The sequence below is a fragment of the Acomys minous genome (assembly GCF_964271855.1).
Source record: "Acomys minous genome assembly, chromosome: 6".
NCBI lineage: Eukaryota > Metazoa > Chordata > Mammalia > Rodentia > Muridae > Acomys > Acomys minous.
In genome coordinates, this window is record NC_140487.1 from 59,863,913 (window position 1) to 59,934,958 (window position 71,046).

At 46.1% G+C, this 71,046-nt stretch overlaps 3 protein-coding genes across 3 annotated transcripts; 2 read left to right on the forward strand and 1 right to left on the reverse strand.

The window, feature by feature from the left end:
* Nucleotides 1–4,437: 4,437 nt before the first annotated feature.
* GIMAP6 (GTPase, IMAP family member 6) lies at nucleotides 4,438–10,825 on the reverse strand. The gene is made up of 3 exons (XM_084784841.1): nucleotides 10,586–10,825; nucleotides 7,688–7,769; nucleotides 4,438–6,271 (listed from the first exon to the last, which is right to left on the reverse strand). Exons 1-3 carry the CDS (start codon nucleotides 10,775–10,777, stop codon nucleotides 5,637–5,639), a joined length of 909 nt encoding a protein of 302 aa, XP_084640967.1. The 5' UTR covers nucleotides 10,778–10,825; the 3' UTR covers nucleotides 4,438–5,636.
* Nucleotides 10,826–25,619: 14,794 nt separating this feature from the next.
* On the forward strand, nucleotides 25,620–30,842 carry LOC311599169 (GTPase IMAP family member 7-like). The gene is made up of 2 exons (XM_084784845.1): nucleotides 25,620–25,786; nucleotides 29,658–30,842. The coding sequence occupies exon 2, from the start codon at nucleotides 29,695–29,697 to the stop codon at nucleotides 30,577–30,579; it is 885 nt and encodes a 294-aa protein (XP_084640971.1). The 5' UTR covers nucleotides 25,620–25,786; nucleotides 29,658–29,694; the 3' UTR covers nucleotides 30,580–30,842.
* A 13,021-nt stretch (nucleotides 30,843–43,863) lies between these two features.
* On the forward strand, nucleotides 43,864–57,308 carry LOC311599647 (GTPase IMAP family member 8-like). Its single transcript, XM_084785670.1, has 7 exons — nucleotides 43,864–43,981; nucleotides 45,094–45,191; nucleotides 46,115–46,968; nucleotides 49,913–50,064; nucleotides 53,735–53,783; nucleotides 55,337–55,398; nucleotides 55,640–57,308. Exons 1-7 carry the CDS (start codon nucleotides 43,881–43,883, stop codon nucleotides 56,616–56,618), a joined length of 2,295 nt encoding a protein of 764 aa, XP_084641796.1. The 5' UTR covers nucleotides 43,864–43,880; the 3' UTR covers nucleotides 56,619–57,308.
* The last annotated feature ends 13,738 nt before the right edge of the window (nucleotides 57,309–71,046 follow it).

Sequence of the window (71,046 nt, forward strand, 5' to 3'; positions counted from 1 at the left end):
TCCTGTTCAGGAAGAGCAGTGCCTGGCTCTGCTCTCTTCCTGGGTGGGCCCTGGGAACCACTGAGACACATTTCCTGTTTGTATTTGGACTTTACAAAAAGTGAGACAAGATTGCTCTCCCTTTGGGCCCCCGGTGAGCAGAAGTACCCTGAAAGAAAAAAGAAAGAGAGCTAGAAGGACAGAGAGAGAGAGAGAGAGAGAGAGAGAGAGAGAGAGAGAGAGAGAGAGAGAGAGAGAGAAGAAATTTAAAAAGTAGAGGAGATGCCTGATATAGACATGTGCGAGAGTGTGGCCAGAGTCAAGGACATCTGGGAGAGTCCAGAGTGGACCTAACCAGAGTGAGCTGGGTCGTGTGAGGAGAGGGGGAAGAAAAAAGAGAAGGGAGAAGAAAATGAGCTGCTGCAGCCATGATGGCCATGTGACAGGTAGGGACTGATTCATTCTGGGAGAACCTGGTGGCCAGCATTAAACAGGCATCTCACCCATCTGTCCTAGGCTTGAAACCTAACATCCACTAGCACAAATTCCCTCACTCAGTAACATAGAGTGGACCTGTAGGTGGTCAGTAGGGGAGCAACGCTTGTTTACCAAGGAAAAGACCCAAAGGCTTAGGAAAAAGGATTGTTAAACAAACGTATGCCCAAATAATCTCTCACAGGCTCATCCCTTGAGCTTTGTTGGTTTGGTTGATTTCTCTCTACCTAGCATCTCTCTGAGGGAGTTTGTCCAGGTACAAGCTTTTGTGTAATTAGAACACAGACTTATTCTCTGAGAGTTTATTTCTTGGCACGTCTCTGGCTCCTATGTAGAACTAACAGGACTTTAGCTTGAACAGTGGGTTGTAGGAAGAAGTCATCCAGGGGAGGGAGACCGAGTGAGTGAGGGGCAGAAAGCTGAGTTACCTGCTAGGCACCAACTGTACTACTGTCCCACCACGAGTTCCATCCTTATGAACAGCATTGCCTAGAAAGCAAAGTGTCCACAAGACTGCTACATCCCACAGAGTTTCCTGTGGCTAGAGGCAGCCCTAGGAGCAAGAAACATAAGCAGAAGTAGTGTGGGTTTCTGCCCTTCCGTTGCCTTGGTAATAAAAGACCATACTCGCTTATATATCAGTGCTACCTTCCTCTTTCTCCTTGGGATCCAGAGGCTAGGAGTTGCTCTCTAAGAATGCTGCACCTCTGATGTCTCTGACAGTGCTTATCTTAGCCCCAAACAGACTCAGGGCCTCCCTTTGTCACATCAAAAGTGGGTCCCTTGCCTGCTAAGCGCTGCAGTGACTTATCTCCAGGTGAAGGCAAAGGATGAGCCTGGGCTCATGGAGAGTAATCCTCATGTCATGGGGCCTAGACCCTGGTAAGAGATATGGAGAAGCAAGCACAGCCTGCAAAGGAAGCTTCCAGAGCTGAGAGCCGATCTGCCTCAGCTGAGGCTTCCATGTTAACTTCTCAGAGTGTGTAGATGGGGAGCATCAAGGGAGAGGAGCAGAAGTGTGCTCTGAAGAGACCATCTGACCAGAGAGCCCACACAGAGAACTGCAGGAGTACTGGCTGGCTATCTGAGCTCTCCTGCAGAGGCGCACATCACCACCACACAGACCTGAACAGAGTGCCCATGACCACCACATAGACCTGCACAGAGTGCCAATCACCACCACATAGACCTGCACAGAGTGCACATCACCACCACATAGACCTGCACAGAGTGCCCATGACCACCACATAGACCTGCACAGAGTGCACATCACCACCACATAGACCTGCACAGAGTGCCCATGACCACCACATAGACCTGCACAGAGTGCCCATGACCACCACATAGACCTGTACAGAGCGCCCATGACCACCACATAGACATGCACAGAGTGCACATCACCACCACATAGACCTGCACAGAGTGCACATCACCACCACATAGACCTGCACAGAGTGCCCATGACCACCACATAGACCTGCACAGAGTGCCCATGACCACCACATAGACCTGCACAGAGTGCCCATGACCACCATAGAGAGCTGCTCAACAGAGCAAACTACACTGATTTTAACACTGTCAAACATTCACTTCACACATGCCCAAATGCAATGGGTGAACAGTATGAAAGAATAAAATATACCTAGAAAGAATAAAATATACCTAGAAAGAACAATGTTCAATTTTCAGTTTGTGGTTAAACATGCCCTTCAGGTTTAAATGAAATCATTTAATGAGAAAATGAATCACATTCTTTCTGGGCACTCACTGCTGACTGAAAGTAGCTTTCTTGAGGCTTCCTCAAAGCCCTATTCCTAGAAAGGCTACTATTGCATTAGGAGGACTTTAAACATTAACAGTGTTTTGACAACTACAGGACACAGTGTCTTCTTCAGTTTTATCAGTGGGTTCTGTAGCAGTCATTACCTGAATGAGCTCTCTCAAGACTTTATTATTTTTATTTCATTTGGTTTTTGGACATGGGGTTTCTCTGTGTAGCCTTGACTGTCCTGGACTCACTTTGTAGACCAGGCTGGCCTCGAACTCATAGAGTTCTGCCTGCCTCTGCCTCTCAAGTGCTGGGATTAAATGAGCCCATTTAAGACTTTAAAGGATAGTCTTTTTGCTCAGGAGTCCTTTCCCTCCCTGCTAAGTAATAGATTATATCCACCCAACCTATAGATCCATTGTATCCTGGGATAGTATTACAAAGTGCAAGGCTCAGCTGTAATAAAGAGCCTTGTTCCAGGTAGACGATCCATGCAGTCTGGGGATATCAAGATGCCTCATTCGTTGTGCCCAACTCTCAGTGCTGGGGCTTCCTTGGGGCAGAAGGAGAGAAGCAAGGAAGTGAAAGTATTGGTCATATCTGGTTGCTAAGACCCCGGGGAGGGGATGCAATCTGTTTCCTGTTGGGGAAAGTCAAAACAACACAAGGAAACCCAGACCCCTTTATCAGGTACTTCCCAGCAACATTCCACACCAGGGCCATTGCTGACCTTTGCTAAAAGAAGTGGTTTGTGATGTTTTCCCTGTGCAAGGGAAGTTAGGAGCTTCTCTTTGCAGTCAGACAGCAGAGATTAGACACAGACCTGCAGATGAGCAGCTAGCAGGAGCTGAGGCCACATCTTCTGAGTCCTGCCAATCCCCATGCAGCCCTCACCATCCCATTTCCAAGCCTTCTGTGGGGAAGGGAACTAGAGCCTCCACTGCACAGCTGAAGGAGGAGAAGAGGGAATGGAGGTCTGCACCCCACCCCCACCCCTGCTGTGAGCTCCTGCCAAGCTGGCCTCACTCCCAGCAGCTTTCCCAAATCTCCCAGATGCTCAGCTATCCCTGACTTGACAGCCTGTATGGTTAGCTACACTGCTTCCTTTGAGAGCTCCCAGCCAATATCCTGTTTCCTTCTTTTGTTGTCTAAGCCCTATCTGTAGGGACATCTCTCCAGGAAGGCATCCTTGTGTCCTTGGCAAACCCAGGCTCCCCATGTGTGATCATGAAGCACACTGCCTTCTTCTGCAGGGTCCCTTCTGTCAAGACCCCCTTCCCTTTGCTCACCCTTCCAACTGATCTTCCTGCACAGCTCATTTACATAAGCAGACCCTCCCCCCCTCCCACCCACCCACACTCCTATCAAGGTAAAAGAGCTTCTTGTTACAGTGAAAATATTTGCTTTCTAATGTTCCCAAAGCTAATTCTAAACCTGGGCGATGGAACCCAAAGAATAAAAGGGCAGATAACAAGATGGCCTGCCCCATCTCAGGATCATGGGCGAAGGGAGCACTGGACTTTAGGGGCCAAGTCCATGCAGATGTAGACCGTCCCACATCCTGCAGCCTGGGGTAAGGTTCTCCTAGGCCAAGGCTGGCTTCTTCAGTTCTTATCCCAACCTCACTCATTCTAACCCATAGGAAGTGCCTGTGGGCCTGTTTGTTATGGTTCAAGAGAGTAAAGTGGCTTTGTTGTGAGGCTTGCATGTGCATGGTGGTCTGCTCCTATACATTTGGGCCAACTGTATAGCTCACAAAGTAGGGGAGGAACTATCCCACACATCCCCCCACCCCCGCCCCTGCGGCCCTGCCCCTGGCAACCCCACAGCAAGAGAGACATACAATGTTCAGAAGTAGTCATTGTGCATATGTGGTCATTGCAGCAGTCTCTCAAAAGCTTAAAAGTCAGTCAGTGGTTAGAACAAAGTTATGGAACACAGCCTATTAAATAACTTTCATTGTCCAAGAACATTTAAACACGGCCTCTCTCTTCTGGGTCATTGTCATTTTCTACCTACTACACAGGACAGACATCTTAATAATCACAGTCCCTGTGCTTCTTTATAGGTAAGAATGAAGTCCAAGACATGCTCAGCTCTCTGGTCCATGGCCAACCCTGGGCTGTACCAACTCTGACTACCTTGGCTAGGCAGCTGTGCAGTTTACACAAAAGAAAGAATCAGTCCTGTTTGCATGTTTTTAATGTATTTTTATTTTGAGTTCCTTAAATCTCTTTTCCTTTTTTCACCTTAACCCTTTCCAACATCCCAGTAACAGCTGGAGAGAAAGTTAGTGGGGAGGGGGGCTTAGTTTTCCTTAGCTACTTCCTGCTGTTTAGGGTCTTTGGGTTGCTCGGGGCAAGTCCAATCCTTATCTCAGGAGATCTCAGGGAGAAGCACCAGCAGCCGCCTTCTTTCTCAGACCCCAGTCTCTCTAGGTCTCTCTTTTATCCCAGCTAAGACCTTGCCCCTGTACCAGGTAGTTCACAGATGACAAACATCACATGCCCTCTCAGGAGACAATTATCAGCTGTGGACAAACTGGAGCACCCCCATGTCCCACACCTGAGATGAAAACAGAAACACGCTTACATAGGAGCCAAAACGTTCACAGCAGAGTCCTGCTGTCCAGCAGCTCTGGTTGCAGCAGAGTATTGACACAGAACATTGAATATGATGCCAGCAGGACAAAAGTCCCACATGAGGGCAGTGTACTGTTGGCCAAGGTTAAGGGGGGTCTGTGTGCTCAGAAAGAAGCTGCCCCACACCTTAACTGAGGCCTCACTCCATTACCACACTTGACACTCTGATCTAGGGACTGGAAAGTTCTCTGGGAAGATAGAGGGATTTGCCAACAAGGACTGATACAGGGTACAGCTGCTGATAGTCTCCTTGTGGTGGTTTGAACAAGAATGACCCACACAGGCTCGTAGATTTGAGTACAGGGTCACCAGGGTGTGGCACTGTTTGAAAAGATTAGGAGGTATGGCCTTGCTGGAGAAAGTATGTCACCTGGAGGTGGGCAGGGGACCAGCGATGAGGTTTCAACAAGCCTATTCCAAGCCCAGAGTCTCTCTCTTCCTGCTGCCTAGGGATCCAGACATAGAGCTCCCAGGTGCTTTTCTAGCACCCTGTGGGCCTGCCTGCTGCCATACTCTAAACCTCTGAAACTGTAAGCGAGCCCCAATTCAATGCTTTCTCTGGTAAGAGTTGCCTTGGTTGTCTTTTCCAGCCAAAGAACACTGACTGAGACGCTTCCTGTGGCCAGCCTGGGCTCCTATGGATGCCTTCTCCCACAGGTACTGCCAGGACTTGTCAGAGGCCACTTGCTCCTGGGACAGCCTTTCCAACCAGAACACTTTAAGAGTTTTCTCCTCAGAACCTTGCTATTTGGTTAAACTGCTTTGCTGGGAACACTTGGAAGTGCCGTGCTGTAACAGTGGCCTTCGTTTTCCCACAAGACCAATTCGATTTTCTTCATAAGGTCCGTCAGCTGGTCCTTCTGATCAGCCTCTTGAGCCTTGTTGTTGAAGCCACAATGGCGCCTCTCACAGGCCACATCCAGCTCAGCCAGGCTCTGACTGCTGTTCTCCTGGACATACTCCTCCAAGGAGCCCCCGACCAGGTCTTCCACCCTGGTAAACACCAGAATGGTGTACGCCAGGATCCCATTTCCGAAGATCTCCTGAAGGCGCCTGGTGGCTTGCTCATCCTCTGGGGTGTACCTGCCCACCTGTATCACCAGGAGCACTGCATGGGGCCCTGGTGAGGCCAAGACTTCGCAGATCTTCTCAGCTGTCACCTGAGGGTGAGGTGACAAAATGTCTGGAGTGTCAATCACCTCAAGCTCCTTCCCTTCCCACTCTCTGCTCCCTTTCTGGAATGTCATGGTCACTGGTCTAGCGCTGAGTTTGGACTCAAATACTTGTCTGCCAAGGATGCTATTTCCTGTTGCACTTTTCCCACTTCCTGTTTTCCCAACCAGAAGGAGCTGCAGTCTCTTTGGGGTGAGCTCTTTCTTCTGCAGACCTGGAAGAATTTTACAAAGGAAAACACCAGATGGAAATACAGTTAGAACCAATCCTCTGTTTACTGGAGCCCGTGAGCCTCAGTATCTGAGAAATAGGGTCTTAGGATGAGCAGGATTGCAGAGACCAGCACCTGTCCCTGAAGTCTGCCCTTGGCTCACATTCTCAGCCTGGGTCCTAAAAGCTGGAAGTGAACATTCAACTAAGAGGGACATCATAGCCACCATCCGAGAAGGAAGACTCAGATGCCAACCAAACACTGCATAACCCACTGCCAAGACTTTTAAGCACACAGGGGCTGGGGGACGGGAAGGGAATGCCCTTCTCCCTGATCTGCAGGTGCTAAGACCCAAACCACATAATGACAGTTGTCCAAGAGTGGGCCCCATGGGAGGCATTCGTGGCTCTCAGATTACAGAGCATGACCCCTCCCAAAGACAGCTAGGCTCTGCTTTCTAGGCCTTCTCAGCACCCATGGGATCAGCTTCTGCAGGCCTGCACCCCAGGCTGACCTGCAGTCATCTTGGTTCTCTTGAGCTTTTCCAACTTATAGAAATGAACTTGAGTGGGTTCATGGGGGTTCAATTCAGTATGGACAGTCGGATGTCGTTTCCTGCTTGCCTAGCCAAAACACAGTGAGGGCCCAAGGGTAGCTCCTGTCTGAGCCACTGGAGCTCACACTTAAAAGCTAAATACATCATGAGATGCAGAGAAGAGATTATTCAAGTAATGACTTTGTTTCCACTAAGAAGTGAAAAAAGCTTAGCCTGTGTTGGTGATAGCCCTGTGTAGTAGAATAACTTGGCCTTTTCTGGTGGCCCAGGCCCTTCAAATACATAGAGAAAATAATCACGTTGGAAAAAAAAACAATGTTAAAATATAATGAATCAGAAAAGATTCTTCTAGAAAGAAAACATGGGTAGGTTTATACCCTTCCTAAGTTTTATTACCCTAGGTTAGGCAGCAATGGTGAATCTGAGAAGGCTGTGCCCAGTCCCTCCCACTGGCCACTGACGACATTCTGCTTGCTTGTATGGTACTGTCAATCAATGTGACACATCAGGTCCAGCTCATCACCCACACAAGGACTACTGACTTCCAGAGCTCCGAGTAAAGGCCACTTTCATCATGTCAGTGACCTGCATGCAATTCTCAGGGGGATCTTAGAGGGGAAAACTCTACCCTGCACCTGACATTTCTCAGTTCCTGTGGCTATCACACCTGTCACAGATTCTCTGCCTTAGCTCTTTGGGTGTAAAGAAGAGGCCTTTGCTTTGTTTTGACTACAGTAGGGAAAGCTCTGTGCTGAGGTCTTCACCTCCTCACCAAGCACTCAGTGTGTGCTCCCATGTTTGTGTGTACACCAGCATTCCCATCTGCGCTTCTCTGATTCACCTCTGCTAGGAAATTAGTGTACCTTTTGTGAGTCCTAGTGCAGAGTCCAGGGGCAACTGCCTTGTGGGGTTCTTCTCGGGACTGTGTTCACATTCTTCTTCCACCTATAGAAAACAGCACATTTTTAAAATGATCGTGTGTGTGTGTGTGTGTGTGTGTGTGTGTGTGTGTGTAGTCTCTAGTCTAGAAAGAACCATCTAGGTGTTAGCACTGAGAGTCAGCTTGGCTGAAAGTGAGTGGCTGTGTTCAGCAGTTGCAGGAAAGGGGGCAGCCATAGGGACCTTCAAAGTGCAAAACAGAATCCTGCTGAGAACTGGGCCCTGGGTGTGCAAGGGAGACATGGTCATTCATTGGCTAGAATGCTTACACTGCCTAGGCCACAGTATCTTTACAGGGCAACATATAGCCTTATTTTAAAGAGATCTGCTCCTCCAATGTCACAATATATCCACTGTTATAGATAGACTTGTAGCTCTCTTTGAAAATTAGAGCCATAGCTTCCCAGCCAGGAACTCCCAACACCACTCTGATGACAGAGTGGTGCTTGATTGCTGAGCTAAAACTGTCCTCTATTTCAAGAGCTTGCAATGATGTTACCAGACTGATGATGCTCCCTGCAGGGTTGGTAAGAGAACTGTGTGGTCTATGATGTTCCCATAATTCCAGGGTTCCTCACAACCATATTAAAGAACCCAGACGAAGGCTCTGGGGTGGGGTGCCCAAGAGGTGTGGACTCATCTTCACAGCACTGTTGGCTTTTCTACTCTACTTAACTAGAAGATTGTTCCATTGGCTCTGAATTCCAGGGGACAGCTAGTGGGAACCCATGAAGAGGCGGCTTTATGATGTGCTTTTACAGTGTTTAGCAGAGGTCTGGCTTGATGGGCTAGCATGTGGGTGCAGGGAGCTGAAGAAAGTCTGCTGGTTTCCATGTAAGAGCACAGAAGCTGGCCAGGCCAGTAGCCTCACTCAGACCTGTTCAGCTGTATCCTGGCATGAGCAGCGTTCCAACTGCGCTGGCTGCCTCTGTGCCTCCTGCATCTATGGCCCAGGAGCCTACAAACTACAGACCCCGAGTCTTTGTCCCTAGCCTCCTTTCATCCTTGGTGGAAACTGAGGCAGTGCTTCTTCACTGACCTCATTCATTCCTTGGAGAATGGGTGCCTTGACAGGAAACAGTTCACAGCAGAGGAAGCCGAAGAGAGTGCAGGAATCACCCCGGGGGCAAGAGTTACAGGCCCATCACTGTGCCCACAGCACTGTCAGAGGAAGGAAGCTCAGCCCTGGAACCTCTCTGTCCCTTCCCTGAACAGTGCCACACACACACAGCTTACACTCTGCCTTTTTATATCCAGCCCAGAGAACAGAGGCTGCATCACTCTGTTATATTTGTCAGAAAGAGAGGGAAATTCACAAAAATGCCCCAGGGAGTATTGGCCACTGGGGGGTGGTGACATGGCTCAGAGAATGCTTGTGAGTGTGCAAGACTCTGGGTCCAGTTCCCACCACTGAGAGGAAGTAATAGGCACTAATCTTAAAGGTCACCATGGAGCACAAAGCTCTCCGGGATTCTGCGTTGCAGTTCTTTCCACAGCCACCCACATACACATGAGTATGTGTGCATGTGTTTATAAACACTCAAGTGAATGTACAAAATATGTAACATACATGGAAATATATGGATAACACAAAAGAACCTCCATGATTTTTGTTGGTTTCCATTCTTATTTTTCATTTATTGAAGATAGATGTTTTTCATAGGATATATTCTGACTATGGTTTCCCCTCCCCAGCTCCCCCAAGATCCTCCCTGCCTCTCCTCCCATCAGAAGCCACACCCTCTCTGTCTCTCTGGAGGGGGGAGGGGAGGGTACATAAAGAAAAATAATAAAATAAGGTAAAGCAAAAACAAACACACCAGAATAGGACAAAAGAAGCAAGCAAGCAAACAAAGGAGTCAAAGCAGAAGCATGAGAAGCACATGTAGATGCAGACACGCGCTCACACAAAGAGGAGGCACACAACAGCTCAGAACGGAAGCCGTGACCCCCCAACAAGCATGATGGGATGAGGACGCCCCAAACAAAGATGCCATTGATCTCATTCTGTGTCACCTGTCTGTGGCTGGGCGTGGGCTCACAACTGAAAATTTTGTTTTCTAGGCCTTTTGATTTTATTTTCTGGTTTTTTCTCATTGGGTTTTTTGTTTGTTTGTTTTGATTTTCAGGTTCTTAACTTTTTATTTTATTTTTTAAGAGAGAGGGAACATGAAGTTTGGACAGTAAGGAGGTGGAAAGAAGGGGGAAAACATTATCAAAATACATTCTATGGAATAAGCTTAAATAAAAAAACATAAGAATGCTATCCAGCATACACTCACTGTGCATACATTTAGACACATGCACACCAACACAAACGTGTACATGCAGCACACATGCCATGTATACAGCTGAAAACACACACACACATACAACACATACATATATACAAACAACACACACATGTAAAGACATGTAAACATCCAAATGTGACACATACATAAACACACAGTGTATCACACCCATAAACACGCATGCAAACATGTGGACAAGTGAACAGATATGTTCAGATGGGGCCACTAGTATATGCCTAGCATTACACAAGCATACATATATCATGTTCATACACATATATAACACAAACACTATACACAACATACACACATCACATGGCATGTAAACACACGTATATACAAATGCAAATGTTTATAAACAGTAATAATCCTCAAACACTCAAAGGCACACACACACACACACACACACACACACATATATATATATCCACAAACAGCATATACACACATGTAAACATACACAGATCCAAACATGACACACAGCACACACACACATACCTATAAACATACACACATACTGGGACCTACCCCTGAGCCGGCTGACAGGCCAGAACAGCTCTGTTTCCTGTCTCCTGAAGCATTGCGTTCTGGTGAATTTTCTGCCTTTTTTGATGGCGCCAAATTGCAGACTTTTCGAGAAACTGAACAGAAGAGCCAGGAACAAGATTTCACAGCATATGAGCCAATGGACCCAAGGGTTTGCCTGGAAGGCCAATCCATCTTTCAATCCAGACCTGTGCTCAAGAGTTGTCCTCAAAGAGCAGCTCACTGCGACATGAAAAACAGGAAATGAGCAGAAACACAAGCCAGTCACTTCCTCTTACAGCCTAAAAGAAGAATTTTAAAGGAATATAGTGCCCTGGCTATTTTGACCGTGATCCAGGGTACCAAGGCTCAGAGGCTGAGGAGGCTGTGGGTCTCTGGTGAGGATGTCTTGGGACACAAACCCCTGGCCCCACCTTTTGCAGCTGAGCCCAATGCTTAAGGTGATGTTCCACCAACCCTTCTTATAACTGTCTTTTCCTGGAACAGGGTTGAAAACTCAGTCTTGTGGAGACTCCATGTGTGGAGAATCTTCTAAAATTATTAGCTATGTCCCAAGTTTTTGATCATTCATAAGGAAATTGAACATAACTAAGTAATAAAACTTTTACTAGGTTATTAAAACAAGGTGTCACTATGTAAAGCATCCCAGCCACAACTCAGAGAGTGGCCTGCCTATCTCCCAGGCGCTGGAATTCACTGACTTTAAAAAAAGGTTTACTTCTAGGACTCTCTGGATCTTTCTACTTTGCTATTCTCCCATGCTTCTCTCATCTAGAGTCCCAATAGGATGTCCTCCCCTCTGTCACAGTTTCTTGGTAAGTGAAGGCTTTCGTGGGACATGCCCCTTGGGCTAGTATGCAGATATAAGTGAGTATATACCATCTGAGTCTTCTGCTTCTGGGTTAACTCACTCATTATGATCATTTCTAGCTCAATCCATTTATCCACAAATTTTGGGAATTCCTTGTTTTTAATAGCTGAGTAGTATTCCATAGTGTATATGTACCACAGTTTCTTTATCCATTCTTCTACTGATGGATACTTAGGCTGTTTCCAGGGTCTGGCTATTATGAATAAGGCTGCTATGAACATGGTTGAGCAAATTTTCTTGTTGTGTGCTGGAGCATCTTCTGGGTATATTCCAAGGAGTGGAATAGCTGGGTCTTGAGGACACCCTATTCCCAGTTTTCTGAGATAGCACCAGATAGATTTCCAAAGTGGCTGTGCTAGTTTGCATTCCACCAGCAATGAAGGAGTGTTCCTCTCTCCCCACATCCTCGCCAGCATGTGGTGTTGCTTGATTTTTTACCTTAGCCATTCTCATATGTGTAAGATGGAATCTCAGAGTTGTTTTGATTTGCATTTCCCTGATGACTAAGTAGAACATTATGATAGCCAGATTTGGGCCCAGGGGTCCCGCTCAAACTAAGGCACCAGCCAAGGACAATACAGGCCGTAAACTTTAAACCCCTACCCAGATCTAGCCAATGGACAGGACATTCTCCACAGTTGAGAGGAGAGTGGAGTATTACTTCCACATGTACTCTGGTGCCTCATATTTAACCATGTCCCCTGGAGCAGGAGACCTGGTGGCACTCAGAGGAAAGATAGCAGGTTAGCAAGAAGAGACTTGATACCCTATGAGCATATACAGGGGGAGGAAATCCCCCTCAGGAACAGTCTAGGGGAGGGGAATAAGGGGAAAATGGGAGGGAGGGAAGAATGGGAGGATACAAGGGATGGGATAACCATTGAGATGTAACAAGAATAAATTAATAAAAAATTTTTAAATAAAGAGGAAGATGAAAAAGTAAAAAAAAAGTTTTACTTATACTTTTAATTATATGTATGCACGTATGTATTTGTGCATGTGTCTGTGGTGTGTGTGTGTGTGTGTGTGTGTGTGTGTGTGTGTGTGTGTGTGTGTATGAATGCAGGTGCTTGTAGAGGCCAGAGGTTTTGGATCTCTTGGAGCTGGAGGTACAAACTGTTGTGGGCAGCACATTTTGGGTGCTGGGAAAAGAACTCCGGTCTTCTGAAGTAGAATACACTCTTTTCTTTTTCTTTTTTCTCTTTAATTTTCTAGACAAGGTTTTTCTATGTAGCCCTGGTTTTCCTGGAACTCACTCTGTAGACTAGGCTAGCCTGGAACTTGCCTCCTGAGTGCTGGGATTAAATGCATGCACCACCACTGCCTGGCATGATATAAACTCGTTGAGGCATCTCTCTGGTCCTTACTTAGTTTTTGGTAATAATTGTTATTATGAAAGTAAAGAACAGAGAGCAATATAAAGCAAGTGGCCGCCTTGATGTTGGGTTGAGAAACTGTGGCACCCACACCTGAGGTGGTGGAAGGAGCTCTGATTATTGTTTTTAAATTTTATCTTTATTATCAGTATTATCTGTAGGCCGGGCTAGCAATCAATTAACACACAGACACTTGTTAAAATTTACAATAGCCTTAGTTAACCTGGGGCAGGGCAGATATCAATCCTCTAAACTACTTTCCACAGTAGGGCCTCAGGCATGGGATCCCTGCCTCAATCCCACGCCATCTGCTTCCAATTACTTCTATTAAGCTACCTCCCATCCATAATCCCATATACTTGCTCATGTTCTTCATCTGGGCCGGATTCTCTGTCTACGCCATGGGCCATGTGCTTCTCCTCCAGCTAACCCATGGCAGCTTCCTCTCCTCTCCCCAGGTCTCCTTCTCCTGGTGGTGACCCTTCTTCCCAGAATTCCTTCCTCTCTAAGCCCCACCTCTCTCCTTTGCCCTGTCCAGGTGGGATGGCTTTTTATTAAGCAAAAGGTAAGTCACAGGACAGTAAACGGTAATTAGCATCAAAATACATCAGACCATCCCCCAACATCTGATCCTCTTGAGCTGCTCATAGGATATTATTAGGGGCCTTTGCTATTATTGCAAGCGATCACAGAATAGAAGGAGAGCCCCTCCATCCAAGCCTTCTCTTACCTCTGCTCCCAGCCTTCTCTCTGTTCTTCCTCTTCCCCTACTCAGTTCCTTTCAGCATTGAAGCCTCAACAGGATGATTCATGCCCCATTTCCATCAGGCTAATGAGCATCTGCTCTACAGGCCTAAACCCACAGCTCCCTCTCCTCCAACTCCCCCAGTTTCGCTTTCTCCCTCTTCAGCAAGAGGTTTCCCAAGTCAACCCTCTCTCACCCCCACCTTTAGCACCAGTAACCCTGGCCTTCCTGTTCCTCTCCCCCACTCCAGCTGCAGAATCCCTACATCACCCTCCCTTGGCTATCCATGCCTGCCCAAGCTGTAGTTCTGGCTTCCTAGCCATGGACTCCCTGTGTAAACTTAGTCAACTTTCTAAACCCTCATGGCAGGAATGTGGCAGGACCCTGCCTGAGGAGCTCCAGCAGCCAGGCCCCTCCCAGACCTCTCTGTTGGAGCAGCATGTCCAGGTTCTGTAACTGTCACAAAGGTCATTTCCAGCCCATCCTAAGGACCCATCCCAGGGTATGCTAATTTTAGGTGAAAAATGGGAACAAAAATCCACCAATCCCTGAGTAGGAAATCCTACCAATCCATGAGCTTCCCAGAAAAATCCACTAATCCCTGAGCAGAAAAGCCCACCAATCCCTGAGCTCCCCAAGCTCAGGACTTGAAATCCCACCAGTCCTCACCCTGGAAATTTGTGCACTAGAAAGCTGCACTCCCTAAGAAGTCCTGTATAAAGGCTGTGTCCGCTCAGTTCCCTGCTGCCTTCGCCCAAGAGCAAAAGCAGCCAACAAGGTAGCAAAAAGACACCTATACCTAGTGATCTGAGAGAAACCCTTGGAATGTATATAAAGGTTAAAAGGGAGAATTAATTCCATAAAACCAGCATCTGACAACCACATCCGCTGTGTTATATGCATGTATAATATGTCCTCTGCCTTGGACAAAATAAGTAAATACATATAAGAGAATTTTTAAATCAAGAATTGAGGCATGCTGAAATGAAAAAATTAACAATGAAGAGACGATGTTCTTTAACTATGAAAATAAAGTCACAGGAAAATACAAAGCAAGATTTGAACTGTTGCGCATCTCAGGTGTGGTTGCAGCATTCAGTGAACAGGCAATTGCAAAGCATTGTGGGCAGTAAAAGAGCCATGCCCAAGGAAGCACCTTAACTATTATATAAGAACATGTACCAGCCTTCTACATAACATAAAACACTATCCTTGGCAGTAGAAGGTGCCGACATTATGGATAACTGCTGTGGTTCATGTGTCAGGTCACCATGAGCACAGGTCTAGTGGTGCCACTTTGACCCTCTCTCTCTGTGTATGCAAACTGTATACAGTTCATATGAAGCCATGCATGCATGCAGACAGCAATGACATATATGCACTTATTTTGTGTGATTCTATGACACAATGTTGTCATCTACATAACTCATGTTTGAGAACCACACAATTGTGTTACCAAAACATCCCCACTCCACACAAATGTCATGCTTTGGGCCTGGAGAGATGGCTCAGCAGTTAAGATCACTGGCTACTCTTCTGGAGAACCTGGGTTAAGTTCTCAGTGCCCACATGGCAGCTCAAAACTGTCTGTAACTTCAGTTCCAGGGAGTCTGTAGCCTCTTCTGATCTCTGCGGGCACCAGGCATACATATGGGGTACATATGCACATGCAGGCCAACACTCATCTACAATAAATAAGTGAAAAAATAAACCTCACACTGTAAGTAAGTTCACAGTTTTGTCTCAGACCACATGCATAGATACAGGGCCATTTGGTGGACACCCTTGTGTCAGTCTCCAGGGCTATAGTTTAATTTATTGAGGAAGTACCTCAACATGGACAGTTCTTAGGACTCACATGATGCTCTTTATTATTCTGTCTGTCACATATATAAAGATAGATGTTTTTCCCATCCGTAATCTGAATGAAGCATCTATTTTCAGTTCTGATAGTTATTATTTCTGCAAAATGCCTTTGAGTTCTCAGCTCAGTGGCAGATCAGGCGGGAGATCAGTCAGGTATTCAGCTACTGAGAATCCCGCACTTGTTTCTGCAGCAAAATTGGACCCAACCTGACAGATGCAGGACAAAAACGTGATTCTGTGATGTTGCGCTCTGCTCCACCTTCCCTTCCCAGACTCTCACTTCTGATGATTTCATTTTTCTGGAGGGAGTTCCCTGGTCTTTGGTTTCGAATGGCGTTTGGAGAGCCCCAAGACTGAAACCAGGTGCTTTTATTTCAGAGTTTGTTTGCATTTTATCAGGAACTGAGGAACCAGTACTACTGAACAAAGAATACTTTCATCTCCTTACTAAATCTCTGAACTCATTTACAACTAAGAGAAAATGTACTCCCTAGGGAGTTCAGCTGCCACTTTCACTCACATCCAGGAAACTAACTTTCCCTTCTCATTTACAGCTCATTCTCTCTCTCTCTCTCTCTCTCTCTCTCTCTCTCTCTCTCTCTCTCTCTCTCTCTCTCTCTCTCTCTCTCTGTCCCTCCCTCCCCTCCCCTTCCCTGACCCAGGGTTTCTTTATGGCCAAGCTTCCTGCCCTAGACTCTTGGGTGATGGGATTGCAGACATACCCCACTACAACCAGGACTTATGTTTATCTTTCTCTGTGTGTTTAACTCATGTGTGTTAACTTCTACTTCTTTCAAACCAAAGAGTTCTGTCAAGAGCCATCCTCTTAAAGGAGCTCACTAGACGTGTGGGCTGTCTAGGAGGTGATCTGGTATTCACAAGGTCTGTACCATGATGTACCCTCAGAATTGCTTCCAGCCTCTGACACACTGTCAGGAGCCATTGATTTGGGGTAGTTCAGTAGACATGAGAGATCTATGGAAGAGATCCAGTATTTTGCAAGGTCTGTACTGTGATTCACCCCCAAATTGCTTCCAACCTCTGACTACCCTGTCAATTGTGCACGGATGCATCTCTCTTAAATCTGGAATTATAGCCAGGCATGGTGGCACATGTCTTTAATCCCAGCACCCAGGAAGGCAGAGGCAGGTGGATCACTGTGAGTCTAAGGCTAGCTTGGTCTACAAAGTGAGTCCAGGACAGCCAAGACTACTTTCAAGGCCAGCCTGGTCTCCTAAGCGAGTCCAGGACAGCCAAGGTTACACAGAGACACCCTGTCTCAAAACCCCAAAAAGGAAAAACATCTGGCATTAGCTTAAACTGTTACTTTCTGGGTATTGACCAACTCTGATTGAGCAAACTTCCAACAGGGTCTTGTTTGAGAATACTGTTTGTCATTTAGATGAATTAATCCCTGATTATGGAATTCCTGGCTTCATTCAAATGATTTTAAAAGTTAAATTGTTTTAGACAGTTTATGGCTGCAATAAAACCTTTGTGGACCTCCAGATACCTCACTAAGGATAGCCTTGTAGAAGATTTGTGGCTTCAAATAAGCCACTACAGATGGCACCAGGAGTCCTGGTATTTCAACATTAATATACACAAGTTGGTTTAAACTTCCATGAACCCAACCTAGAGATGTCTAAATTTACTCTGTTTCTTAGAATTAAAGTCAGATAAAAGTATTGTCCTGAACTCGTTATGAACTAAGAGATTTCTGGATAATGTATAGTTAGATCAGTCCTAATTGAAAATGCATATATAACCTTTGACACTCTGAACTCACTGTGGACCTATGTGATGGATACCTCGATAAGAACTGTTTAGATCTAAAACATGTAACCTGTTGTATTTTAGAATGCATCTGTTTTTGTGATTAATTACCCTTTTTTGGCTATGAGATAATTCCCTTTTCTCAGAAGTATAAGTATGGTGACCAACAATAAATGGCATTGAAATTGGGAAGCTTAACTTCAGTTGAAGTTAAGATGCCTAACTTCATCCACCTTTTTTCTTGAGTGTATGTGTGTGAGAGTGGTTTATTTTCTATCTCTCTCTTATTTGTAATTTCCCTATAGATTCACAAATAAGTTAACAGACAGGCTTTTACCATCAACTTTCTAGGACTAGCAGGTTTAAGTGTACATTAGCTTACTGGAGATCTCTGCAAAGAGGCCTATCTTCAGATCAAAGAGTCTCCTTTTACAACCCCCACCCTGCACCCCAATGTTTCTAGCCAGAAGCTACTTTTATAGACTCAGCCATAGGAAAATTGTGGTCAGCTTAAGTTCTCTTGCTGGGCCACAGTACAGCCAGTCCCTAGAGAAGAAACCTTGGGCTCCCTTTCCTCTTTCTTCTTTCAATCCTGATCAGTTGCCTGAGCCATCAGCTCTGGCCACCCAGGAGACAAAGTGAACTGGAAGGGCATCTGCATCCAGCCACAGAGACCCTAACCCTGGACCTCCCCAGAGCAGCAGCCAGGCATTAAAATAGTTCCTTGTTCAAGTCTCTTAAACAAAGCCTGTCTATGCAGAAGGTGGCTCAGTCTTTCTCACTGTCTTTTCTTATGAACTGCATCTCTTTTCCAGAACGTAGACACCTATTTCCAAACTAACTACTGGAAGACAAGAGAAGCACGCAGTTGTCAGTGAACAGTGGCAACATTGAATATTCCATCTGACTCTGTGGTGTTGGGAGAAAAAGTGAAAGTTATAGAGAAATAGCTTTTACGAAAGCATGTGTTGTTTATTGGGAAAATGGAGAGTGTAACCACAATCCTTAAGATTTAAGTAGCACTTGCTGTATGTCAGGCCATCCTTAAGGACTTTGTGTGAATCACTTCACCCTCACAGACTTTCTGTTGAGGAGGAAACAGTTTGTTCTCGGTTTGACAGTTGGAGAACTAGGCATCGAAGGTTGAGCTTTCTATGAACTAATTTGGGGTTGTGTAACCAAGTACCTGACAGAAATAACTTAACGGAGGAAGTAGTTATTATTGTCAGAATATAATATTAGAATCCAGACCAGACTGTAGGTTAGCCCCAGGTACCCACAGCAGGGTTCCCCACCTCTCAGATGCTGAATGGCACCCCACTGAGGCATTCCAGGGGTCTCCAGTTAGCCAACTTCCAACTGTCCAGATTTCTTACCTGGGAAGTTTTTGGTGTCCATATACTTTCTGCATTGCACCCCCTTCTCTGACTGGGAATCGGAGCCCCACTGGAGGTCCTGCTGCCAAACCACTCCCTATCCTCAGAGAGCTGTAAGAGAGTCTCACTTCTGCCACATGGACTGTGATTCCTCTCTTCCTAGTCTCCTCTGCCACACACTGTCTGTCTGTCTGTCTGTCTGTCTGTCTGTCTGTCTGTGTGTCCATGTGCTAACAACTCTTCTAATAAACTCTTTAGCACCCAACCACCTGTCTTTATCCATATTGGATCTGCAACCAAGACCTCTCAAATTGTTACAGATCTCCACAAGGTTTGGAATACGGTTCTCACACAGAGGCCCAGGACATGGATGCTTTTCTGCTAGGGGGCAGCTTTATTTATGCTGGCACATGCTCAGCAGAGTCAAGGCTGAGAGCTGAGTGCAGGGGAGGGTTTGTCTTGTAAATATTTTTACAAACATCTTCCCCTTCTGTGCTAATATGCATTCTCATTGAGCGTCTTACTGCTAGAAGTTTGACTCCAAAGCTGCATGGATGTGACAGGTTTGCTGTGACACTGGAGCCCTGAAGCTGCAGGGATGAGAAGAGCTTGCTCCCCTGATGCTGATTAAGGTCTATTGCCTTATTACTTTCCTTTTTTTTTTAGAGAGCACTGACTACAGGTCCTATCATCACAACGTGTGTGTGTGTGTGTGTGTGTGTGTGTGTGTGTGTCTGTCTGTCTGTCTGTCTGTCTGTATGTATGTATGTATGTCTGGGCTCCCAAACCATACAGTGATAGATACTCCTCTTATTCAGGCGAGATCATGTATTCTGAAGACATTCCCACAGACTCACCCAGAAGTATCCCTTTCTATTGCTCAGGTGATTCTAAATTTATTCAGGTTGATGACTCATCACAGGCATTTTGATAAGGCAGAGACTGTGGTGCGCTCTCCTGGTATTTGGATGGTCAACCCATCTCCTGAACCCATGCCTTTTTAAAAAATATGTTTTTATTTTTTCTTTTGTTTTTAATTTAATTTTCCAGACAATATGAACATTCCTTCCCTCCATTTCTTCCAATCTCTACCCCCAAACACTTCCTCTCTCACCCATATCTGCTGGGTAATTAATTTTTAAATACTGGATTCAACCAGGGATTGTCGTATACACTGGGTGCTCTATCACTGTCCATAGCTTCTGCACCACTGTTTTGAGACAGGTTCTTCTTAAGCTTCTCAGGCTCGCCCTGACCTACAATCCTCACACGTGCCCTCCCATGTTACTAAGCATCAAGCATAAGTTCATGAGATCACTCTGATCTACATGTGATCCAAGTAGACCAGAAACAACAGACAGATTCTCCCTCCAGCAATTTTATCTCCATTTCCAGAGCACTTGTGCCGCTAACAGAGAGCCTGGTGCCTTCAGATGCTCTCTGTGTACAGCAGGAGTTTTTAAAGAGCACAAGAAAGACACCAGTTTGTATTTAGCTGCTGTAACGATTCTGCCTCTCAAGCCTTGTACATGCCATGGACCAATACTATGATAGAGAGCTGGCCATTTCCTTTTCACAGAATCAAGATTCATGGCATAGAAATGTGTCCTGAGTAGCTTGGAAGTCTCCCAGGGAGTCAGTTGATATGGAGCCCAGCTGTCCCATTGATCCACATGTTATGTGAGGGTCAATGCAACTGTCACGTAGCCTAGGGGGCAGAAGCCATGTGTTCAGCCAAGTAATGGACAAGGTGTTGCTGTGGGTGCACTGTTTTTCTTTTTCAAAATTAAATATAATATTTGCATTAATTCCTTGAGAATTTCATACACAAACATAGTGTTTTAATTGTACTAATCACCCATTCTGACAAGTCTATCCTCTACCTGTCCTCAACTTCATGTCCTCCTTTTTTTTAAAAAAATAAAACTCATTGTGTCCAACTTAAGCTACCCACACACCTTGAACATGAGGCTTTTCTGGAGCGTGGTTGACTTCCCACAAGTCACATCCTTAAAGAACATTGCGTCTCCTTCTCCTAGATGATATCAACTGTGTGACTGACGTTTGAAGTCAATAGATTTTACACAGGTAGATTCCCCGCTATGGTGTGAGTGAGCTTTGCCCAGTAGAGTGGATGAAAACTTCTCCGAAAAGAAGTTGGGCCACAACCTTAGCACCGCAAACCTGCCTGATGTGAGCAATGTACAATGATAGACATGGAAATGTCATAATGAAACCCATTTGTCTGTACACTGACTATAAATATTAAAGAAAAGAGAGAAGGAGGAAATGGAAAACCCCTCTGAGTTCCCAGTCTACCTGGCTTGGTCAGTGGATTTTGCACTGTGCACAGAACTGCCCTCCCCTCTGCCCTGCTGGCCTGACCTCTGCATTTTGGCCTTTTGAGTTGCTACAGTTGTGTGAAATGGATCTTAAAATACCTACCTACCTATCCATCTTTCTATCATCTAATCACTTATCATCTACCTATCTCTCAGCTATCTATCATCTATCTACCTTTCATCTAGCTAGCATCTGTCTCTTTCTCAATACAGATAAAGAGAAATGACAGATTCAGTGGCCCTTTGGTCTCTGTCGGGGATTTCTGGGGATTCTCAAGTCCGTTACACAAACTGGCCCTGTATTTGCATGTAGCCACCAACCAGCCTTCCTGCACTTCAGTCACAGCATTTACATATAGATAGGTAGTTGCCACACAGCCTTATGCAGAGAACAACCATGGAAAACAATGACCATACATGCTCAGTCCAGATCAAGCTTTGTCAGCCTGACAACATTTCCATCTGCAGTTGCCTGAATCCATGGATGTGGGACTCATGGACATTGGACATTCAGTATAGATCAGATATACATCTAGGTCCATAGAAAACATACACTCAAAACGTACAGTTATGCATATATGTATAAATGCTGTTGCTTCTCCTCTTGTTATATGCCACAGATCCACAGAAGCCTAGAGCTGCTGAGCTCTGCCCAACTCACTCGCTAAAACCCCACTGAACCAGACACCAGTGTAATAAACTCCGGATTGAGCACCAGGGTTTGGAAGCAGTTTATGACCTGGCACTGCATGGCAAACTGTAACAAACCATCAATCCATTTTCAGTGGTTTTTCAATGACTGTGTGGATTTGGACAGAAGTACTCAGCATTAGAAGATAATCAAATTTATACTTTTCTGTATATTCTAGGTATTAACCTGTCTGGTGTGTAACTCAACCTTATATCCTGTTCTTCTCCGCTTTTAATTGCTTCTTTTGCTTACAAAGAATATGCATTTCTTGTAATCCTGTTGGTCAATCCCTGGGCTTATATCTTGTGGATTAGAATCCTTTTCAGAATGTTCTTGCCTGTGGCAAGATTTTGAAGAATTTCCCATGAACTTTCCTTTATAGTTTCAAAGATTCAGGTCCCTTACTCTCTTTGACCCATTTTTTATTTTTTTTTATGAGGTAAGAATTAGGAATTTCATTTCATTCTTCTGTGGGTAGACATGTATTTTGTCACAACTACGTGCTAAAGACGCTTGTAGTAATGTATGGTTTTGACAAATTTTTCAAAATATTAGGGGCCCGTAGCTATGAAGTTTATTTCTAGATCCTCCACGGTTACTCGTTAGTCAACATGTCTGCTTTGTGACAGTGCGATGCTGTTGTCATTACTATGGCTCTGTACTGTGGTTTGAAATCAAGTGCTGTGCTATCTCCAGCATTGTTGTTTTGGCTAAGAGTTGACTGTCATCTTTTCTGCTTTATATGATTTTTTTTCTGTTTCCCTAGTTGAGTAAGGAATGTCATTAGAGTTTTGATGGAGATTGTGCTTTTGTAGATTTCTTTCAGTAACATTGCAACTTTTACAATGTTAATCCTGCTGATCTATGAGCATGGGCGGTTTTTCCATCTCTAGTATTCTCTTCAGTGTCTTCACTGCCTTAATGTTTCTTCTAACGACATCTTTCATCTCTATGCTCAAAGAACCAGTTTACTTGGTTGTCTTTATTCCTACCATTTTTCTTTCTCTAGCAGATGGACTGCTTGCTATCGTGTTTGTTACATGTTTGTTGTTAATACATAGAAGAGGGACTGAGATCTCTATGTTGGTTTGTGTCATTGTTGAAATTATTTCAGTTTTTAAGCATGTCATGACTTCTCTTCACTAACAATGTGAAGAACTGCTACCGAAATGCTCATCAAGAAAAGTATCTGTTCATAAAAAGACCTCGACAAACATTTTATATTAAGCTGTGATCCATAATGCACATCAGCAGACGCTAAAGCACCCAAATAAATACACTAACTGCTCTGAGTCGGTCTAGCAGGATTGCTTATGAACACACACATGCACACACACACACACAGACACACACACACACAGGAATACACACATGCACACACAGAGAGAGAAAAGGGTCAGGGGAAGGAAGAGTGAGAGAGAGAGAGAGAGAGAGAGAGAGAGAGAGAGAGAGAGAGAGAGAGACTGAGAGACAGAGAGAGACAGAGAGACAGAGAGAGAGAGAGAGAGATCTGCAATGATTACCTATTAGGCAAAGTGCACCTTCTGAGGCAATAGTGGCATGACTGTCAGTTGCGTGTCCCAACACTTTCTCCTTTATTTGAGGCCCACTCCATGTGAAGAAATTCATGCCGGGTACTGCTTACCTGACCAAGAGTCTGTGGCTGGCAAGTTCACAGGCCTTAGAGGGAAACCTTCTTCTATTGTTTCCTACATGGTCATGTTGTCAACTTGTCTTCTAAATGCTCATGCTTCTGTCCACACATTAGTGAATCTCTCAGCCGCAGTAAGAGAAGTTCCTATTTCAGTGGCAACAGCCTATGCGTACATTCATAGCAGGTCAAAGTGTCGAGAATGAGCAAAAATAGAATTTGTGACCCTAAATCGGGCTGCTCTACCACCCCTTCCTAGGCTCATAGAATGGGGCAGAAAGAATATAAGAAGCAGAGAATAGTATGACCTTTGTCCTCGTGCGTTCTCTGCAGCTATGTATTCCTGCAAAAACCTCAACAAGTCTGGGCTCATCAATATTTCATCATGAGCAGAGGAAGGGCCTGTGGGTCTCTCTAAAGAACTAATGGCAGCAAGTGGCTGCTAGAGCAAAGGGATGTCATTTTCCCCGGTGGTATAGACAGTGACAAGTTGCCACAATGCCAAGAAATAACCCACACTCATTCAAGTGACTCTGATCAAACTCTGTATAACACACAGCACGAAGATTTGAAACTAAGAGGGGGACTTAGAAGTAGAAAGGTTTCACTGTGAGAAGGAGCAAGCTGAGAGGGAAATGGAGGGGTAAGAACAACTAAAATGAGTGTGTGTGTGTGTGTGTGTGTGTGTGTGTGTGTGTGTGTGTGTGCATGTGGTGTGTGTGTGTGTGTGCATGTGGTGTGTGTGTGTGTGTGCATGCTGTCTGTGTGTGTGCGTATAGTGTGTGTGGATGTGCATGTGCTGTGTGTGTGCATGTGGTGTGTGTGTGTGCGTGTGTGTGTGTGTGTGTGTGTGTGTGTGTGTGTGTGTGTGTGTGCTGCTATAGAGGGCTAGGAGGCAGACCTCACTGAAGGTGTATAAGTCACTTAGAGTTTGCCCCTAGAAAGCAGTAAGGCCCTCATGGCAGCTGAGACTGTTCTCCCAAGAGTGAGGTGCTGAACTGAAGAGTGTAAATTCTCTTTCTCCCAGAAGCCTGGCTGCTGCTCTTGTCTTAGAGTTTTTACCTCTGTGTGGAGCAACTTCCTCTGAATTAAAAAATTTCCACAGGGAGTGAGAGGGAAACTCGTAAGACTCAAGAAGTAAAATTAGCAGGACTCAGGAAGACCCTGAAGCTGACAGGACTTCAGGTGGCCCTGCTCAGGGTTATGCATGCCACAGTTCTCACTAGAGAGAACAACCTCTTCTGTGGGGGCCGATCACAAGTTTTTCAGAGTGCGTCAAGATTTCAACTTTCATGAAACATGGAAGCCATCTCATGTTGGAATGAGCTTTTCAGTGAGGCAGCTGCCTGTGAGTCATCTATCCTCCTGTGATTTCTTACACATCCTCCTTTAAGGAACCATAATAAATCTACTAACTCACTAGCTAAGTGAGTTGGAACCCTTTTGGGGTCTTTCAAATGGTGCCCTTTCTAGGGTGAAGAAACATGTTTGTTCCTATCTCCTCAGGAACAATCACACATGATTTTCTTTCATACACATAGCTTACCGGCTGCTCTACTGCTAGGTAGACACCACCATAAATAAGGAGGATAGCAAGATAGTTGTTATGTAGAAACGTAAATCATCCACAAACAAAGCTAGCTTTTGAAAAGACTAAAATAATTACACCACATGATGTCGTCACTAAGATCACCCAGGTTGCATCAAGAACCACAGCCTGAGTGATGCTAAGCCTGACCCTCCAAGTGAGCCCTCAGCTTTCAACCAACACAGCGAAGACAGCTAGAAAGAACTTTCTGGAGCTCTAGGATGAGTGCACAGATAACAGATTGTTACATGGATATTTGCAGGTGCAAAATGTACTTAGGATGGCTTCTAGAGTCAACACTTCTGGGACACTGAAGTAAACAGATGACACCGGACTTTGAAAAGTGCTAAGAAGACCCAGAGAGTTGGTTCCATTGGAGCATGGGAGCTGAGATGGAATGTGCCTTTATATCTCTCTGCTGACCAGTCATGGATTATGGGCTACATGGGTCTTGGTTGGGGGTGACTGTTCCGTAGGTTCTGTTCAGCTAAGAGTAATCCGCAGCTAAGCCCTGTCAGCTGTTAGCACTTCTCTCGGTTTTGAGATTAGGGCTACACTCCTGCAAAGAGGAGCAACACGCAACCCTGCACCAGATGATGGAGTCTCCTAAGCAACATGTGGACCACTGAACACGGTCTTTAAAGCCAACCCCATCAAACAAAAACACAGGCTAAGGCTTGCCATCACAGCAAGTACAGGAAGGAAGATTCACCTAGGGATAAGCTGAAGCTTCAGCCACAGCACAGGGCTGTTTCCTCTGTTCTTCAGACTGAAACCTTTCACACTGACTCCACCCCTCCAGTGTCTGTGCTCAGCAGGTTTTGCAGAACTGCAGCAGGAGTGGTGGTGCATCCAGCTCCCTTGAGGACAGTGTGAGAGCTCATCAGTCCTGCAGGAGAAGGTGAGCTGGCCAGGAAGCCACAGAGCATGTGGGATGGGGCTGGGAGTGATGGGCACTGTGCATCCCAGGCACACTGTGCATGATGTTGAGAGGTCCTGGAAGGCTGCTGGGGCTGCTTAGGATGGGACTTGCCTGAGTAACAGGGAAGCCTTGCTTGAGGGATAGCTTCTGCCCGTGTCACTGGAAGCTGCTTCATGAAAACCCTTCACTTTTGCTTAGAATGTCACTGATGTCCCTGAGGCAGATCTTCAGAACTAGGAGGCAGGTCACCAAGTGTAAATGTGCTCTAACTGCTTTCAGCCCCCACATCAAATCTCAGTGCTCTGATGACTATTTGAAGACCATCCGCCTGGACAAACTTGACATCCTGTTGCTGACTCTGTGTCTAGGTCCACTTACGCTTCTCAGGAAAGCATCTATGTCCTCAGAAGTGTCAGCGCTGGAGTGGAGGATGGGAGCTCTGAGAGCAGGAAGAGACACGCGGAAGGGCCTATGGAAATGTAATTCTGGCTGAGCCTGAGAGCTGCAGTGCTTGCAGGTCTGGGTTTCTTCTTTCATGACGCTGGGGAAATCGAACACAAGACCAATGCTCTACCGCTGAGCTGTGGCTCCAACCCTGTGTCAATTTCCTTCATACAAATGCCTTACACAGCAAATGCCTGGATCCTGAGTGGTGGTCAGACTTAGTCTACAAAAGACCTTTGCACACCCTGGTGGGTTGGTGGCACTGTCCCTTTTCACAGTGGAGGGAACTGCATTTCACAGGGCTTCAGGGTTTCTCAAGAGTGATCTGGGCCCTGCGCTGTATCTGCCCCCTTCTGAAGTGTCTCTCTGTTTACCTTTCAGCTGCAGGATCTCTAGATCTTCTGAAACCACTTTAGACAGTTTTGAGATGAGTATTTCTGATTCTACCTCTCCAGCTTGCCTTGTCAGTGTAGAAAAAAGAAAAAAGCCAACTGAGAGATGGGCTGTCTTCACCTGCTCAGGGCAGGCTTGGTTCCAGCTTCACTTCCTGAGGCAAGAGCTGTCCTTTTCTCTCCTCTTCCTATTGGCAAATATGACATGATCCTCACTGGCCTTTAGAAGCTTGACCTGAGGATAAGCCAGGAAAAGGTCCCTGAGGGTTATGAGGGGTGTGGTGGAGTCAGAGGGTCTTGGTCTCCCGTCTCTGAGCTGGGCAGTGTGAGTACAGGGACCTAGGGCAGCTGTTTGGACATGCTGAAACCACAGTTTCCATACCTATGAAATTAGACAGAAATAGATTCTGCATCCTTGGGCCTTTATAAGGAGAAAATACCACCACGAAATGTGCATTTATGTGGGAGCAGCACAAAGCTAGTTGTACTTAGAAAATGAATCCATAAACCTTAACTCTTTACAGAAGAAAACACCACCCATTCCAGAGAGGGTGAGGCCTGAGAGTAGGGGACAGCAACTACAAAAAATCAGGTTTTGTGCTTATCTTAGCCCCACTGCTGGCTGCACCCCAGGGTTGTGTAAAAGCTGAGAGTAGACACCCTACGTGTAGTTTTCTGTACAACTGTGTCTGCCTTTTTGTGCACAACATAAAGTTCCATTTTCATCACTCTCAGGAAGCCAAGAACCCTGTCCATCTTTAATTGTATCAAACACCCACTGTGAGCCCTCAGGTCTCTTGCACTATTCCCAAAGCATTCACAGTCAATTTAGTTTGAATCAGGACACAGAGTTGAGTGAGATGGTCACAATTCATTGAATATACTTTCTGGTCAGAAGTCTGGGCAGTCACTTTGCGAGGATTCCGTGATTCCATACAGAATAGTGCTCAGGACTGACTGCCCAGGAGGAGCCATGGCTGATGGGAGTGAGAGTGGAGTTGTGCCCCCCCCCCTCTCTCTCCCCATGTGTGTGTGTGTATGTGTGTGTGTCTGCATTTCCAGCATACACACAGGTGATAATTTGCATATCTAAGTATCAACATGCTTATTAGTTTTTTAGAACAAAAAATTTCAAGTACTTCTTCATTCTTTTTTATTTTTTTACACTCTGCATGGCATCGTAAGTGAACTTGGTTTGTTTAAAGGCACAAGGATACATATTCTCACTGGCCTGATTCATTATATATTTGTTTGGAGAAGTGATTTTCCATGATTGTCTACTATAAATCCATAATTCATATTTAGCCATCTAGTCTCTCTGCACCTGTCTACATTCTTTGTATGTGCATGTGCATTTAATGTTTGAGAATTTCCTATCTGAGGACTGTATTTACATCATTTATGATATACAAGATTGACTCTAACCTTTGCACTTGATTTGTGATATCATTATTCATTATTTTACAAATTATTTAGGCATTTGTTCAGTGCTACAATGCATATTCTGAACCATATATATACTTGCAAGGAACAGATTACTGGACAGAGTCTAATATTTGACAAAGGTGGGTTTTTTTTCTGCAGTTATAATGAAAACCTCTCTTTGTTTCTTGTTCTCTCTGTTTAAGTTGGCCAATTCTTCCCATGCTTAGGGAAAATGAGGTGGAAACATCTGAGTTTTAGTAGAAAATACTTTCTCCACTAATAACTTGGGGACTCAATGAACAAGGACAAAGACCGAGGAAAACAGACAGGAAGCTCACATCAAACCACATTTTCTGTGGTGTTCTGACATGAATATTGGCTGGTAGGCTACCTTAATAATTTCTTCTTCTTGAGGACTCTGTAGAAACCCCACGAACAGAAATGATGATGTTGATAATGCTACACAATTCTGTGTTGATAATATTATAATATAATTTGGTCTTAATAATTGTATATGAGATTCACTTTCATTTTTCTTTAGTCTTCATCAGCTTGGACCTGTGAAGTTTATTTGTCTCATAGAAAGCTTCTGGGTGCTTTTCTTCCTACTCTAGGCTCTGCGCAGTGGAACAGCATTGGAATTTTCCAGTCACCTGTGGCTTATTTAATAAAATTGCTCTGAGAAGCTATGAGGAACTGTGCACTTTGATGGGGAGGTTGAGAAGTAATTTGTGATGTCTTTCATGGTCCCTGGACTAACTCACTGCCTGTACCCACTTTGGTCAAAGCAGAAAAGGGATATTTATACACAGAATGCATGTGTGATTCAGACATTAGCATCTCTGCTTTCTCCTTAGGGTGGGATGGTTACCTATAGTCCTGAGCCTGGCGACCTCCACACACTTAGCTAAACACCACAGTGCATGTGCTATTGCCTCTGAGTATGAGAACCTTTGAAAAATAATTTGCAGCTTGAGAAAATAAGGCCAGCACTGCCCTAAATAATGCACAAATTTAAAGAACTTCCACACCTTCCACCAATTGCTCCTGTGTTTCCATGCTGAGAGTCTCAGCAGTAGACTATACACATTAAGACACACTTTCCATTCAGGTCAGGATTGTCCATGATCTCAAAGCCAACCTGGGATGTGTAACAAGGCCTTTGTCTCAAATCACAAAACAAATAAAGACATACTTTAGAAACATCCACCATTGCATGTGGCCAGATTGTTGAACCTTCTACTGGCTGCTCTCTCACGGGACAGAATGGTACTTGCTTCTACCTGCATTCCTCTGGGTTGATGCCTCAAAACAAAGTTAAATGTGTTTTAGAGAAAAATATATCTAGACAACAGTAAAAGAGAGTAAAATGCCAGATTTCTAGCTGGGTAGGTGCTTTCCTCTCAGAGAGTGGGGAAGGGGCTGCAGTGGGTTAGAGTCTTAAGAAGGACATAGCAGAGAATGTTCTAGAGGAGAAGGCTCTAGGAAGTCTTAGACTTTGTAAACCTGCAGAAGGGGAGCTGGAAAGGTCAGAAGGTTGGAGAGCTTTCCAGCTTATCTTAACCTCTCTCTCCCCTTTGACACCACAGTCAAGGCACCTGGATTGCAGAGCCTCCAGAGAAGACCATGGCTGAGCCTCATGACAACTCCCTGAGGATTGTTCTGGTTGGGAAAACGGGAAGTGGCAAGAGTGCCACAGCAAACACCATCCTGGGGAAAAAGACATTTGCGTCCAGAATCGCACCCCATGCTGTCACCAAGACCTGCCAGAAAGCATCCCGCAAGTGGAAGGAGAGAGACCTCCTGGTTGTTGACACCCCAGGGCTCTTTGACACCAAGGTGAACATGGAAGCCACCTGCATTGAAGTCAGCAAGTGTGTCCTCCAGTCCTGCCCTGGGCCTCACGCCATCGTTCTAGTTCTGCATCTGGGCCGCTACACAGAGGAAGAGCAAGAAACTGTCATCAGGATCAAGGCCATCTTTGGGGAGGCAGCCATGAAGTACATGATTGTCTTGTTCACTGGCAAGGACGAGCTGGAGGACACGACCTTAGACGCCTTCATTGCAGAATCAGATACAAACCTGAAGAGCCTCATCAAGGAGTGCGGCGGCCGCTGCCTGGCCATCAACAACAAAGCAGAGAAGGCTGAGAAGGGGCTGCAGGTGCAGGAGCTGGTGGAGCTGGTGGAAAGGATGGTGCAGAGCAATGGCGGGGTCTGCTTCTCTGATCCCATATACAAGGATGCAGAGCAGAGGCTGAAGAGGGAAGTAGAGATCCTGAGGGAAATTTATACTCGTCTACCAGAGAAGGAATGCAGAATCGTGGAGGAAGAGTATGCCCATGGGAAACTTACTACTCAAGAAAAAGAGGAAAAATTACAAGCAATAAAGGAAAAATATGACAAGATGATAAGAAACTTAGGTGAAGAAGCAGAGGAGAACGTATTCAACCAGATTGTTAAAGTAGTTAAGAACATTCTTCTGAAAGTATGGCATTTTTTTCATAAGTAGTCGGTTCTTCTTTTTTCACTTATTCTGGGAACTTCTCCATCTCACTCCCTACCATTCTCCCTGCTGGTCCTTTCCTACAGCCACCAACAACTGAAAAGACGATACTAGGAATTCAATTTACCCAAGTCAGGACTCAGTGTCAGGTTCCAAGGCTGGACCACACTCCACATTCAGCTCCCTGTGCCTGTCCGTCCTCCCTTCCCACCCTGTTGGGCTGCAATGCCTCTGTAACCAGGAGCCAAAATAAACACTGCTTCCCAGAAGCTGCTTCTGTGACATGGTTTCTCTCACACCAACAGGAAGGTCCAAAGAGAGCCCTTCCTCAGTGTGTAGTTCCATTTTAATGTTAAAGGCGATCATTTATATATAGTGCTAGATAACGCAGGAGTTGGGTTCTAAATAGCAGAGTCAAATTCTTAACCACTACCCTCCTTTGCCCCCTCTCCCTCACACACTCTTTCCTGCAGGAAGCATCTCAGTGCGTCCCTTTGTGCCTCTTCAGCATCACTCACTCAGGCTTCCTCAACCCAACAGCTCTGTCACCCACAGAAAATGACTTACTGACATGCACAGCACAGCTTTGGGCTGGATCACAAAGACAAAAGGAGAGGAGCCATTATCACCAAAATGGCTGAGGCTGAGGCTGGGGCTTGAACGAAGACCATATCCCACTTGACTCTAGGCTCTTAGTTGCCTCTGTTCTGTGAGTTCAGGTTTTTGATCTTCGGATGGGTGTCTCAACTTCGACTAGAGTTGCGGTTTTTTGTTTTGTTTTGTTTTGTTTTCAGTCTTTGCCCAGTTTACATCTTTTGTGTAGCTCTGTTAGGACATGAAACAATGGATCCAGGGAGTGTTAATTGATGATCAGAAACAGGAAAAGCACACACATTCCAAAGAAACAATCCTTTCCCAGGCACTCAGCCAACTGGGGACCCTCAGAATCTGACTAGCAGATTGCACCCAATGGGTGATGGAGCTTTGAATACCTGCAGCCCAGGTGAGGGACCCTCTGGCCCAGGCCTGAAACCCATTTCCTTCTCTCCTCAGCTTGGCCTTCTTTGTCCATTTGGTGGGATTAAGATATTCCTGATGCTAGATCAGTAGTTTGCCCTTAGATACTGTAGTCACTGTGGCCTCTGGCTCCTTCTAGCTAACTCCTGCCTCTCCCTGATGGCCCACGAAGCCCAGAAGTCACCAGGACAGATATAGATAGCATGATTCCAAACACCTGCCCTACTAGGTAGGAGATTTCTTGTAGACAGAAACTATCCATGCACTCGTTGACGGCACAAGGCAATAGTTATCAAGTAAACAATATTAACTGTATACACTTTGAACAAATAGGTAACTAACTCAGAATAATTAGCTCTGTGGTGTATAATTTTCTTAGCAGGAGTGAGCTTCACCTTAATATGGTAATAATCTGTCTCTTTCTAAGTGTGTATTACATACACATGTAGCATATGTAAAGTCAACTAAGGCTCTTGCACGCCCTTTCCACACCTATTGACATGTGCAGTGACCCATGACTCCTGGAAATCCCCACAGATCCCAGTTCTTTGCATTGTCAGTGGGTCAGGCACTCGCCTGAGCAAATCCACAGACGAGCCTCCCAGACACTGGTTCTTCAGCTCAGAGAAGCTGCCCCAGAGGAGGCCGTCAGAGAGCTCCTGCCATTGCTTAAGGCATTATACCTGGTTTCAGAATGCCTTTCCAGAAAGGTGTCTTGCCTTCTAAGCCCTCAGGACATACTTTCTGCCACAGATACCTCTCCTCTATCTTTTTCTATTTACACACACACACACACACACACACACACACACACACACACACACACTTTTTTTTAACAGAATGTTTTCTTGACATTTTGGTATTGCTAATGAGGCTTTATACAGCATGTGTCATCAATTGGTGTGTTTGCTATTGTGGTTCTAGGGGTGGACACCAGGGCCCCAGCATCACTGCCAATTCTATATTCACAGAGCTATAAACCCAATGATTTTTTTGTTGTTGTTTTGGGCCCAGGGTCCCATTAAATTGCCCAGGCTGACCTGGAAAGCATTAATTCTGCCTCAGCCTCCAGAGTGTTTGCATTATAGTTGGACATCAGCATAGTAGCTGAAGCTTCATTTTAGAACTGCAGGATCCGTTGTGTTGTTGTTGTTGCTGTTGTTGTTGTTGTGTTGTTGTTGCTGTTGTTGTTGTTGAAAGTAGTGTGCAAGTGTGTGTCTGCATGTGGTTGTATGGTGGTCAGTGAGAGGCCAGATGCTCTAAGTGTCCTGAAGCTGGAGGTGCAGACAGTCGTGCGGCTGCCTAACATGGCTGCTGGGAATGAACTTGGCTCCTCTGGAGGAGCAGCAAACGGTCTTAACCACTAAATCATGTTTCCAGGCCCATACTCTTTTATCTTAAATTTGATTTTTAAAGTTATAACACTCTACACCCAGGTCACGGAACACAATCTCAAGTGTGAGAAGTTTAATAATTGCACGTGTTTCTATATTGTATATATCTGTAAATAGAGAGAGGATGGCCGTAGAATCCCCACACCTCTGCGTTGTTTTCACAGGCTGACAAAGCTACTGTGTGCTTTTACAGATGCTTTTATTTTAAAACTAATTTTCAATGTGAAACTCAAGTTTTTGTTGCTTTAAAACATACACCATACACTAAACCCAGAAACAAGGGATGACAGTTTGCCCTTTGAAAACCGTGTCACCCTGTTTCTCAAGTACATGGCAAGGGTGAAAGAATATGTCACAGCTATAAAATGTCCTCCTGCCTGTTCCTGGGGAGAAAGAAATGTCCCTGTTGCTGTTCAGAGTGAGACTCTGTGTGGCAGGAAGCATCTATTTCACTCTGGTTCAGTACCCAGGGAAGAGTCTGGGGGAGGTAAGGGAAAGGAGTCTGAAATGCCTCAACGGATCTCTCTGCTGAGGCCTCACCTTGTCCAGTCAAGCTCATGACTCATCCCAAACACTGAATGGGTGGATTGTCTAAGGAATCCATGTGAGGGGAGACATGTGAGCCCCACATTCTAACTCTGCCCTGTGGGGTGAGTACACTGTCATGTGATAGGTCCAACTAGAGATGGAGATGGAGAAACAGGAAATGGTTAAGGCGGAGACAGACAGCAGCAGTGGTGGTAAACACACCCAGGCAAAATGACAGCAATCAACCTTGTTTTTATAACTTGAGACCTTTCTGAGAAATGAGGGTCACAGACACCCACTACATAATGAGCTGAGAGCAGCGTTCTGTGAGTGCCGCCACCCTGTCTAAAGGAAGACGTGACGTCACCACAGACGGGAAGGATTGAAGGGAGGAGCCTGTGCTGACCTCCTGTGCAGACGTGGGGTGGGCACGGCTGATTCTCCACGGCTTCCTTCCTGTCCACACTCTTCCTGGCACACTCCCTGTGAGAGTGGGGACTGGGTAGAAGCCTGAGGCTGTTTAGGGACACAGTGCAGTGTGTGGTGGGCAAGAAAGGGACTTGGAGGGGCAGGAGCAGGAATTGAACATCCTTCCAACAGGGTGACCTGCCTCCTGGGACATTAATATTTTGTGCTGAGGGTGCTGAGGACAGGCACAGTGCTGAGGTGCTTTACCAGAGAGGCCAGTGCTAAGAGGATCCCAATGGCACACTGGTGTCAAGGGCCACCAGAGGAGTCTGGATGAGCCACAGTGACTTACATGTGGGAGTTCTTGAGAAGGGACACACATGAGTGGGAAAGTCCTACAGGTTTTAAGATGACAAATAAAGACTTGCGCCCCTTCCCTTTGCGGCCATTGGGGTGTTTACCTTGCTAAGATTTAGAATTCCTGTCAGTGTGCAAAGGCCTCATGGCCCATGGCCCCTTACATGCAGAGGGATCTTCAAAGCACAGTCTGTGTCACTGAGCAGTCTGCCTAATCTGACATTTTCTCTACCACTGCTTTGCTGCAAATCACTGAGCTTCTGAAGGAAATTCCTCCGCAGAGGTGCTAAACCCAGTTAAGTCCAAGGCCTAAAGGTAGCAGTGGTGTGGCTGCTGCTAAGTCATGTGCACGTCCCAGGGACAGCAGAGTGCCCCAGGCCTCTCCTCTCCAACAAAAGTCTTTGAAACAAGTGTGTACCTTCATGCCTTCAAGCTCGCAGAGCCTTTCTCAACCGAATGACTCGTGTCCTGCCGTCCTGGTGTGAGGAACTTGCTTTGCTCTCCATGGTTGTTGTCTCATTAACAACGTCCCCTTTGCCCTCTTGACAGAATTTTAACTAATATGCTTCTTTTCAGGCTTAACCAGCTTTTTCAACAAGTCTACTGTGTCCTTTGCTGTTGGTTCTCACAGCGCACTGAGTTGAAAGTAGCCAGCAGTATCCGTGCATCTGCCCAGATGCTGTGCGTCCTAGATATATCTTCCAGTAGAAGACCGTTCATCCACTTTAAAGTTGGTCTTCCAGGAAGTCTCAAGGCAAGAACATAGTGCATTCTGGTTCTTTGACAAGGGTTAGTAGAGAGCGCCTCCAGGACAGTTCCCGCTAGAGTCTGTATTGGCATCTGAAGCCTCATGAGCACAGCCCTCACATTTCTACGGGAGTCTGGAAGTCTGAGCCCTCATCACAACTACTCATGAGCTCGCGTTCTACAATTTCTAGGTCTCAGATTCTCAAAACTTTTCCAATGCCTCCCACATATGAGTTATGCAGCTTCACATCCCCTCAGGTATCACCACAGTAACAACCCACCTCCTGCTCGCAGGTTTCTATTAGCTTCTTGGATTTTCTGTTAGCTCCTGGAACTCACTGTGCTAGGCAGTCTGGCCTCAAACTCACAACCCTCTTATCTCAGCCTCCCAAGTGCTGGGATTTCAGACTCAAGCCACCATGCCTGCCTGCCTCCTTAGGGAAGAATCACACCGTAGAGAAACTCCCTGAGGTATCACTCCACGATGGCTTGTGTAGTTACTTCTGGCCTTGTTTTTAATAGCTGAGTAGTATTCCATAGTGTAAATGTGTCACAGTTTCTTTATCCATTCTTTCTTCCGTTGCTAGTTCCTGACGTAGTACAGATATTAAAGCCCCATCAGGGGACAGCTGCAGCTGTGTTCTCCCTCTCTGTGAGGCATCTCTTCACTCTGTTTTTTTCTCTGACGTAATTTCACTTTGAGGTAGAAATCAAATCACTCACCCTTCCCATGAATCTCTTCAAGTGTCTTCTCTCTATTTTGTTCTAGTAATTTCAGAGTTCCAGGTCTTATATCTAGGCCTTTGGCCCATTTTGACTTGGTTTTTATGCTGGATAACTCATGGGGGAAAGTTCTAATCTTCTGTATGTAAATGTCCAATTCAGGGTGTGTAGTTTGCTGAAAAGGCTATCTTTTCTCCAGGGTTGTCTTTTCTCCAGTGTATGTTTTTGGCTTCTCCATCAAGAATCAGGTGGCTCTAAATAAGTGAATTTACCTCTGTCATGTTCTACCAGTCTATAAGACGGTTTCTATGTCAGAATTATGCTTTTAGATTCCTATGGCTATCTTGTGTTTATTGAAACCAGGTACACGGAAACCTACAACGTGGCGTTTAGTGCAGGATAGATTTGTCTATGTGGGAGTCTTTTGTTCTTCCATGTGAAGTTCTGTATTGCCTTTTCTATTTACCTGAAGAACAGCATTGGAATTTTGATGAGGACTGTGTGGTATAAAGTGATTTTGGTAATACTTACATTTAAAGTAGATTTTCTCTAATTTGTGAACATGGCCAGTCTTTCTATATGTATATGCACACACACACACACACACACACACACACACACACACACACTTATGGCTGTATTTGTGTGTGTATCTCTACATATGTGTCCTTTTCCTTTTTTGTTTTTGTTTTTTCCAAGACAGGGTTTCTCTGTGTAGTCCTGACTACCTTGAACTCGATTTGTACACCAGGCTAGCCTCGAACTCACAGAGATCTGCCTGCCTCTGCCTATCTGAGTTCTGGGATTACAGGCCTGCACCACTGTACCTGGCTTCACATGTGTCTTTTTTCAATTTATTTCATTAGTGTTTTATAATTTCCTTTGCAGAGGCCTCTCATTTCCTACCTTAAATTTATTGTGGCTATCTTGAATAAAATCACTCTTACTTTAGAGTGTGCTATTTGAGCCCCGAATCATAAATAGATGGTTCTCAAGCCCAGGCCAGTCATGTTCAGCATGCAGAGCTCATGTGTTTCACATAGTACTGTGTATCCAAGAGTCACAGGCCAGGGACTGTACCAGGCAAACTGCCAGCAAACACCCAGGCTTTAGGGAAGGGAGTCCTGATTGCTTCAGCCAGTTTGTTTTTATTTTATTCAGCTTTGAGCTTTACCCTAGTCTCTATCTACCCTAGACTCTATTTGGTCAGTGCCCTCATGGAAAATGTTTCCTCCTGAGCTCTGGGTGGCTGATGCATATATTGTCAGAGGTGAGGTGGACTTTCGACCTTTCTGCTCACACAGAGAAAGACCGTTCTTTGCTGTCCCTGAGGACTCCGGAGCAACCATTTTATGGTTTTCCTCACATATTGAACCTGAACCAGTTATTTCACTTGAGGTCAATCACTTAACCATAGAGTTCATCTCACAATATAGTTGAACACAGAAAGGACAGAAAGACAAATTAAAGGGGGCTTTCCGAGCGTGTGTGGAGAGGAAACTGTGGGTGTCAAGGAGCTTTTGAACCGAGGAAAGCCAGCAAGTGAGAAACCAGTCTATGTTCTCAGAGGTCTCACCTAAGGCTCCTCCTGGGCTCACTTTGACCACAGTTGCCTGTTTACAAACCCTAAGGAGCTGAGTGAAGAGGCAGAGGAAGTGGAGGAGGGCTCCAGTAAGATAACAAGAACCCAAATTCCCTGAGGCACAGTGGGGGCAACAGATGTGACATCTCCTGAGGTCATTTCTCATTTTCCCTAAGAAAATTGTTAGAACCCATCAGCCTGAGCCCTGCTCCATGGCCTCACAGTCTGGCTTCATCTGGAGATCTGCAGCCACCCTTTGCTTCCTTTGGCAATCTGAGAGCTTCTTGCTGCCACTTGCTTGGGAATATTATACAAGAGAGATGGCTCAGCAGCTAAGAGCACTTGAGCCTCCTGCAAAGGATGCCCTTAGCTACCAAAGTGCAATCAATGAGGCTAAGCCTCTGAGGATAGGTTTCCCTCTTAGGGGTAGCAAGGCTTTCCATCTCAATCACAGTCTCCATCTTGTTTAGTGAGAAATACTTGTCATGCCGTGGACACCAGAAAGAAGATCTGGAGCTCAGCAGCCCTAGTGACATTATTCTAGATATTAGCTGTACTCGGCTAACAGTAGAAGAGTATTGAAGTTTGTTTTTTAAGTTTTAAGTGTTCTTAGTTGTTTCAGGAAGACAAGACAAGCTGTTCATCGTTGAACAACAACCCACATCTAAATAACTAACAGTAGAACTGAGAAACTGGCAAAGATATGTAAGATTGATATCAGTAAGTAGATATGTTTAACATATTAAAATAATGTAATTACATCCACACTGAGTAATTTGTATGAAAATTTCAGTGAAAATACATTACCTAGTATATTAGTAAAGATAAAATGATGAGCAAAGATTTGAGAAAAGCTAACATTAGTAAGATGGTAGTGAAATGCATTTTGCTAATGCTTTTATTGTAAGCTGTGCAGTAAAACTTATGAAACTCTAAGTGTGCATATCAATTCTTAACTATTTCTCCTTGAAGTAGTCAATTTAGGCAACTGGGTCACCTGTTCCTCCATTAAAAGTCACTCTAAACACTGAGGGCATAAGATAACTTTATCACAGTCATAGTTTACCTTAGGAGTTCAGGCAAAGCCCAGCAGGCACAACTGAGCTCTGCTGGGCCTCAGCAGGAGTGGCTCAAAGGACCATGGATAGCAGAGGGTTAAATCAGGAGACACATCTGAGCCTCAGGCTGCCAGCTCTTCCTAGGTTCCCAGAGGTGCACTTGTGGTGGCAGGATTGGGGCTTTTCACACTTTCCTGAGGCAGCAGCATTCCTCCCCTGGTGAGCTTGCTCCCTGAGGGCCAGCAGAGCATTGTAAAGTCAGGAGTGTAAAGGTAGTGCTGGTCTGTGCTCACTATTGGGCTAGTAGCAGAGAGGAAGGAGGGTTCTCTGTGAGACCCTGAGTTCACAGATGCACAAAGACCTTCTTGTGATAGTCCACTGCATCTTCATAGCAGCTGTGTCACATCCACTCAAGGGAGAAACAGCTTGAATGTGCTCAGATGACAATTGAAGACACTTGGCTTTGCATGTGCCTTTGAGGAATTGTCTGCAAACTCTGCAGACCGAGGCCTTTATGGCGCCCCAACCCACTCACAGCTCCCACTGAGCCTTCCTCATTCCCTCTACACTGTAGTCTACACCAGACGCCCCTATTATTCTGAATAGAACACATCTCATATAAAGCTTCCCAGCATCCAGACTGGGAAGACCTACATCTTCTTAAGGAAGTAAGCCGTCGTTGCTTTCCTAGCCTTTGCCAAGACCCAATGATTCCATCCAAAGACCTCTAAAGCACTCTCAAGCAGCTCTAACAATATATCACAGGTTCCTATAAAGTAGAAGGGAGTTAAGCGTCCATCTAACAGTTAACCACTTATCTCCATCGGATGGACACTAAACTCAGAAGGCTGTGGTGGATAATGGCATGACTGTCTTCTTCGTTTCCATTATGCCTATGTAAACATTAGAAAAGATTCTGCCAAAGAGTGGGTACATATGACGATGGCGTCACACTAGTTACCACATAAAGAATTTTTACTGGAGCGTTTTTCATGCATGTATAAATTTACACTACATGCATATCTGGTACCCATGGAGGTCAAAAGAGGGTGGTGGTCAGAAAAGGGTGGAGGCCAGAAGAGAGCATTTGATCTCCTGAGCCAGAGTTATGGGTGTTCATGAGCCATTCTGTGGGTGCTGGGAATTGAACCCGGCTCCTCTGCAAGAATGACGAGTGCTCTCAACCAATGAGCCATCTCTCTCTCCCTCCACAAATGAAAAGGACCACTTAGGATATAGTTATCTACTCCCTAGCATGCATTTAAAAGATGCTTGGGGTGAGAAGAAAGAGATGGCTATCTGTGGCGTGTGGAGATGACACATTGGAGCAGGCACTATTCCTGTCTAAGCTTTGTTCATGAACTGAACCAATGAAGGGGCCACTGTCTTTACATCCTGACACTTGACCCTTCAGAAAAAAACAAAACAGTGACTTAGATGTGACATCACAGACAGGCAATGCTTAAGAGACACATCTTCATGCTGTGTGCTGGCAGCAGTCACTTCTCACTAATGTCGCTCTATTCTCACAATTGCCTCTAGGAGAGCTTGACTCTGCACCTGTCACCTGTGCTAACCTTTGACAGCCAGCAGCAAGGCACCCCCATCCATTCCTAAAAAACCCTTTTACTCCCAGTGTGGACAGGGTGATTCTCAGGATTCAAACCAAATTAGTAAACATGAGCACAAGGTGACCTCTCCTCAGAAAGAAGCAGACAGACAGCTGTGCAGCTTCCACATCCACCTCTCCTGGTCACAGGCAAGAGAAAGCCCTTCATGGAGTGTGCAGCCACCGCACTTCTGTAAAGTTTCACCTGAAAGAATGGATGTGGAGAAAAATTGGTTATAAGCAAAGGGTCTAGTTATGAGAGTTTGGGTGTTTGGGGGGAGGGGTTATATCCAAGTTAAATATCCTCTTAGGCCATAATTATTCCCAAGTATGAAGAGTCTAAAACTTCTCCAAAGGACATCAGGCTTCTTAAGCATACAGGAGGCCACTCTAAAACTTGTCAGTAAAATGCTTCTTCATCACAGCTCGTGACTTTTAAAGATTATTCTCCTCACACATTATGTATATATTTCTACTCTAATATGAGGCACTGAATCCTTACAATACAAAGCTGCTTCCATTACCTGGAAAGTGCTATTGCAGGCTGATTAGGATAATTGAGTAATATGAGCCATCAGTTAGTTGATCAAATTATAGTCATGCCAACCACCAGCCTATTTCTAATCACAAGATATACATCCCAGGTTTAACAGATAGTATGATCCTATAGGTAGTTAAGGTCAAGTAGTCAGATGAAGTCTTCAGAGTCTCAGAGACCTATAGAATATGGCATTTAAGAAGTTTTTAATATCTTAAAGATTCTTTGAAAAGAAGACAGGTTAACTCCTGGCAACACCCAACCTACCACAAGAGGATGAGTAGCATCAAATATGCTCCTTATGGAGATGGCTTCAAATACGGCAAACAAGCCACTGGACAAAATGCAGTCATTCTACCACAGACAGAATTCAGCCTAAAAATGGGCAAGCTTGAGTACAGGCAGAGTTGACAGCCAAACTCTGCCAAGACAGGGTAAGCAGGTCCTCCATAGTTCCTGCCTCACAGTATGTCTGTCAGATGCATTGGACCAGAAGGCTGAAGATGATGCTCCAACATTATAGAGAGTGTTGAGTGGCTGTCAGGCAGTAAACTGTCTCTGTCATTTTTTTTTCCTTCTTATTTTGGAAGCTGCTAACCTCCACTTCTGGTTCACTCAAGTAGTTAACTTTCGTTCTTTCTCAAATCTCTGATGGGGTTGAAGACCAGATAGTTTAGTCTTACAATTAACCTAAGCTGTTTAGTGGATAAGATGTTTTTAGGTCTAGATAGATGTCTTGAGTTGGCAGGAATGAGAGATGATAGATATTGATTCTCAGTCAGAATTTTAGACTCCCCAAGATAGGAAAGATGTTTTCTACAAGGATGCCAAACGCAATTAGCCAAAACACCTTGAATGTAACATTCACATGATCCCTGATTCTTTCCTGCTTCTTCTTGTTGTATGTAATTTTTCTACTTACAAGTAACAATATAAATGTATATTTCAAAAATAAAAGTAAAACAAAATCTTCAATTAAAAATATTAAATGAATTTATTATTTATGCTTTGCCATTTTTATCACCTATTTACCCCCACCCCTACCCTCACCACATACAGTATTCTGTATCACCTTGCTAGAAAGCATGCCTGGCCAGGCAGGGTGGCACATGCCTGTAGTACCAGTAACCTGGGGAGGCTGAGGCAAGAAGATTGCAAGTTCAAGGCATGCCTCATCTACAGAGCAAAATTCAAGGCTCGCTTAGGCAACTTTGTGAGACATCATCTTAAAATGAGAGGTAAAAATAGGGCCAGAGACACAGCTTATTGCTACAGCTTTTGCCTGGTATCTATGTGCTAGGCACAAGGTTCGATCCTCAGTACAGAAAAATAAAATGGAGAAGAAAACAAAAACCGTACCTGCTACTCAAATGGCAGCTACAGGCCACATGAATGCAGTATTTAGTTATATAGACTGAAATGCACAGATGAGTCTCCAACCACTCCAACCACACTGCATAAGTTCATAGCCTTGTGAGCCCTGGGAAAATCGCCATCATCACAGAATCTTCACCGACAAGGGCTGTGCAAGAAACCACAAGACAGTTGTCAATGGTTTCTTAATAAGTCTGTGGTCTGAATCCTTTCCCATAACTGCCTTATGCTGCAAGAATAAAATGAGTTACTGTGAATTTCGTAGTTCACAGTAGGCTCTGCTCGCTCATTTTAGCCATGGCCTGATCCTCCTTCCTCACTTTTGTCCTGCATTTGTGGACTTCTATGGTCACATGGCTAAACGTTGAGTAGGACACTGGGAAAATGATCCTTCTAAGTGTGGTGTTACAAGGGCAAGAGGAGGTAGGCAAGGAGGAGGTAGCAAGAAGCTTTCTTGAGGAGGATCCCACCCTCCCTAGTAAAGAGTGAGCCTGGGACCTCCACATGTTAGGTAAGCATTGTGTCACTGTGCTATGTCCACAGGCTCCTTTTAGTTACTGATGTGAAACAAAACAGGGTCTTGTTAAGATGTCCAGGCCTTAAACTTATGATCCTCATGCCTCCCTCTCCCTCTAGTTGGACATCCCTGTGCTTTGGGGGGACATTTTAAAGCTATGATCCTCCTGCCTATGTCTCTCTAGTTGGACATGCCTGTGCTTTGGGGGGACATCTTTAAAGCTATGCTGAGACATATCTTCAAATGGCTCAAACAATTGATCAAGAGAAATTCTAGCCAGGAGCACAGAGACAGTCACTGCCTCCAGCCGACGAGGAGTGCAGCCAACTGTCAGTCCTCACTGTCTGCCTAGCACCCTTGCCCAGAGATTAGCATCTTCTGAAGAGAGATGCCTCTAGGCTAAGTGTTTTCTCCAGGGGAGTTGACATACAATCACGAGCTGGTAGACTTTTGAAATCCAGTCTCCTCACCTTCAATCTCAAAGTCTATGCAAACTGTAGAGTTCCCTGTGGAGTCAACATTTGTTGAGACTGTCTCAGTCTAACCTATGTCCCTACCCAATCCTGTGCGCTGTCCTTCTGCTCTCAGCTGTAAACCTCAAGGTGACTCCCCAGTAGCTTCTGTCATCACCACTGTAGCTCCACCTCAATAATCCACATGCCGTGGACCCCACACACACACACACACACACACACACACACACACACACGTACATACATAATGCATAAATGTACATACACAGAAACATAGTTTAAAATATCAGGAGATTAAAAGAAAAAGATAAGGCAATTGCTCCAGCCATTAAAAGACATTTTTAAATAACTCAACACCTCCAATAAAAGCCTTTATTTACTGAAGAAGGAATGAACAAAGTATGTATGCACTAATTTAAAAATTAATCACTGATAACCAATATCAATCTTATGGATGTTAGGGATACTATTATTTTTACATTTTCATTTCCCTTCTTTGTTTACTTTCATAGTGGACATAGGACCCAGGACGTAGTGTATTCTCGGCAAACGCTTGACCAATGAGTTCATCCCTGCTAGCCTCTGGTGTTTTGCTTTGTTTTTGAGAGGGGATCTTCGTAAGTACTCTAGCATGGCCTTAAATTTGCCATCCTCATGTCTCAGCCAGGAGATTATTTTATAGTAAGAGAAACCCTTAAATATAAAAAAGAACAGAGGAATAGCAGTAATGAATTCTAGAATAGAGCCAGACCTCAGGGTCCCGGATCTCTCTACCCTTCCTTGGCGATGACAACATGCTGCATGCTGCTGACCCTGCTGGACATGTAGAATCCCCTAGTCACTGAGGTCTAGTGAGCGATTCCATAGGGGAAAGGCTAAGACCACAACTGCATGGAAAATGCTTCTGTCTCTTTAAGCCATCATCTGGCCTTTCTCTCAGTTTCCTGATCTCTAAGACCCAGGCAGCCCAGCCACTTCCTTTATGCTCAGCCCTGGGCACAAAGAGGCTTCTGCACTCACAAGTGAAGCAAGGCATGAGGCCTGGGCTTCTCTGGGCCACTTCAGAGTCTGTCCCCAGGAAAGGTGAGCCTGAGCCTGTGGGCTGGGGTAGAGAGGGGGGCTCGGCGGTGAGACTCAAGTGTTGGCTACCTACACATCCGCATTTTACAAAGCACTATGCCGGTCTGTATCATGCAGGTGGCACAGACAAGAGCAGGTTTCCAGAAGTGCGGGAAGGGGGGGGACGTATGAAGAGAAAGCCATCCTAGATCTCTCAGGAGCAAAGCAAGTTTTACAAGGCACCATGCCTCAAGACGCACATTTGCCAAAGGCAAAAGATACTTCTGTGTCCCTGTCAACACCGCTTTCAAGGCCACAAGCAATGTGCCAGGTCTGCACCCTCAGAAGTCTCTTCTCACTGCCTGTAGGAGGGGGCTCTAGCCGACCTCAGAGGAGTGGAATTTGGTCATCAAGCCCTGTCCTCACTTGTCATTTAAACTTTGGCTTCCTGATTCAAGTCTGTCCCACTCCAACTACAGGGTCCTTTATGTCTACAATGAAGGGTTCAAAAAAAAACAGCGATTTTCAAATTCTGGGTGTGGATTAACCTCATGAGAAATATCCCATTTTTTTGTCTCAGAACCACTGAGGATGGGTCCAAGAAATGTGCTGTTCAGGGGGACACCTAACTATTTCTAAAAACATCAAGCCTGGAGGCAAGGAACTAGAGGATTCTTAGGCTCTCATAGGCATAGAGAACTGCAAGAGTTTCTGCTCCCAGATGATCAAAACCACTTGTCACCCAAGATTTCACTCAGTGCTTGCTTTTCTCTTTTCAATAGTTGTTGAAAAGCAGGCTTCCCCTCTGAACTCCACATGGAGTCCCTGCACAGGCTTCCACACTTCCCTCCAGGACAAGCTCCTCAGCTCCCACAGAAGCCTTGTTTGTAGCTCTCAGTCTTAGGGCTGCTTCTTCATTTCTCATCTGTGTCATTTACAGGCGTTTGCTGAAGATTTCTGCACAAAACAGTGACATGGGACCACATAGCAAGCAGTGGTGGTCCACTGTGGTGGACACTTGCCTGTAACTGAAGCACACTCCTAAATGCTCAGCTCCTTGCAGACAGACACCTGGCTTTGTAACCCGGTGCTTGCTCTTTAGACTTTGCTTGACATTGTGGTTGGGTTTTGCCCAGTTGCAGGAGTGAACACGTGAATGAGGAAACCAAACTTGAGAGACTTCCGAGAAGCATGGTGGGAAGGAGGATGGCAAGAGATGAGGAAAGCACCCATGGTAAGAGGCCCTTCTCAGGAATGCATCTGGCTGCTCTGTGAGCTCAGGGTAAGAAAGGGGTGGAGCCTCCTCAGGTCTGGAAGGCCCTGGGAATGAAACTGCAGGACCTGGGTCCTGCATTTGGCTGTGTCTCTGACCCTGCCCTGCTGGGAGACACTCAGAGCTGTGACCAGCCTGTCACTCACTGGTTCCCACACCATGGATGGAGGCTCCTAAACCTACTCTGGTCTCCGCAATAATGACACAGGATGGGAAATCCAGCACTAGAGTGAGCTTCCCTCACCAGATTCCCAGTGTTAGAGGACAGGGCATTAGCTGGGTATTCAGTATTTTGGGCCAGGGAGATGACTCAGTGGGTAAAGGCACAAGCTGCCAGGTATTATCTGAAGGGGAGGTGTTCTCTCTGGGGAGCTGGCATAAGACAAGAGAGGTGAAAGAGGGAAGGGGCAAACTCTCCTCTAACTCTATCAACACGGAGAAAGCCCACATTGGCTCCATTTTTGAGATGAGGCCTAGATTGAGAGCTTTCTGTGGGGGACAAAGGAGCACGAGGTGGGCTGAGATTCAACCCGTCTGGGATTGAAGGGATCCACTCTGCTAGATGGCCGGCATCTCAAGGGAAGACTACGGTCAAATCAGCACCAGGTTGGCCAGGTGTAGAGGACACAGACCTGGGAACTCCAGGAATTATAAGGAGCACGTGCACAGCAGCAGCATCTGCAGGTGCACAGGGAATCCAAAGGCAGAAAGGAGAGATGGGGAGGAGCCTGAGCTCAGGGAGCCCAAAGCAGATGGGAGCATCAGGCTTCCAAGGGGAACAGGCAATGTGGGTCCTTCCCTGTTATGCTGAAGGCTAGAACACAAACAGAGTTCCAGGGGAAAGCCCATGTCTCTACCTCACTGTTGCCACATCTGGTCCTCAGGCTCAGAGGAGGACTTGCGGGCTCCACAGAAACCCCAGCTGAGGCTCATCCTGGTGGGCAGGACCGGGACTGGCAAGAGTGCCACTGGCAACAGCATCCTAGGCCAGAAGTGCTTTCTGTCCAGGCTGGGGGCTGTGCCTGTCACCAGAGCCTGTGCCTTAGCCAGCAGGAGGTGGGACCGCTGGCACGTGGAGGTGGTGGACACCCCAGACATCTTCGGCTCTGAGGCCCTGCGAAGCGACCCCGCCTGCACGGAGACAGCCCGCTGCTTCGTGATGTCTGCACCTGGGCCACATGCTCTGCTCCTGGTTACCCAGCTGGGTCGCTTCACCTTGCAGGACAGCCAGGCCCTGGCTGCAGTGAAGCAGTTGTTTGGGGAACAGGTGATGGCGTGGACCATCGTGGTGTTCACGCGCAAGGAGGACCTGGCCGGAGACTCTTTGCAGGATTATGTGCACTGCACGGACAACAGCGAGTTGAGGGAGCTGGTGGCTAACTGCGGGGGCCGCGTGATAGCCCTCAACAACCGTGCCACAGGCCAAGAGCAGGAGGCACAGGTGGAGCAGCTGCTGGTCATGGTGGCCGGCCTGGTGAGGGAGCGCGGGGGCATGCACTACTCCAATGACCTGTATGAACTGGCGCAGGCCATGCAGGGCAGTGACCCCCAGGACCAACTCTCCAAAGTGGCAGAGAAGGTGGCTGTGCGCAGGAGGATGCTAGCTAGGCTGTGGAAATGGCAGAAATACTACAGGAAGTTCTGGAGGAAGGGCTTGACTATCTTCCTGGGTGTGGCCCTCCTGATCTCCCTGTGGTTCTACAGAAAGATCCCTGCCATTGGGGATCAGAATAACAAATAAAGATGGTCTAAGAAGATGTTACAAGTAGTAAGGAGATCTGTTAAAAAATGAATACTTAGAACTCTGCTCAGCACTTTAGTGCAGTGTGGGGTAAAGGCTCTGAGGTGCTCAGTCTCAGCTTTGCTATATCCATTCAGGGTTTTAAAAATAAATTGGTCTGACAAAAACTTTCTTTAGACATTTCCATCGTCCCTGTACGCCATTCTTCCCTTAAAATGGTGAAACGCATGTGGGAGCTTGTAAAAGGGGACACAGAAATCATAGCACAGAGAGAACAACCACTTTATTGTCTTTTTAAGGAGTGTTTTGGTTTATTCTTTGAGAATTTCATGTAATATATTTTGATTATATTCTCTCACTTGTCCTCCCAAGCCCTCCCCCCCTCCCTACTCTCAGAACCCCGTGTTCTTTATTTGTCTTGACAACGACATGACGTTGGGTTAGTTGGCCACATACTCCTGAGCATGAGGTCTGCCCTGGGGTGTGCTGGATGTATTGTATCACGCCATTGAAGAAAATTCAATTTCCTTCCCCTAGGAGCTACCATTTGTGAATAGCTCCAAGCTAGAGTGGGACTTTGTGGCCACTCCCTTTCTCAGGGAATTTTGTTGGGTTTGTTCTTGCTCAGGTGTTGTGCGTCCACTGTGAGCTCATGTGTGCACCTGCCCTGCTGTGTCTGGAAAACAGTTTCCTTGAAGTCGTCCATCACTTCGGTTCTTACAGTCCTTCTGCCCTCTCTTCCAGAGATCTCTAAGGAGCTGGGCCAGCCAGGGGTTTCCTTCCTGTGTTCAGACCAAAGCTCATGGTCGGGAAGTTTATGTCATTATTTAGCAGTGATAATAATAGAGGACTCACCGCCTGCCTTCAGGAGAGCATGTCCCATGGTTTCTTTAGGCTTCATTTGTTGCTCTGTTAAAAACAGACATTTTGTTTGGAAGATATCAAAGATTCCCCCCCCCCATCTCTTACCTTATAAGTTAATTATTTATTCAGGTTGCATCAGGATCTTAGCCCACTCCTGCCTCTCCTCCCTGCCCCACCCTCCCTCCATCTTCCCCCATCACCCCTCCCCTAAAGTAACTGTGGTACATTTACAAAATGGAATGCTACTCAGCTATTAAAAACAAGGAACTCATGAAATTGGCACGCAAATGGATGGAAGTAGGAACGATCATCCTGTGTGAGTTATCCCAGACCCAGAAAGACACATGGTACGTAGTCACTTATAAATGGATTTTAGTCATAGTGTACAGGATACATTTACTCACGTCACAGACCCAAAGAAGGTGAGTAACAAGGAAGAGCCAAGGGAGGATGCTTAAGCCTCACTCAGAAGGAGAAACAGAGCAGACGGCACAGTGGTTGAAGAGAGGGAACAAGGTAGCAGAGAGAGAACGGAGACAAAGGAGGGTGAAGATCTTACTTTCCTTCTCATTTTTTCTTTCTTAAGAATTGTTCCAAGATAGGCTCCGTGGCACATGTCTGCCACTGAGAAGGCAGAGGCAGGAGGAGCCAGTGTTCTTCTCCCAGGGCCCTTGGTTCAATTCCAGGGACTGGAGGGGTGGAGTGTGGGGGTGGGTGGGTGGGGGTGAAGGGGTGCTGATGTGAACTCTGGCAGGTTTCTGGGAGATTCTGTCTTTGTCTGAAGAGTTAGTCTGACAGGATCCTGACCTGTGGATTTCCTAGCCACCTTGAATCTGCCCTGGCAAACAACTCACACCTACTATCTCTGTCTACTAAGTTGAAAGGACTCGAAAATTTATTAGCCAAAGGTTGAGTGAAAATCAAAACAAAACAAAAAAATACTCTCCAATGGAGGCAGAATCACCCCCATAATTCCTTCTCTTTTCCTTTGCTTTCTTAAAAATCAAAATCAAAACCAAACCCCTAGGAAACATTTGTTTTTCCACTTTGCTTTGAGATGTTTATCTCTTTAAAGCCGCTTCTCCTGCTGAGCAGGGCGCCTGCAGGCATCTCTCTGAAATGCAAACATCAGGGCCTTGCTCCCCTGAAGGAACAAGGGGTCTAACTTAGGTTAGAGGCTGATGCCCAGCTCTCTCCTCCTTTTACAGACCTTCCTCTTGCTCTGAGGACCTGGGAAGCTTGTCTGCCCCTGGATAAAGGCAACCAGAAGACACAGCTGGTCACTACTGACTTTACTATAAAGGACAGTGACACTACCTCCCACTTCCTGTGCAGTCTCTTAGTGTGTCACCTCCCTAGACCTCTTGACATCCTAATGTTCATAAGCTAAGGCCACCAGAAAGCATCCTGGGGGAGTCCTCTGAGAGTTGCCCTGTATAAGCGAACCCTGAGTTTTATGCTCAAAGTTCCATATTTAATGGGCTCAATCAGGTAAAGAAATACTTCAGCTTGCTCCCAGCCCATCTGGGCATCCCATAGCTGAGAAACTCCACAGTGACCATCTTAGGCTCTGTCACAGAGTGAAGAAGGGACAGCCAGCACCAGGTCTTGTGTCTGAGCTCAGCTGTCCTTTGAGAGAGAGCAGTCCAGGCCCTCCAGGACCAGCAGTGTTTTTCCCTCCCTGTTTAGGGGGCTTGAGGAAGTACAGATGCTCATCTTTTGTGCTGATGGGGGAATCTAGGGCCCAGACTTTCCATACACAAGAGGACTTTCATGAACCCCTGGGAAGGAGCTGTACCCCATTTCCAGGCTTCTGGCTCCCAGTGCTGTGCACTCAAACCTTCCTGAAGGGGAAATGAGTAGGACAGGCCGGCTTTCCACAGGAAGCAGCCACTCACTGAAGCAGTTTTGCTGCCTGTGGCGGATGTTTCCACCCCCCCCCCCCCCACGGGGACACAGTCTTCAGGGCAGTGCTGTGTGCTGTATCACAGTGGGTTTGCTTCTTTTCCTGCCTCAAAACACTAGATTCAGGGCCCTGCCAGCAGCTGTTCTGTGAGTTCTGTGTTCTGCTCAGCAGGCACAGGTCTTCCCCTGGCCTGCAAGGGACCCTGCTGGTGACAGGAGGCCAAGCCACTCTGGCTTGGGTAAGGAGGAGGCCACCACTGCGCTGACAGCCCCTTGGGGCCTTGGAGGACCACAAGAGCTGCTCAGCTCCTCTGTTGCTCTCAGGTGAGCTCTGGTACTTTGGGTTCCCTGCACAGTGAAGAGCAGTGAGTGAGGGTCAGAGACAGCATATGGCGGGAGAGAGCCCTGAAATTTCCATGCCATCATCCCTAAGGCCCTGGGGAAGCTGGGGCTTTCTGAAGCCCTCAGGAAACAAAGCTGAACAAATGCTCTTTCTCAAAGCTCCCCAGCAAGGGGTGCAAACTTCTTCGTTTTACCCCAGACTCCTCAAAGCACACCCAGGCTACACTCCCTGCGCTGGGACTCCAGTACCTGAACAGAAAGGGGCACAGGATGGGCACATGAGTGGAGTGGGTACCAGTGAAAATGTCTGTGTTGATTTTGAGTTGTATGAGGGAGTGCAGGCACGTACTGATGCCACAGGACACTAGTGGACATCCGAGGACAGGTTTCTGAAATCATTTTCTACACTTGTGCTTGGTGGAAATAGCTTCTTTCTTGTTTCTGCCACACCCTGGGCTAGCTAGCCTGACAGCTTCTGGCCAGTTCTCCTCTCTCCACCAGCTGCCTCACTGTGTGTAATGCTGGGATTACAGGAGCAGGCCAGCATATCCTGCTGCTCAGGAGGGGTCTGGGCCTCAAAGTCAAGTTCAAGCTTGGGCTGCAGGTGCTTTGACCTGAGAGGCGCAGTTGCCAGCCCAGTGCTTCAGAACAAGGGAGACAAGAAAGTCTCAGGAAGCAGCTTCCTCAGCTGTGTTTTCATTGCTTGCTAAAATGAACTGCTGTGGTAAGTCGGCTTGGCTGTGCAGCTGAGAATGTGCATTTGTGTTTCTGCTTCTGCCTCCTTCCTGAGGAGCACCTTCCTGCTGCCTTGTCAGCGGCTGCTGCCCACACACTGCCTGCCGGTCTCCCATGGCCACCTCACGCACACGGGGGTGGGGGGAATTAGCAGAATTTTTTCCCCTTGTAGAAGAAATCTACCTCCATTCAGCTTCCCCACAGTTGTGTGCTCTGCTGACCCAACAGCTACCATGTCTCCTTGGGTCTCTCACAGACCCCCCTCCCCTCTTTTTCTAAGCTGTTGTCAGACTCTTTCTCCTGTTTGCTCTGTCACACATTTTAGTGTCTCTGTCTCATGCCCCTGTCTCACCTATGAGCATCTGGATATTTGTTCATAGCTGCCAACTGATTCGTTCCTCAGGGGGACACATGCCCCTGCAGTCTGCTCATTTCTCAGAAACTGATACAGAAACTTCCCTGCTAATGTTGCTGAGTTTGGTAATGAGAGGCAGGTTGCACACATGCAAATGACACTGAGATTCAAGTTAGGTTCAAATTGAAATCCTTCAAAAGGGAGCCAATACTCCCCCATGCAGCCTTATCTGTGAGTAATTCTTTTCTTGGGGGGCAGGGAGATTTTGTCTTGTAAAACATGAACCTAGACATAGGAGTACATGTCTCTGTGTTGGTTTTGGAGAGACCTCCAGCACCTAGGACCAGCTTGTGTCCTAAGCAGGGGACCAGCAGCATCATATGTGGGGTCACAGGAAGGGAGGCTTGTTGATTTGTTGTGGACGAGCGCCCCAACTCTCTGCTGACTAATAAATCCAAGAGAAGATGCAGATAAAAGGATCTATTTAGGGAGCTTTGTCTATAAGGCAGATATATGACCCAAGGCATGTAATGGTAATAGAAAGCAATCCCAGCAGCCTGTCAGTAGCCACCCAGGGACTACGGGCATGCAAGAAGACCGGAAACTCTGAGTGTCTGCACAGAGGACGGTCATGGTGGGGAAATTCAGCTTCATCTCCACCCACACTGTACCCTTTGCACTCACATCTCGGGAAATTAGCAGAAATGATGCTCTATGACTTGAAAATTCTTCATAAAAACCTGGATATAGTGATAGTAATAAGAACAGTGTGCAAGAAGTAGCCAGGAGAGGACTGCTCTTCTGTGGGTGCAAGGGAAGGAGAAGAAAAGAAGGGGGAGGGGAGGGAAGGGAGGGAAGGAGAGAGAGCAGAAGGAGGTGCACAGGCAGAGGAAGAACGAGGAGGAAAAGGCAGAGAGGGAGAGAGAGGGGGGGAGAGAGAGAGAGATGTCTTAAGATATTCTGACAATGTAAAAATAATTATTGATTGTTTTCTATGAAGAAGTCAAAGAAAAGGCATATTTCTTTGCAAAATAAAATTGTGATGGACAAAAATAACCCAAGCACCATAAGTAGCACACGTGCGATAAAGTATTTTCTGTTTGGTTGAGGCCCAGTGCTGTGTCTACAAGGCGATGAAAAGACTGTGTCATCTTGGAACACCTGTGGGATTTGGGGGTTTTCCTGAGCTCCTGGGACAAGCAAGGGCTGACTGACCCACTCAGAGTGAACCCTGAGCACACCCAGCTAACAGAAATATGTGTTCTGCATGAACTGTTCATCAGGAGCGCTGAGCAGTCCCTGGAAAGATTATTTTGCAGCATTCTTTGTTGTGAAAAGCAATGATTTCAGACCAGATTAGATGTCTGTTTAAGAAAAAAGGCTAATATTTTTGCAAAAATGACCTTTATGTAAAAGCTTAACATGCAGAAACAGGACTGAAAATTGTCCAAAGATGTATGTAAAAATGCATATGCAAATACTCTATGAAGGCCAGAATGAGCGAACAGCACAGAAGATTGAGAGAAAAAAAAGCCACAAAGCCTTGAAACATACCTGTGATGGTTTAATTTTTATCAGGTTAGCATAACTGCAGCAGAACAGCAAACCACTTGCAGTCATTGCAAATGACTTGTTTTCTTCTATGTTTTCTATGTGTATTTTTCCTAGTACAAACATGTTTTGAAACTACAAACTTTTAAGCCCTAGATGACTCCCATGAGAGGGAGCTCAGGCAAGTGCAGTTGGTGTCACAGGCTGGCCCTTCCTATTGCTCCCATTTGTATCTCACCCAAAGCGGCAACACCACATCCCAGCATTTGAACAGAATGTTTACACCATGCTCATGCCACTGTCTGGCCGAGTGTGCTGAAATACAGAAACCGTGGTTATTGGCCGACCAGGACCTCAGAGCCAAGCAGCGAAGATGCTTGACTTAATACCCAGTGGGAATTTTATCATGTCTGAATATTGACTCTTTCCACCCTGGTACCTCAATCTCTTCCCTGCTCTTCCCCGGTGTGGGGAGGTCACTTCTCCAGACCTCCTGTCCTCCCTCCTCTCAGGTCAGTCCTTGAAGGAGTGGCCATGCTCCATTCCATCCTCCCAGGGACAATGTGCTGGTTGCCTCTGTGCCCCTGGAGCAGTCTCTGGAAACCTGTGGCACCTCAATCTAATCACTGTTACTCACAGCAAGGCAGTTATTGTCTCTAATGCTTCACGGGTTTTGTTGTTGTTTGTTTGTTTGTTTGTTTGTTGTGTAGTTCTTGTTCATAGACAAAGGCTTCCCACGTTGAACTTTCAGCTTGGGGAGGTGGTCAGTTCCTCTCCAGTAGAATCTGCTTTCTGGTGAGTGAGGAAGAGCAACAGCAGCCCCACACAGTGCTGGGATGACCAGCCTCACTCCATCCAGCCTCTCAGAGAGGTTTGACTGTAAAGCACAGGTGGGAGCACTGGCGATGGAAACAGCCATGCAAGGACAGTTATGCTCCATTACCTGAGTCAGATGCCTTTCCTGTGCCCACAGGGACCTGGCTTGAATTCCTCTCCTGTTTTTTGTTCTAGAAGAGAATGGAAGGCCTTCCGAAGAGCACATATGGAACTACAGTTGAAGGTAAGAAAACACTAAGGTCCTAAAGAGATTGAGCAGGGGAGGGAGTCACTGTTCCTCATCCCCTAAACAGACACAGACTCAGTTACCACCTAGGGGACAAAAGGCAAATGATGTTTTCCTCCATGTCTCCAACTTACTTGTGTCCAAGAAACTGTGTTGTAATGTCCACATATGTGCGCGCACACACACACACACACACACACACACACACACACGCACATGCATACATATGTACAGAGAACACACAGACAGACATGTATGCTTATAAACACACATATGTACATGTGCACACACACATGCATGTACACACACACACACACACACACACACACACACACACACACACACACTCCACTGTGACATTCTCCTTCATTCAACTTGGAGAAACTTGACTCTAACACTCATTTAGACATTTAGAGTTAGGCGGCCTGGAACTAAGTTGTGACAGTTTCGCTTCCTTCATCTCCTCAGCTGCAAAAAAGAAAAAAGAAAAAGAAAAATTATCCAAAATGATTATTTCCTACAAAACATCCCAGAAGACTAAAGGAAAGGGAAAAGCCAACACAGAGTAAAGGGAATAATATGATAGATTCTTTATTTCTATAATACTGAAGCAGTGATAGAAATGTGCATTCTACCACTGAGCTACAGCCCAGCTTCCCCGACATGAGAGGACTGTAGCCTACAACGCACTTAGGATTCATTTGGATTCACAAGGCAGCCCCAGATCCTCATCCTGTAGATGCTGGAGATTTGAGTTCTTGGTCCATGGTGTCCTCCCAGCATGCCTTCTCTTCTTGGCCCTGGGCCACGCCAGGCCAAGCGGAAGATCTTTCTGGCATGTCTGCTTTGTCTGCTTCTAAGTGTTGCTAACCATCTTCCCTTCCATCCTTCTCCAGCCGCCTATTGTGGTGTCACCTCTCAGACTTCGAACTGATATTAACTGTCACCCACCCTCACCTTAATTCAAGTGCCAGCTTTGCTTCCTAGACCATCCAGCTGTCTCTGAGTGTGAGTCTCTGCAGCTTTCCCACCTAAAATACCATGGGGGGAGCACATGCTGAGCATGTTCACACAGTCTGGAAAACTGTGGGTAAAGAGGTGACTCTGTCTTGTCATTCATGGCTTCTTATCTCTGCCTCCTTCTAAATTCGTACTTATTGCACAACCAGTTTTCTAAGGAGATGCCCTGAGCATCTTCCAGGGGAGAGCATGGGGAACTCTTCTTCAGAAAATTCCTGTTTGTCTTGGTCCAGATGGAGTATAGCCTCTTCTTCCTGTGACACGTCTACCCCTTGCTTGTGACTCCCAACAGGGACTCTGTGAAAGCCAAGAACCACTTAAAATTATAGGCAAACTGCTGCCACTACTTTTAAACTTTATTTTATTTTGGTCTCTTAATCCCTCTTCCTGCCTTCTCCACCAAAATCCCTTTCAACACGCGAACACCAGGTAGGAGACAAAGCAGGTTAGTGGGGAGATGGCGCATAGTTCTCTAGTTCTGCTAATAAAGGTTGTTGGGTTCCTCGGGGCAAGTTCAACCTTCCTTTCAGGATATGTCGGACTTCTTCTCATCAAACTCCAACAACATCAACAAGAGCATTTGGGGGCAGGGGTGAGTGGGTTGAGCACCAGCATTCTTTTTACCTCGAGCCCCCTATCTCTCTCTCCGGGCTCTGGTAGTTATTTCTTTTCCAGGGTCCTTAGAATCAAACTATTTGCAGCTGGCAAAGAGCAACTCTCAGAGTCCACATGAGGCAAACAGTCTGCTGCTGTGGACAATCATAATCAGCCCCATAGCCCATACCTGGGATTACAACAAAAACATGTTCTATAACATAATAGAATTTTTAAAGACACCAAAATTTCCACTGCAGCATACAAATGGGAACATTGAAGGATGCCTATTTTCCTGGAAACAAGAACCATTGCTTTCATGAGATATTCACAAGGATCCATTCACTCAAATTCAGTAAAAACACAAACCTTTTCTTGTCCACAGGTAGAGAGAAAGCTTGCTCCCTGAGGATGCTCCTGGTGGGTAAATCTGGCTGTGGGAAAAGCGCCACAGGGAACAGCATCCTCTGCCGACCAGCATTTGAGTCCATGCTTGGAGGCCAGTCAGTGACCAGGACCAGCCAGGCAGAGACTGGCACATGGAAGGGAAGGAGCTTCCTCGTGGTGGACACGCCCCCCATCTTTGAGTCAAACACCCAGAACCAAAACATGGACAAGGACATTGGAGACTGCTACCTGCTGTGTGCCCCAGGACCCCATGTGCTGCTGCTGGTCACCCAGCTGGGACGCTTCACAGCTCAGGACGTCATAGCTGTGAGGAGGGTGAAGGAGGTCTTTGGGGCAGGAGTCATGAGGCACGCGATTGTCCTCTTCACCCGCAAGGAGGACCTGGTTGATGAGACCTTGGATGAGTTTGTGACCCACACTGACAACCACAGCCTGCGCAGCCTGGTCCAGGAGTGTGGGAGGAGGTACTGTGCCTTCAATAACAGAGCCTCTGGGGAGGAGCAGCAGGGGCAGCTGGCAGAGCTCATGGCCCTGGTGAGCAGGGTGGAACAGGAGTGTGAGGGCTCCTTCTACAGCAATGACCTCTTCTTTTATGCTCAGGTGATCCTGAGCGGTGGGCACAGTGAAGAGCAGGATCCATATGGCAGCTACCTGGTCAGGGTGAGGCAGGAGGTGGAGAAGCTGAAGCAGGCGCTGAGGGAGCAGGAGCGCAGCTGGGTGGCTAACCTGCTTTGCTCACTCAAGTTCTCCTTGTGCTGCTGCATTTGCTGTGTTTGCCGTGACTGTGATTTTCATTATTTACTTGTATAGTAAAGAGCACTGAGCCTTTTCAGGTGATTTCTGCCTTTCCCCAGGGTCTGTAACAGAGCAGCTGAGTAGGGTCTTATGCATTGTTTTCAGATGCCTATTTCAGTGCCCTGAGATCTGGTTACCTCCCTGCCATGGCCATTGTTATGAATATTCAACCGTCCCCTGGATCCTTGTGGTATAAGGAATGTTCCCCCAGTCACCCCTAGTGAGCTATATAAAGTTGTCTACACCTGGGCAGAGCAGAAGTGAGGGGTGGAGTTAAGATTTTCTGGCTTTGGGGATGGAAGGATCATAGGAGAGAGGAGGGAGAGAAGAAGAGAGGGACCAGAGCCGCCATGGGGAAGCGGGAGAGAAGCCCAGGACCAGTCAGTGTGGATGGAGGAGAACAGCCGAGATGAGCAGCATAAGCAGCTAGCTATGGAATTATGGGTGGGAAGTCGCCCAGAGAGAACTCATTAGAGCCATTGGCATGGGACGGAGGCTGGGAGAATAAGGATAGCTTAGGGGATTAATATCTGCCCAGGCCCAGGTAAAATAAGGATTATCTAAAATCTGCTGAGTGTCTGTTGATTTGATAGCAAGTCAAATTAAACTGCTGCAATAATTATAGATTTTAACAATACACATTATTATCCCACTTATATTTACTACAACCAAATACCACTAGGTAAATAAAGTATGAAAGAAAAATGTGTCCTCTTTGTTTAAGTTGTGAGAGTAAATGATGAATCATTTACAATGGCAGCTTGTAAAGGTCTGGGGGCTTGCAAAAGGGACGATGCATGGACTGAGCATCAGTGGGTGTGTCCTATCTAGGGCCCCATTTGCTACAGAGGTGACACACACAAAGGGGAATCTTACTTTAGTCCTAAGTACAGCCTGACCTCACTGAAGCTATAAATCAGAACTCTGCCATCTTGCCCCCCCTCCGCAAGGAAAGACAAGAACCATGTGCATGAAGCAGAAGACTCTACAGGGGTAGAAGAGAATAGGGTCAAGAGATTAGGACACGAGTAGGGAACTGAGTGAAGACATTACAAGAGCAGAGTGGGTCTCACCCCAGAGAAAACAGGGTCAGCAGCCAACCAGCCCCGGAACCAGAAAGTCTAAGGTCAGAGCTACGAAGGGCCAGAGAGTGGGTGTCTTGGCCTTGGAAGATTATATAGTAGACATCATAGTGTCTGAATAGCACATGCAGGCTAAGGCCACTGTGATCAAGAGGCCATGTGTTCATAAAACCTGATGAGCATTGAATCCTGAGTTACATGGAATTCTCATGTATGAAGCTACAGTGTTCTTCTCCTGGATTCATCAGCTATTAAAAAAAAAGTGAAGACGGGTTGGACAACTGGTGCAAGGGAGAAGATCACACGCTGTTCATCTGGAGAACTGGAGTTTCATCCCAGCACCTACACCTGGTAGCTCACAGCAGCCTGTAATTCCAGCTCTGGGGGATCCCATGTCCTCTTCTGGCCTCCACAAGTGCTGCACTCACGTGTGCACACCCCCATCCAGACACACATGTGTACTCACAAGTAAAAACAAAATTAGTCTTTTTTTCCTGTGAAAGTCAGGTTCGGAAGATGGTCTAGGGGGTAAAGTCAAACAAGTGTCCACATAAAATCCAAGCTCAGTGGCATAAATCAGTAACTCCCCCATAGAGAGGAGGGGAGGAAGACGGGTGAACCCCAGAGGCTTTCTGGACAGCCAGTGAGGATGTAATGCCCAAGTCATGAAACTCCACAGAAGACCAGAGACCATCAGATGCAATGTACACAGAGTGTTTTTTATTGACCTTGCTCCAGACCAAGCACCATCCATTCCCCAGAGGCTAAGGAAGGTGAGCGGCCTTGACTCCTTAGAATACAAGGTTTTTAAAGGCAGAAACCTCAAGCAGGACTTTCCCAGCCTTGGCATCACATAATTGGGCAAGGGACTTAGAGGAAGTTGGCCTTAATTGCTAAGGTACAGGGCAGAGGAGCTTCGAGTCATGCTGCAGGGGGACTCTTTTCTCTAGGCATTTCATCTGCTGTAGCTGTCACACTGAGGGCCTCCTACACAATTGGGTAGGGAAAAGCTGGCCCTAGTCTTATAAAGTGAGCTTTTGTTTGGACCTCAGGGAAGTGAGTCCCTCCTCTAGCTCCCAGGGAAATTGACTTCAAGCTGATTGAGCATAGGGCAGGGAGGGGGCTTCTGCTCAGGGAAGCTAGCCCTTGTCCAGTTCCCACAAGTAAAGTCACTAGCCAACATATGTGACAAAACAGAAACTGATGAGCCTCAGAGCTGGGTGGGAGCTCCATGTCCTTCACCTCATCAGCAACATTCAGAGCAAACTGCCTCTTTCTGTGGTTCTCCTTGGGTAAGTAGAGACCCACAGTTCCTCCCTCAGAGACTCCAGTTGGCTTCTCATTGGTTGGCTGGGCCTGCAGGCTCTTTTCTGAATCAGTCACTGGTAAAGAGAAGGGGGAAGTGTTTAGACCAGACATCCTTGGAGCTGAGCGTAGAAGCCTGGACCACACCAGAATCCTAAAAGGAAACAGAACAGCAGTGTCTCAGCCCAGGAGTACCGCAGGGCTGGAGGTTTAATAATAAAGACATGGAGGCATCTATGTAGTTTAAAGCTGTTGGCTTTTTGCTGGGGCATTCTCCCAGCCATCCTCCAACTCAACCTGACTTCTCTGCAGTGTGTTGCTCCTCATGGCTCTCACTGGTTACTTTCCTGCCCTGCTCTGTCTCCCTTCTGCCTTCCTTCTGCCTGTCTGACTCTCTGTGCTTCTGTTTCTGCCCTTTTCTTCCTGCTCCAGCTCCACAGCCAGCTCTTTATTACACAAAAGACACACTCTTCACTCTACCAGTTGAGTTCAGTAAGGACTTTTTTTTTTAGGCAGGTGAGGAAGTGACAAACATTTACATATCCTGCTAGCCTGTTGTCAGCTCAATTAATAAGTGAAAACACAAAGACACACTTTTTATAGCCAGAAAACTGTATTTGTGGATCATCCAAACACAGGAAAGCTGGGTGACCAGCAGCAGCACATGGGGTCCTGGGGCACACAGCAGGTAGCAGTCTCCAATGTCCTTGTCCATGTCTTGGTTCTGGGTGTTTGACTCAAAGATGGGGGGCGTGTCCACCACGAGGAAGCTCCTTCCCTTCCATGTGCCAGTCTCTGCCTGGCTGGTCCTGGTCACTGACTGGCCTCCAAGCATGGACTCAAATGCTGGTCGGCAGAGGATGCTGTTCCCTGTGGCGCTTTTCCCACAGCCAGATTTGCCCACCAGGAGCATCCTCAGTGGCCATGATCCTGAGGTGCAGCCATCTTTCTTTCTGCCTGTTGGAATGCAGGGAAGCTCAGGTGTTAGAAAGAATCTTCAAAAGGCGGACTCAAAACTGACAGCAACTACCCCAAACTGACAGGAACTACTCAAAACTGACAGGAACTACCTCAAACTGACAGGAACTACCTCCTCAAAACTGACAGGAACTACTGAGAGAACCAATCAGGAACTCACTCCCTCTGCTGTAACCACCTCACATCCCTCACACATGAGGTTGGTTGGATAAAGTGCTCCTGATGATCAGAGTCTGAGGCACCTTTCCCTGGGGGATTGAGGGTTTCTACCATTATCCCAGGGCCTCCCTTCTGCACAGTCTGAGGGGATAGGCCAGCGCAGAATGCTCAGGGCAGTCTAGGCTGCTCATTCTGGTTGTCTGCCCCTTTAGCTTCATCAGCTCCCATCCTCCCTGGTCTCTGGTTTACAGATGTCAAGGTTCTATAGTGAGGAACTTGCCTTGCTTTGGAAAGTGGGACACTTAATGGCCTAATATGTTCAGTTATCTGGGGTGTCATTTCTCCTGCCTCAGGTGCCTAGAGGGAAGTTTGTTCCTTTCTAGGCACTGGTTCTTAACTGCTGAAAAGACTTGTACCCCCATCAGCCTTCTTACCTTTTACACCCTTATCAAGTGTTTCCATTTTTTCTAGAAGGGGAAATATCAGAGTGTTCATATTGAATTTGAATATAATATGCCATACCCAACACTGTACCTTGTAGAAAGGGACATTGGAGCAGAGAAAGGAAAAACTGCTGAAGTATGACACAGACATACTTACAGGTAGTTCTACATGACTCAGAGGAGAAAGACCCAATAAATGGAACAAATGGTAGTATATAATGTGATCATGCGGACAGGCTGATTGTCACCATAACATGTCTTCAGTCCACAATAACGGTTAATTAAGCTGGTCAATTATCTCCTACTGACCGCAAGGCTATCTGGGTTTTTTTTTTTTTGGTGGGGGGAGAATCCAGTACTAGAAACCAAAACACATACCCCCAGAATCACCAAGGGACAAATGAAATTCTTCCCAAGTCCCATAGCAATGGTTCCTCCTGCTGTGCCCAGAGCTGAGCTGAATCCTGACCACAGGACTTTCTCTGCCCAAATGGGAAAGTACCAGGAGCAGCTGCTCACCCTGCAGTAGGAATCTGTTGTTGCAGGGTTTGGTTGGGGAGTGGTGGGCTCCACCCAGTGAGCAGAGAGAAAGGCTGTATAGTCAGTGTGCTCTGCTCCTGAGGGCATTGCTTCCCTGGTCCCAGCTCAGTCCTGGACTGGGAACACCTTTAGGCCATCTCACTACCAGGGCCCTTCCTTTGGTTCCTTTCCTTTGGTCATTGTCCTGCCCCACTCTACCTACCTCCCGTACCAGGTAAGGGATCCACTGGAGAATGACTTCCTAGCTTCCTTACTGGGAGAGACCTGCATCGACCTTCCACAGGTAATGCAGGCCCCTGTTTGGTCAACACGTTTGAGTGTTTCCTTGTACCACAATCCTGGAGGAACACCCTATATCTAAAGGAACAGAACTTATAGAACGAACACAGACACACACACACACACACACACACACACACACACACACACACACACACATACACACACACACACACACATACACACACACACAGATAAAAAGGGGAGATTCATTGGAATGGCTTCCAGGCTGTGGTGAAGCTAGTCCAGCTATGGCTGTCTACCAATAGGAGGTCCAAGAATCCAGTAGTTGTTTAATCCCCGAGCCTGGGTGTCTCAACTAGTCTCTAGTCTACACTTGAATCCTGAAGGAGGAGGCTCTGATATCAGTGAAGGAATGGACTTGCCAATGAGAGTGAGAGAAAGCAGGCAAAAAGAGCAAGCTTTCTTCTTCCACATCCTGTAAACAGGATACCAGCAGAAGATGTGGCCCAGATTAAAAGTGGATCTTCTCATCTTGAGAATCCAGAATAGGGGGCTGGAGAGATGGCTCCGTGGATAAGAGCACAGTCTGCCCTTCCAGAGGTCCCGAGTTCAATTCCCAGCAACCACATGGTGGCTCACAACCATCTGTAATGAGATCTGATGTCCTCTTCGGGCATCAACATGTACATGCAGATAGAGCACTCATACAATAAAATAAATAAATCTTTAAAAAATATAGTATAGAAATGGGTCTTCTCCCTTCAAAGAACTTAATTAAGAAAAAAATACCTCATAAGTGTGACCAGGAATTTGAGTTTTAGTTAATTGCGTATGTAGTCAATACCATATAGTCAAGTTGACAAGCAAGAATTTCCAACACGGGCCTCAAAATGAATATCTAATGAACCTCATGGTCTTTCTTGTGTCTATCAAAACCACTTTTTGGAACAAATGAATTTCCTAGATGCTTTCTAGCTCCTCTACATATGAAACCAACCAGAGGCCACCTTGGCAAGAAACATAAATTAATGAACAAACTTTGGGTCCTTTCATTTCCGTACTTGATACCAGAGGCCAGCATTTATTCCAGGAACTTCCAGCTTCTAGACAGTAGCAGGGCCAGATGCTCTGTCCCTCCAGTTTCTTTAAAAAACAAAACAAGCCCCTGAAGATGTTGCTGTGTGTTGCCCACAGAAATACTGGGACCACATGCCAAAGACTGGCTCCTGCACACCCAACCCGACTCCAGCCTTCAGACACAGCACAGGCCAGCAAAACATCCATGAGGACAGTACTTTAGAAAGCTCACACATGCCTCTTCCTCCTTGGAAAGTCCTTGCAGGAAACAGAATGTCTAAGAACCTTCTCTCCTGAGTCCTGAGTGGGGAATTAGTCTGTTCCATAGACAGACCAAAGCCCTTGGTGAGAATTCTCAGCATACAAGGCTTTCCCTAAAGTATTACAAAGATGAGTACCTTGTCCCCAAGGTGACACTAATTGTTACTGGTAGATTTAAGGGTGAACAGGACACACACACACAAAAATAACCACACACACACTCACAAACACACACACAAATATAGACACACAAACACACACATACACACACACACACACACACACACACACACACACACACACACACACACACTGTTACCCAGTAGGTTCTGGAGGATCTTCCCAGTCAAGGTCTATATGCACTGTGGAGCCACCTTCCAGTCCTAGGCAGTCTCTCACATTGGTTTTTAGTCTCTTCATAAAAAGACAAGAGCCATGAGAGGTGAAAAACAGCTCACAAAATCTGTCTGCAGAGGGAGCAAGATGGTGTTCCCCGGGAGACAGGAAGGAGTAATGTGTATGAGTTTCTCTGGAGAGCTGTGCTCAAAGGGTTACTGAGGAAGGCAACCAGAGAAAAAAGGTTGATTTTTTAAAAAATAGTAACCAGTCGGCTTCCTGCCCTGCCCCCACTAGCCGCACCACTGAGGTGTCTTTATGGAGAACATTCTCGACCAGAATGAGAGGATAGAAACCCCAGAAACATGGCATCCCAGCCTGCAGTTCCTCTCCCCTGGGGCAGGCAAGCAACATGCATCTCTCAGCCCTGCCCTACAGAGGTGGCTTCTTAGATGGAATTCCAGGGGCAGCTGAGCCAAGGCAGCTGTCCAGGGCCAGCTGGGCAAAGAAGCAGGTACCATGCTTGAGTGAGGCTATGGTACCCTGGCTTCTGGGGAGAGTGTGGGAGAACAAGGCTTAAGGTTTCTCACTTGAGCAGACCTCGTCTTCAGGGAACCCATGGAGCTAGCTGCCCACACAATCCTAGGACTTAGGCAAAGCAACAGCACTTAGTGGAATCCCAGGTCCCCTCTGCCTCTGCATGCTGGCATGCTGGGCTCAGGACTGCGAGGGTGAGCCAGGTCTCCTCTCTGAGGAGACTTTCAGGTACCCATTCACTTGAGTGGTTGGGTTCTGATAACTTTTTTATTTGTTTTTATTTTCTGTGTACGAGTGTTTTGCCTACACGTGTGGAAGTGCCCTTTGCACTTGCCTAGTGCTTGCAGAAGCCTGGAGAGGTTGCTGGAGCCCCTGGAACTGAAGCTATTGACAGTTGTGAGGCTCTCTTAACTCCTGAGCCATCCTTCTGGACTCCAGCTGGGTGTGGCCCAGAGCAGTTCCTGTGCAGGGTTTGCAGGGGAAGCCAGGCTTGACTTCCATATTATGACCTTTATTTTTAAGATAATAGTGGGTACTGTATTGAGTGAGAGAGAGGTTTTGTTCCAATAGAGGACATCTTTCCTTTCAGATGTAGAACATGTCCTAGTCTCTTAATTTTGCTAGTTAATAAAGATCAGCTCTTAAATGGAAATAATACCCATGTGTGTATCAAGAACATGCTCCCTCCTGAGACCAACTAACAAACTGCTTTGACATGTATTTTATAAACACTCCTGACATGAGGAGGGAATGCTGCTGAAGGTTTTGTATCCACGCAGGCGGCACTGGACCTCCACAGAGAAGATAAATTCAGTAGCCTTGGCCCCTGTGGGCTAATCCTCATGTGTCCAGCCTCAGAGAGAAGCCAATGGACTTTGAGCTGCACCTGACTGTACATTAGGGAAAAGACAACATGAAGGAGACACAGTGATGCTGCCTCAGTCCGGCCTGGGCTGCTGTCTGGGCACACAGGAGATGGCGTGTCCCTGGGTCCGGTGAATGGATGCCCTTCCTATAACGTGCATGTGTTGACGTGTATGTTCTTGTTGGTCTCCGAAATCCCCGTGTTCTGTGGATGCGAATATCATCCACCCCAGGTCCTGCAGCTCCTTTCTTCCTCACAGCCAGAACTCCGTGGCTGTTTGGAACTTTTTCTTGGTCAGTGTTCACTGCAGATTCTGGTGCTGGCCTTCACGGGGAAGGTGCATCCCGTTGTGACAGGGCTGTCAGCAGCATGAAGGAACCAGGCAGCTGGAGCCACAGAGAAAAACCTTCTTCTACCAGAGCCTGGAGCTCAAAACTGCAGGGAGGGATGAGGAGAGGGACAGGAAGGGGTTAGGGAGAGGGAGCGGAGGAGGAGAGAGAAGAGGAGAGAGGGAGTTTCAAAACATTTTAATCAGCATAGTGAAGGAAATAAGAAATCTGAGATTTTCGTTTAAGTTCACATACTTAGTAACTGTTGTTGCTGTCTTGCAAATACTGCCCTCTACTGGTTACTTCTTGAGTTTGCTGTATTGCTTTTTAACCCAGTCTGGAAATGTTAACACAATGTTTTGGAGTTTTGCTCTGTGTGTGTGTGTGTGTGTGTGTGTGTGTGTGTGTGTGTGTGTGTCTGTGTGTGTCTGTGTGTGTCTGTGTGTATCTGTGTGTGTGTCTGTGTGTCTGTGTGTGTCTGTGTGTGTGTGTCTGTGTGTGTTTGTGTGTCTCTGTGTGTGTGTGTGTCTGTGTGTGTCTGTGTGTATCTGTGTGTGTGTCTGTGTGTCTGTGTGTGTCTGTGTGTGTGTGTCTGTGTGTGTTTGTGTGTCTCTGTGTGTGTGTCTCTGTGTGTCTGTGTGTCTGTGTGTGTCTGTATGTGTCTGTGTGTGTGTGTCTCTGTGTGTCTGTGTGTGTCTGTGTGTGTGTCTCTGTGTGTGTTTGTGTGTCTGTGTGTGTTTGTCTGTGGTCTGTGTCTCTGTGTGTGTGTGTCTGTGTGGTGTATGTGTGTATCTGTGTTGTGTGTATGTGTGTTTGTGTCTGTGTGTCTGTGTGTGTTTGTGTGTCTCTGTGTGTGTGTGTGTCTGTGTGTGTGTCTGTGTGTATCTGTGTGTGTGTCTGTGTGTCTGTGTGTGTCTGTGTGTGTGTGTGTCTGTGTGTGTTTGTGTGTCTCTGTGTGTGTGTCTCTGTGTGTCTGTGTGTCTGTGTGTGTCTGTATGTGTCTGTGTGTGTCTGTGTGTGTGTGTCTCTGTGTGTCTGTGTGTGTCTGTGTGTGTGTCTCTGTGTGTGTTTGTGTGTCTGTGTGTGTTTGTCTGTGGTCTGTGTCTCTGTGTGTGTGTGTGTCTGTGTGGTGTATGTGTGTATCTGTGTTGTGTGTATGTGTGTTTGTGTGTGTGTGTCTGTGTTGTCTGTGTTGTGCATACATACATGTACATCTAGCTGCTAGAAGCTCCAGGATCTGCCAGTTTCTGCTGCCCAATACTGGCATTACAGGCACAAGCAGTCACACCCAGGTTTTTATTTGGGGACTCAGGATTGGAACCTAGGTTCTCATGTTTGCAAAGCAAGTGTTCTTACTCATTGAAGCCTAATATTCATATTCCCCAGCTCACCAAATGCTTTTTATGATGTATTATTCTAGAGAGCACTTCTTTCTCATCACCTTGTTTAAAAGCATGTTGCCATGCCTACACAAGGATCCAAACATGAATGTTAATGACAGTTTTGTCCACTGTGTCCAAATGCAGGAGGCAACTCAGAGACTGCCTAGTAGGTGACTGGATGAACGGATGAAGTGACACATCCAGGCAGCAGAAACTGTAAGGAAATGAGTTAGCAAGGCACATGGGGCCCTGGAGGAAACTTACATGCATGCTGCTAAGTGAAAGAAGCTGGTCTAGAAAGGCTCTGTGCTGGACAACCACACCTCAGTAGCACTTGGAAAAGGTAACTAGGAAGACTTCAAAGATCACCTGTTGTCAGGGACTTGGGGGAGTAGAGGGAGAAATGAAAAGCGAGCACAGAGAAATCTTCTGGTAAGGAGATATTCTATCTGACTTGTGGGTTCCTGTTATCATCCCCTTGTCAGGACTCACAGAACCAAGACACCAAGAGTGACCCCTGGTGTAAAGCTACAGACTTTCTTTAATAAAATGTCATGGACAGCAACAATGCGACATTAAGGCAATGTTACTGATAGGAAAACTGAAGGCCAAGGTGAGGAGATCATGCCTCCTCTATGCTTTCTGCTCAGGTTTCCTGTAAATTTAAAACTGTTGAGGCTGAAAAAATAACACTACAGAATACTGGCTGCTTTTTCAGAAGACCTAGGTCCAATTCCCAGCATCCACATGGCAGAGCACAGCCACCTATAACTCTTGTCCCAACCTCTTCTTCTGGACCAGCACATGGTGCACTACATACTTGTGGGCAAAATCATCTATATACGCACAAAAGAAATTATAGGTTAAAATGAACATTTTTAAGTCAACTAACCAAAATCAGAAGAGGATAAAGAGAGATAGGATAGGGCAAGAATCAGGGTAAAGGATGAAATAGAGAAAGGGAGAGAGAAGGGAGGAGAGCGGGAGAGAGGATGAAAAGATAGAGGAGTGGGAGAGCAACGGGCACAGGTGACAAACTCTTCTCTGAAAAGATTACGGAGACACTGCCAAGCTAGGCAAGTTGTCACCTCCTGACAGTGCTGTGAGTAGTGGGAAAAGATTCTCTTTCTCTCTCTCTTTCTCTCTTTCTCTCTCCGTGTGTGTGTGTGTGTGTGTGTGTGTGTGTGTGTGTGTGTGTGTGTAGATGTGCACATGACTGAAGGTGCCAGAGGAGGCCAGAAGAAGGCATTAGACCCTCTGGAGCTGGACTTGCAGGAGGCTGTGAGCTGATGTGGGGGCTGGGGACCAAACTTGCTTCCTTGGGAAGAGCAGATAGGGCCCCTAATGCTCAGCTGTCTCTCCAGCTCCATGACTTGGTCATAAATGACCACAGAGGCCTGAGTCTAACATGTGATGCTGACGTTCTTCTCTGCTGCCCACTGCAGCTGACATCAAAGTGAAGCTTCTGTTCCACCACGACTCTCTCAACACCGTGCTCTTCTGCTTACTCGGCTCATTGTTGTCTGTGTATAAACCTGACTCTAGCTCCTCCAATCTCCCACTTAATTCACAGGCAGAAGGACGGCAGACCATGGTAAATGGGCAGGACAGATACATAATATAGTGGAGAATTACACTTCTCAGACATATACGTAGCATACTTGGTGTCAGGGAGGACTAAGATATTTGGAGTCTTAAATCATATATCCTGTATTAATTAGTAAGTACAGTATTATCTAACAGTATACTTATTAATTAAATTGTATAGCTCCTATACCAATGATGTATAAAAATTTCTAAAGAAATGCAAATAATAACTCAATACACTGGGTCTTTAATACTAGTATATGAGAGGCAGAATCAGGCAGATATTTATATTTATGAGCTTGTGGCCACCTCGTCTACATAATGAGTTCCCAGCCAACAAGGGCTGAAAGGTAAGATTATTTCTCAGTATGATAATAATGATGATGATGATGATGATGATGATAATAATAATAATGATGATGATGATGATGATAATGATGATGATGATGAATATAATAATAATGATGATGATGATGATAATAATAATAATAATAATGATGATGATGATAATAATAATAATGATTATGATGATAATGATGATGATAATAATAATAATAATGATGATGATAATAGTAATAATTCAAAGAAGTGACAATATATAAACACAGAATTAATTTATTTGTTCAATTAATGCAAAATAGGGCAAAAAATAATTTTAAAAAACCTAGAAATATTAAATGGAGCTGCATGATGATGATTTTAATTCACAGTAGTAATAACTACATTAAATGAATGAGCAAAATATTTAAAACCAGACCTTGCTAGACTATTAGAAAAAAGGGCCAACCTATATGATGCATTTGAACTACCACTTTAAAAATAAAGACACAAGTAGGTTAAAAATAAGTCACACTAAATTCAAACAACGTACAGAGAAAACTATAATAATGTTATAGGTGTGAACGTCAGAACAAAGGATATTGCAGCATTCAGGGGAACTCTACACAGCGATGAAGCTGCTGCTTCTCAAAAATGACGCAATAATCCTAAAGTTCTCAAAACACACGAAGAAAAATGGAAAGAGCTGAAAGGTCACAAACTTGAAAATCCACTGTTGTAGTCAGAGACTTTACCACTCTCCTTAATAATAGGCAGAGCAGGCAGAAAATCATTGTTTGTAAATTGCATATAGTAAAGAGAGAGAGGAGCTAATGCAGGTAAATATGGCCAGATCTGGAGCTGATATAACTAGAAACTAAATGAAGCACTCATTTTTTTTTATTTAAAAAATTTAATGTCTACAACATGGTTTAGAAATGAAATCTTTTGCAAGTGCTCTTGTTAAAAAAAAACTTTACATCTGAGAATTATTTTACTAAATAAACAAAGCTATAGAGATTAGTGTTCTGGAAAAAACGATCACAAGTCCACATAAGGGCACTTTTAGAAGACTCATGGCAGTAGAACATTAGAAAACAAGCCGGATATTCACCAACCGTGGAGAGAACACACAGCTGTTCACATGCCTGTCCAGTGCAGTGACGCACAGCCCTAAACATAGCTGAGCTGCACAGATGTGGACACACTCCGCATATATCAGGTAAGCCAAAGACAGGCATCCTCTTCCCCATGACAAGGTTCATCAGGGGAAAGTTTACATTGTCTATTGTACAGCTACGGCACTAAAGCTATAAGGAAAAGAAGGGCATAGTAACTACAAAGGACAGACAGTGATTCTACACTGGTGGGCCAGGGAGGAGGGCAGGGCAAGCCAGGAGAAAAATTAGGCACTCCAAGAGGAGCTTGGACAGGACCAAACACTCACTAATTAGTTATAAAAATTCATTCCTGAAAAAATTCATTCCTGATTAAAAAAAAAACATGGAACAAAATCTGCTTAAGACAGAAACAGACTTTGTTCTTGTGTAGAAGCACTCTCTATGACAACAATAATTATTGTGGAGAAACTGACACGTTACACAGACTTTCCGTGGCAATCTGTGGTTTCTATGTATGAAATGTAATAGTCCGGGTTCATTGATTGTCTTAAAGGCTGTGATGAAACATGAAGCGCTTTATTCTGATGACGCTTCCACATCCACAGCTCATCATGAAAGGACAGGAACTCAGTCAGGGCAGGAACCCAGAGGGAGGGCCTGATGGAGAAGCCCTAAAGGGGTATTGCTTGCATGCTAGCTCCCCATGGCCTGCTCAGCCTGCTTTCTTATAGATCCAAAGACCATGAGCCCAGGCGTGGCATCATCCACAATGTGCTGCGCCATCTTCCATCAAACATTAATTAATTTAGAAAATGCCCTACAGGCTCTCCTACAGCCTGGTCTTACGAAGGCATTTTCTCAGTAGAGGATCCCTCCTCTTTGATGACTTTAGCTTATGTCAAGTTGACAGAGCTATTTTTCCCTAGCTAAAGACCCAATGGGCAATTTTTCTGACTGCCAGGTGGTGAGGGTTGGAGGAAGGAGGTATGACCTCTCTCCCTGTGCCATCCCATGGCACTGAATGGCAAAGTAAGCTCTCCCACACTCACCCCCTTGGGCTAGCTCATGCACACCTCTGCCTCCAGGGCCAGCTCCATTCTGTTGCCTTGGAAAGGTTCAGGCCAGTCTCTACCCAAGTGCTGCTGCTGATGAGAGATGGGCCCAAGCTCTACAGAGCACCTCATCCTGTGTGGGGCAGAAGCAGTTAATCACAGGCCCTGGATATCCGTGTGGCCTCCACTGGCTGCCTCCATTAGGGACATCCCAGTGTTCTCAAGATTATATGAGCCATGGACATTGCCACTGACCCCTGCCACTGTGTAGCCATGGACTCAGACATGGCCCTCAGTGGCAACTCAGGCTGGCACCTCACCATGGCCCCAGGTGTCAGGGCTGGCCACTCACAACAGCCTACTCCTCTCCACCCTCAGGTCTCCAGCTCCATCTCTCTTCATAACTTTTAAGCTGTTCACTTCTCTTTCTCTCCCATCTGAACACCACATACTCACACGGTGCGGTGGTTCCAGCTGCAGATTAGCCACGCTGGACACTGGGTCCGTGGGTGAGTTCCTTCATCTGTGCTGTGTTACAAGGCAGCATGTAGGTGACTGTAGCCTTCCTGTGCCCTGCACTGGAGGGCAGGTCTGTGGTTGGCATGACTATCAAGCTCAATCACTGTGCTGCCTATTTTGATGTGATTTCAACTGATTTTTATGAGTCCTGTGCATAATAGAGCTTTGGCCACCAAGCCAGGCATCAAGCTAGGATGAGCAAAGTGCCACTTTCCTCCCTGTCCCTGACTGATATAAGAACAGCACAACAAACAAGATGTCCTTTGGCGCATTGCTGGGGTAAGGTGGGGAGGAGACCCTCCTTTTTCT

Bases quoted from the DNA above. Each gene is read 5' to 3' on its own strand.
- GIMAP6 (XM_084784841.1), bottom strand. From the start codon at position 10,777: ATGGATTGGCCTTCCAGGCAAACCCTTGGGTCCATTGGCTCATATGCT. The intron at 7,770-10,585 runs GTAGGTCCCAGT...TGTTTTCTATAG, and splicing joins GCCTGTCAGCCGGCTCAGGG to GTGGAAGAAGAATGTGAACA. The intron at 6,272-7,687 runs GTACACTAATTT...AAATTCTTCCAG, and splicing joins TGCACTAGGACTCACAAAAG to GTCTGCAGAAGAAAGAGCTC.
- LOC311599169 (XM_084784845.1), top strand. From the start codon at position 29,695: ATGGCTGAGCCTCATGACAACTCCCTGAGGATTGTTCTGGTTGGGAAA.
- LOC311599647 (XM_084785670.1), top strand. From the start codon at position 43,881: ATGCTCAGCCCTGGGCACAAAGAGGCTTCTGCACTCACAAGTGAAGCA. The intron at 45,192-46,114 runs GTAAGAGGCCCT...TCTGGTCCTCAG, and splicing joins AGATGAGGAAAGCACCCATG to GCTCAGAGGAGGACTTGCGG. The intron at 46,969-49,912 runs TAAAGATGGTCT...TCTGCTCAGCAG, and splicing joins TTGGGGATCAGAATAACAAA to GCACAGGTCTTCCCCTGGCC.